At 38.5% G+C, this 70,876-nt stretch overlaps 6 protein-coding genes across 7 annotated transcripts in view; 3 read left to right on the top strand and 3 right to left on the bottom strand.

Moving 5' to 3' along the window:
• Window positions 1-1,555: 1,555 nt before the first annotated feature.
• On the bottom strand, window positions 1,556-5,924 carry LOC149016598 (transcription factor TCP23-like). The gene is made up of 2 exons (XM_089154698.1): window positions 3,406-5,924; window positions 1,556-3,241 (listed from the first exon to the last, which is right to left on the bottom strand). Exon 1 carries the CDS (start codon window positions 4,938-4,940, stop codon window positions 3,426-3,428), a length of 1,515 nt encoding a protein of 504 aa, XP_089010824.1. The 5' UTR covers window positions 4,941-5,924; the 3' UTR covers window positions 1,556-3,241; window positions 3,406-3,425.
• Window positions 5,925-11,359: 5,435 nt separating this feature from the next.
• Window positions 11,360-17,911, bottom strand: LOC149016597 (TonB-dependent heme receptor A). The gene is made up of 2 exons (XM_089154696.1): window positions 17,724-17,911; window positions 11,360-11,897 (listed from the first exon to the last, which is right to left on the bottom strand). The coding sequence occupies exons 1-2, from the start codon at window positions 17,794-17,796 to the stop codon at window positions 11,680-11,682; spliced, it is 291 nt and encodes a 96-aa protein (XP_089010822.1). The 5' UTR covers window positions 17,797-17,911; the 3' UTR covers window positions 11,360-11,679.
• An 8,032-nt stretch (window positions 17,912-25,943) lies between these two features.
• On the top strand, window positions 25,944-55,802 carry FANCM (DEAD/DEAH box RNA helicase family protein). Of its 2 annotated transcripts, XM_089154695.1 has the most exons (22): window positions 25,944-26,109; window positions 26,306-26,642; window positions 26,874-27,017; window positions 29,148-29,230; window positions 29,366-29,480; window positions 34,315-34,406; window positions 34,515-34,569; window positions 34,648-34,769; window positions 34,870-34,983; window positions 38,562-38,755; window positions 39,043-39,173; window positions 45,147-45,207; window positions 45,320-45,390; window positions 46,791-46,840; window positions 46,914-47,079; window positions 47,272-47,399; window positions 47,496-47,828; window positions 47,914-47,986; window positions 49,353-50,645; window positions 51,012-51,066; window positions 51,231-51,377; window positions 54,647-55,802. In XM_089154695.1, the coding sequence occupies exons 1-22, from the start codon at window positions 26,062-26,064 to the stop codon at window positions 55,239-55,241; spliced, it is 4,407 nt and encodes a 1,468-aa protein (XP_089010821.1). In that variant the 5' UTR covers window positions 25,944-26,061; the 3' UTR covers window positions 55,242-55,802. The 2 variants fall into 2 exon arrangements, with proteins under 2 accessions (XP_089010821.1, XP_089010820.1); XM_089154694.1 differs by having other exon boundaries at window positions 34,515-34,769.
• Window positions 55,803-56,392: 590 nt separating this feature from the next.
• Window positions 56,393-58,586, top strand: LOC149016595 (cytochrome P450 89A2-like). The gene is made up of 2 exons (XM_089154693.1): window positions 56,393-56,835; window positions 57,255-58,586. The coding sequence occupies exons 1-2, from the start codon at window positions 56,411-56,413 to the stop codon at window positions 58,318-58,320; spliced, it is 1,491 nt and encodes a 496-aa protein (XP_089010819.1). The 5' UTR covers window positions 56,393-56,410; the 3' UTR covers window positions 58,321-58,586.
• Window positions 58,587-58,976: 390 nt separating this feature from the next.
• On the bottom strand, window positions 58,977-64,004 carry DNK (P-loop containing nucleoside triphosphate hydrolases superfamily protein). The gene is made up of 5 exons (XM_089154692.1): window positions 63,039-64,004; window positions 61,801-62,277; window positions 61,243-61,620; window positions 61,088-61,155; window positions 58,977-59,603 (listed from the first exon to the last, which is right to left on the bottom strand). The coding sequence occupies exons 1-5, from the start codon at window positions 63,717-63,719 to the stop codon at window positions 59,390-59,392; spliced, it is 1,818 nt and encodes a 605-aa protein (XP_089010818.1). The 5' UTR covers window positions 63,720-64,004; the 3' UTR covers window positions 58,977-59,389.
• Window positions 64,005-69,008: 5,004 nt separating this feature from the next.
• YY1 (zinc finger (C2H2 type) family protein) overlaps window positions 69,009-70,876 on the top strand; it is a 20,723-nt gene continuing 18,855 nt past the window's right edge. The window contains exons 1-2 of the mRNA XM_089154690.1: window positions 69,009-69,332; window positions 69,847-69,905. Of these exons, the coding sequence (XP_089010816.1) occupies window positions 69,247-69,332; window positions 69,847-69,905 (145 nt within the window). The 5' untranslated portion in view covers window positions 69,009-69,246. The remainder of the gene's footprint in view (window positions 69,333-69,846; window positions 69,906-70,876) is intronic.

Here is a 70,876-nt window from a genome sequence, read left to right as displayed (position 1 = left end):
ACAGGAAGACAAAACAGGCGTACATGTAACTCGTGGTTCACCGATACTAACCCAGCCAAATAATCTGCACATCTATTGGTTTCTCAAACATTGTAAACCATCCTGCACAGATTGAAATCGTCCACAAAGTATGAGAATGTCGTCCAAACCACTCAAAGCATACCAGGGGCAGCTCCATACAACATTAACAACTTCAATAGCATTTAAAGAATCCAATCGCACTTTGTCGACCAATTTGAGCCTAAATTAACATTGAGATAATAATTGAAAGCACAAAGTTTGTTCCATGATTAAAGCAACAAAGTAACACATTTAAATGATTAGCACATAATAGAGAATTAAGCATGGCTTCTAGTGGCTACATTCATTTAAACTTTTTCTAGAAATCTAGGTTGTATTTGCAATAAAATATGACCAGCAAAAATGATGTATTAGTTAATTATATGTTCCCAAAATTTATAATTGATTGGAGAGCTAATTAATAATGATCACATTAAATAATTATTATATACCTTTATAAGAAAAACCAAACACCATTAATAATTACAAGTTTCCATCATAAAATTTTATTTTGATTTAATTTTTTTGGCCCTACTACTTATGAACCATTTTGCCTCCACATTAATGGCCTTAATCATGGATTCTGACAAAACCCAACCTTGATCACCTACTACACATGCCACTTGTTAAATCTTATTATATAAAAATCAGGAAATGTAAATGTAATTTTGTAAGCATGAATCAAACCCGGCTCATTAATGCAGGTTGAAACCGGTTCACCCATACCGGTCTGATTCATGCCGAGACGAGAGAACAAAAATCTTTTACCCAAGATAGTAAAAACAGGGCAATCAGTGCACGAGCTTGACCAGTCCCACGTGCATCCCACGTGTACGGCAGTGATCTGCTGTACGGTCACTGTCACCACGTGGGAAGAAAGAAATCCAGCAGATCCAGTCACACAAACATACGCTATTAGGCGGGAAGAAGAGATTTCTAAAAATAAACAAATATCATGGGACCCACATAACCAGCCATTAGAGATGGAACACGTGTCAATCCGAATGCTCCTCCGTGATCTCCGGTGGAAAGACAAAACTGTCCAATGCCTTGGCTTCACGGACAGTACGGTTAACACCACCATAAATTACAAAGCTGGAAAATTTAGGCGTGGATTCCTCTTTGAGATGACGAGAGTGACATAAAATGACGAAAGTGACCTCGTGGTCCTCCCTCCCAGTCCCAGGAGCCATTTGCAGCTTTTTTTTGGCAGTACAGAAGAGAAGAGGCATCTTCAGTTCTTCACCATCCAAGTCTTTCTCCATCACTATTCACTTAAATGTCACCTACCCACACTTAATGCTTCATCTCATGAAATTACAATTTTACCCTCATAATAGTCTCATTTTTCGAAAAAAACTTCACTCGAAAGCCAAATTCGTCTCTTTTTTTTTTAATCAAGCAATAGGTGTAGGACCCACGTTTGAATATTGATAAAATTCACAATAAATCTTACGTAAATTCACCACATTTATTGTGTGGTAAAAAAGTGATAGGAGGACAGTGCATGCTGTTCCGAGAAAAAGATGATCTGGCTTCAATCTTGTAACCCTTTTTATCTCCAGACAAATGAGAGAAAATTTTCTTGGATTCCAAAGAGGGGTGAAGCTAGGGAAATGAAAGAAATTAATGAAATAGTGAAAGTTGAGTTGAGGAATCTAGACAGCTAGGGATTGAAGAGAGAAAGGGGGAAAGTGATATGGACAAGCTCAGCTCCTTTAGAAAAGGAAAAAAAAATCAACTTGTTAACTTATAAGATAATCATGTGTCTTTTCAATATAAGATGGTGAGGTCGGTGGCCCCTCTCTCTCTTATTTTCATTGCAAGCATGTTCTTGTTTAGCTTTGGCTTTGCAAGAAAAGTTTTGAGGAAAAGATGGAAACAGCCAAACAAACTTGGAAAAGAGAAAACAGAAGAACAGTCAAGCATCCCAAGCCAAACAAGGTACATGTGTTATAAATTCATTGGATTGCACTTGTTATAGCTAAGTCAAACTTGTAGGTCATCTTTTTTGTTGGTTGATTAATAAAATATTACATTAATTACACTCTTGACTTGAGAAGCAAGGACCGAGTCAACTCAGTCTCTATAGCAAGGAAAAAAAACCCCAAGTCCCCATTCCCCAACACACTGTCACAAATGGCTCTAACATAGAGGGTATCCCAAATTCCCAATCTCAGTCAGAAAGAAACCCATCAAAGGCATGGTAATCTGGAGCTCTTGAAAGTCATAAAACTCCAAAGGACACAAGCATGTTTTCCTAATTCTAGAAATGAGAGAGACAACAATCCAGTAGATTCCTCTCTCTTTTTTTTTTCTTTGCCTTTCAAACATCATTGAAGTTTGAAAACAACCAAGAAAACCTCACCCAATGAATTGAAAGTGAAAGGAATTTAAGTTAACTGCCTCCAAAATTAATTTCAGGAGATGGGAGTTGCTCTGCAACTTGCCATGATTCCATGAAGGGAAGCCTCGTTTAGTGTGCTGCTCACTTTTTTTATATTCCCTCGGATAGAAAAGAGAAGAACTGCTAGAAGCAGCCAAACAAGTCAGGAATCAGGATAAGTGGATATTAATATTTAAACTAATCCTCTTATAAGATGGAGAGAGAGAGAGAGACAAAAGCATTAATCCTTCAGAAGTAACTTGATTTCCTTGAAAAAGCAAACTCACAGAAGGAAAATATGAACTATGTTCAATTAACAGCTCCAGAAGAATAATAGAAAGTAAGGGCAGCAGAAAAGAAACATGAAAAGGAAGCCAAGAAATAAAGGAAATTGTTGGGTTTTGTTTGAAAATGCTATTAGATTTTCTGAAAAAAGATTCTTCTTATACAATCAAAAAAATTTTAAATCAATACATGAAACAAATTAATATAATCTCACTATACAACCTCTACTATTCATCTCACTGTCTAGCTGCTGTTTCCATTTAGTCCCTTCAGGACCAAACAAATAAGATTTCAAAATTCAAACTCATATCATTTTGAAAGAAAAAAAAATAAAGAAACCCAGAAAGAGAAATAAAAACAAAACAAAAAAACAAAAGCCACAGAAAAAGAGAGTGGGAATGTCTTCTTGGATCATCCAACCAGTGTGACCAAGGAAGGGGTTCAAAGCACTCAAAATTAATACTCAACTCCTCCATCTCAACAACAAAACCAACCAACAATCTCTCACCCCTGCTACCAAAAGAAGCAAAATAAATAAACAACAAAAGATCAAACCCAGATAAAAGAACCCGGAATAAGAGAAGAAATATAAAAGGACCATTTAGAACTCCAAGAACAATAACAGTTGAATGATTTTAAGTATATATATTATATAAAAATAAGCAATTAACCACCTTGGGTTTTATGAAGTTTGTTACTGTGAACTGTTTGGATGTTCATCACCACTATCATTGGCTTGAGACTGGTTGGTATGAACTTGATGATGATGATGGTGATGATGATGATGATCCATGCCATGTTGTTGTTGTTGTTGCTGCTGCTGCTGCTCTGAACCCATACTCAACCCAGCACCTCTATTGTAAGCATTGAGAGCCGCCAACATTCCCAGGTTTGATTCAGAGATGCCTAGACCCAGATGCTGAGGAGCTACCATAGACCCAAGTGGAACTGCGCCTACACGACCACCAGGGAACTCAAGCCCACCAGAAAGATTAATTCTTGGCATGAACTGAAGAGGAGCTTGGAGTGTGTTTCCACCACCTGCTGGTAACGATGTTGCTCTATACTGCCCACCTGCTGTAGGAAATGTCCACAAGGATTCCGAAGGTCCAGCTCCAGGGGCTGCAGAGACACCAACTGCAGGGGAGGAGGCGTTGCCTGTAACGGGTAGCATCCAGAATGCGCCACCGCCGCTGGTTGGGGCAGGGCCGACAGCCCACATTGCAGTCGCCGGCAATATGTTCGACGGCCGAAGTAGCCCAGCTGTGGTTGGTTGTTCTAGGTCTTGCCGAGGCTTACTCGCCGAAGGCGACGTCGTATCGCCAGTGTCTTGCTCCGGTTGTGCTTCCTCCTTGAACAGATCTTCTCTGAAACGTTTTCTCAAATAGCTATCAGCACTAGAATCTCTACCACCACTACCAGGCAGAACTTCACCAATCTGATCCGCAGTCATGATATGCTGTTGTTGAGGATGAAACCCTAGCATCTCGCCACCGGAAATGAGTCTCCGACCAGTGTCGCCTTCGTCGTAGTGGTGAGGATGATGAGCGAGGGCCAATGCACTATGGAAGGAATGAGGAGCGGATTTGGAGGATGGGGCTGAAAGGGTAGAGCCACTGCTTCGGAGAGAGACATTAAGGGTTGAAAAATTAGCAGGGATTGTTCCCGTACCGGTGGCGGCGATAATTGCAGGTTCTGCTTGCTGTAAGAGCCACTCGATTGTCTCACCGTCGGATTTATGACCTAATTCACGCGTTAATTGAAAAACCCTAGCAGCACAAGTGGCTGGCATACGGATGCGGCGGCCTCTGCCGTCGACCTTCGTGTGCCTATCTTTTGATGATCGCTTGGCGGTGGTAGCAATCGAAAGCTGTTGCTGTTGCTGTTGCTGTTGCTTGTTTGGGTCGACGAGGGAGATGGGTTTGGTGGAGATGGCTAGGGAAGCATCAACAAGCCTTGGTGGTGGAGGGCTAGTAGCAGAAGTTGTAGATGACCCAGTTCCACCACCAACCCCAGCACCACCTGCTCCTGCTCCTCCTCCTGCTACTCCTGCTCCAGCTTGGACGGAGATGGAGCCCATAAATGGGCCTGACACGGGACCGGGACCTGGCCCTGAACGACCTTCAAATGGGACCAACTGCAAAGGAGAAGGGTGTGGTTGTTGCTGCTGCTGCTGTTGTTTGTTGCTCTGTGACTCGTTGGATTCCATATTTGCTTCTTCAAGAATCCCACAACACACTTGTTTTCTTCTTTTTCTTGCTTTGATTGATCAAACCCATCTCATATCCTACTTCATCATATCATCCTCTCTTCCCGCTTCAGTCTCTATGTGAGTGTTTGTGAATTTGCCTGTGAGAGAGAGTAAGGGACACTGATGAGCTCTTAGATTTGGTCTAGACACGTGCAGGTCTGATACCATCTAAGACTCTGTGTGGGGTTACTTCTCTCTCTTCTGATTGACTGTTGTCTCCCCCAGATGAGAGAGGTGGGGAAGAAAACTAGGAAAGAGATTATGAAGGGCCCTGCAAGTGAGTGCTGGAGAGTATAGAACTATAGGTTACAGAAGCTATGAGGGACCTAAGAAGGAAAAGCGCAAAAAAAAATTTCTTCTCCTGCTGCTGCTGCTTCTACTTCTTGTTCTTCTTCTTCTTTCTCTGCTTGGGGTCCAAGTCTAAACTGGTGGGGACTGGATATTTAACAGTAGCACACTCGTGGGACCTCGTAAGGAATGTTAAATGGGTTTTTTCTTGCAAACAAATACAGAAGAGAATGATAATATGAAATACAGAAACTTCAAGACTTACCCTTCTTGGCTTTCTTAACCCTCTTCTTCATGTTTACTGTTTCACCTTTTTCCTTATCTTCCCATCTTTACAGATTCACAGTTTCACATGTCCCCATGTTTGTCTATCTTTGTTTTTTTTTTTTTTCTCTTGTCAAACGTCTGTCTTTGTTGATAATTGATTATGATGCTTATAATCAACTCCTACCAACCATACATCTCCCTATCTCTTTTCTTCTCCTACTGTTCTCTCCCACAGAAAATACTGACTAAAAACAAACCCTTACTTCTGTTGGGTTTATAATTTAACCTCTTAATCTTCTAGCTTGGAAAAACCCAGATCTCCCTGCTAGTTCTTTGAAAAAACCTAACCATGAAAGCTCATCTCTTTCTCTCTTTTTAGCTCTTTTACAGTTTCACTTTAAAATCTTTCCCACCTACCTCCACCAAGAAAAGAGAAAGAGAGAGAGAAAGAAGAGAATCCCATGCAGTGTTTCATTTGGCTTTGTTACTGAAATGGGTCAGGAAAAAGTCAGTGATGAGAGAAGGCAGAGTAAGGTGGTAAATTTTTTTGTGGGTATCCAGGGCAACAGCCAGACAACACAGGTAAGCGTCTGGTAAGCATCTAATGCAGAAGAACAGCTCATCCCAACACTACCACCTGTATTACAAATCTGCCTTTTTTTCTCTTTTCAATCTTATTAAGAATTCAAACAAATAAACATAATAGTTTAAATATTCATCGGCCAGTCAACTCCACCTAGCCCCACTTTCTCTATGAACAGTTTTTTATGATTCTTTGAAAAGGATAAACAAGTAATCCATCCAAACAAACAAATCTCCACAACCCCAACAGTGCAGCAACCCATATCTTCTTCTTCCTTTCTTTCCATTTTCTTATTTAACAAACAGTATAAGCACCTATATGAATAATTTCTCTGCCGTTTCACAATATCTTAACCCATGTCAAGAACTCCAAAAAATAACCACCCTGGACTCTCTCTCTCTCTCAATATGTGCATGTCATGGGAGACTTTCCAGAGTTGCAGAAGGCATAAACATACTACCATTGAATATTTCTTTATATAGAGAAAGTTTGAAATTTCACTGCTGAATCTGCAGAATGGGGTCAGAATAATAACTGTAGATGCATCACTCTCTTTGTTGGGTTCTCCATAGAAGGATTCTTGACAGAGACTTCTCCCATTGCCTCTTTCCTTCCTCCAATCCCATCATAACCAAGGCAAAAAAATTAAAAAACAGTTCCATATATAAATTTATCATTGATGAAAACCATTTCTTAATGCAGCATTTTCCATTTCATCATCCATTCACTTGTCACTTTGTCCTTTCTCTCGGCTACAATGGCTTACTTCACGACTCCAGCTAGCGTATGCTGTGCACCCAGATCCACCCGACCCGACCCGTCCAAGTGAGTGGATAGCCTAATCCTATGAAGACAGGTCCCGGACCATGATATGTCATGTCGGGTTAAGTCTCCCAACTTATATCAACCTAATAAATGTGTTCGACCCCACAAATAATACTCATAATAATTGATACGGCAGGTTATGGGTTTAAATGTAATAAATCTTGTTATGTATTGTTAGTTTTTATTGTACAAAGGTTTTGATTATTATCATACGATATGTTGTTTTCGAATCTGACTTGACCTTCAGAGCTGGCTGTTCGTGCACCAAAATTGGTCTGGACTCATTTTCTTGTTTGATGAACTAAATCTTAAGGCGACTGACGCTAACATTGGTTTTGTTAAAGGGGGTCAGATTCCCACCCCAAATTGTGGTTTTTAATTGTTCAAGTGGGAAAGCTTAAAGAAAGTACTGAGAATAAATGAGCATTACAATTAAAGGGAGAGGGATAAATAGTAGAACATAACTTCTAGGATTTGTCGGATCATCTAGGTGGTGTAGATCTCTTCTTAGAGGGACATGTGTCATGAGAAGAGTTGACTGTTCGGCATATCAGCTTCTAACATTGTGAATCGCAAAGGATGGCTGGATAATATAGCGCCTTGAGCTACACCGTCCAAGAGGGATGTCAAGGGAACAGTTGTATCAGCATATCCTTTGTTAGGTAAGGCCCAAAAAGTCTTCCTTAGGGACAAAGTCATGTTTCATGTGGAGGCTAGCTGGAATGGTAGTCGAGATTGGGACTCAAGCACTAGTCATCAGGATGATTGTCTTCTCCTCTCGTCTCGTGGATCCTTGGTCGACCACAAGGGTTCAGGTTGTATGGCATTTGTTAGGTGCACGTGTTGCTAATTTAGCACTTGGTCTAGCTCTTGCTTCACTAATAAAATTTTAATTTTGCTTGGGTCAAGTGCATTAAATGCGCATGACCATCAAGCAAGATTTCGTACCATCATATCCTAATGGATGAAATTAAATTTCATCCATTGAATTTGAACGACCGAAATAGAAATTTTAATCTAACGGCCCGAAATACTTTACTTTAATCGTCAAAACTGAAGCAAAATCCATTAAAATTTAACAAAAAGAAAGGAGAAACAAATCAAGATTAATCTTTTTTTTGGTAGTAAGCCAAGATTAGTCATGGTTAGTTAATTCTAGTTCCATCAATCAATCCACTTCAATGAAAAATAAATTTTTGGCGGGAAAGGGAGGGAGGGAAGTGTAAATGTAATAGAATAGGGGTGAGGGGGGAAAAAGAGAAATGGATAATGGATAAGTCCCATCAAGCCATTAGGAAGCAGTCACTATTGACTTTATAGTCAGCTTTGTGGGGTTTGGGCCGGTGGGCCATTGTTGGGTTTTATTGGGGCCGTGACGCAATGATTGTTGGGGGAACCTTTTTTTTATTATCACTACTTTGGGCCCCACATGCGGTTCACGTGTTCTGACCTTTCAGGTTCTCCTGGTCCAACCGGCTTAACTTTTGACTCTGTGCTGTGGAGCCAAAAAGGAAACCTACAAATTCTCACTGATCTCAGACACCCCACACATGCGTAATTTTTATTGGGTCATGCGCATGACTGTCAAGCCAAGATTTTGGACCGTTAGATCCAAAATTTCTGTCGAAATTGAATCTCAACTGTTGAATTTCAATAATCGAGATCAAAATTATGACTGAAATTTCGATCTGACAGTCGACTTGATGGTCCTGCTGCTCTTGTACAAGATAATGTGCAGGACCCAAGCAAAATCCACACATGCGTAAGCTTTCTAGGGTTTCTACTTGGACACCTATCAACTCAGAGCATCACTAGTAAATTACAAATATAGGATTGGTGGAATACTTATATAATCCCATTAATATTATCTGCTAGCGAGTGCCTGACACGTGGAAAAAAAACCCTCTTCCCAGATTTCATAGATTTCCCCTAAATAAGAATCTGACCAATACTAATAAGAATCCATGTAGAAACATTTAGATGGCAAGATTTTTTGGGTTTTTTTTTTTTTTTTTCGAAGTTGAGATTCACCCGAGCTATCTTACGTACATTTCTTATGAGGTAGTTTTACATATAATTTAAATATAAAGCAAGAGTTTTGCACCTGACCCTGACCCTGACCCTGGAATCGATTTGAACTCTTGATCTCATACTAAGGTTTTTCAGTTTTTCTTCTTCGAACGAATCAGAATCCATCAAACTCTGGGCTCCATTTATAGCATTAAATATGAAACTAAGATTCGACGCTACATCAATATTTAGATCTTCCACCACCATGGCTAGTCAAGTTGATGTAGCAAATAATCAACTAGGCATCATTTGGATACTAATCGATACATTTCATATTGGATAAAGCTGATATGACACATATTCATACATCTCTCTTTTTCTTTTTAACTTTTCTCCCTCTTATGAGTTATGTATTGTATTATACCAAAATACATCGACCAGTACAAACAATACTCGACATGAGATGCTATTGTCTCTCAAAATCACCTAACTCGATATCAATACTTTAAATCCTAAACATAAATACAAAATTTTATTACCAACTAATTTGTTGTATGCAATCATCCAAGCACCTATACACAAGAGAAGCCATTTATGTCCCATTCGACTTGGAAAAAAACCACTTGTTCATAACAATGATATTGATTACCAACAAATTTCTATTTATGCATCCAATAATTGAGTTTGTTCAATAATTGATATGTGAGACACATGAAGGATAAGTCAAATTGGTCACGCATCAAAATTATTGTTAAATGTGAATGCAACTTGGACACATTTTGGAACCTTAATTAGAAAAAGAATTTAACAATTCGAAAATTATGATATTTCTTGTTTGAAAAACAAAATAAAAATGGTAGCGTACAAAGACTAAATCCAAAGCAAGACAAAGGAGGAGATTCCTATCTAATTATTCTTAACACTAACTGAAAAATAATTGAAAAATAAAGCTATAATGAGAGAAAGGAAATAATCAAAGGAAACATATCAAAAGCCATGGTACAAAATATCAATAAGAAGATATCTTAAAAAATAAAAATAATGAAAGAAAAAAAAAAAACCATAGTTCCAAGGTGGATATAATGAAAATGCTAATTTGGTTAGGATTATGTTTAGAATAGAAAAGCAAATGGTAGGGGAAATCTTGACAAGTGAGTTTTTTTTTTTTTGGAATGAAAAATCACAAGTGCACCCTAAACTTTGTTGACAAGTGAGCATTCTAATGTGACTCGATCATGCAATAGTGACCATAGTTGTCAAAGTGACATGACCATAGTTGTCAAAGTAACGCCAAGCAGGCATCATATTTCGACCCTTTGGAGTAACTAGCGAAATAGGGGAATTCGCATAAATTTTGGTTAGTTTCGACATCCATTTCGAGGGGGGTATTTTATGTCATTTTAGGCCTAAATTTGATATCTAGCCTAATTTGATGACAATAAATATATTGGTTTATCTAAAGCATCACCTAAATTGGTGCTGTTGAACGGCACATACTCGACTGTATATAGACAAAATATTAACTTCTAAATCTATGTAAAATCTCGCTTGATTGTCACAAACAATGTTATACCCATCAATAATTATTAAGTATGGCTCATACTTCACATTCTGTGCGACAAACACTTGAACTCCCGTTAAAGTTTAGGCCTATGAATAGCAAAATCTTGTAACATAACATTTGTAACGAATTGTTTGAAAAGAATATAGTGAAAAACTTAATGTTGAACGTAATCTCACATTAAAATGAACCAGGGTAAAATCTGTCTCTTTTCTTTCTGTTTTTATTCGATTGTGTGCGATTGATCACTTTAATTTAGATAAAAACAAAACAAGATCTACTAATATATTTAAAAAAAAAAATCAGAAGAAAATAAGGCAAGAATGCAAGAAGTATGAGAAATAGAGAAAATACATAAAAATAGAGTTGATAATTCACCAAAAATTCGATTTTATCAGCAAATTTATCCATAATTTGGCGATATTCTGAGAAAAAAATTTATCCTTAATTTTTCATTTTCAAAATAAAGTTTCAGTATTCAGCAAACCAGGCGATTTTTTGCAACTTTCACCCGAAATTTGCCGAAATGTCCTTCTATGGTGTGCCTTGTCAACACGGTGTGTCATCACCTTGGTTTTCATACTCTTACTCACCTTGTCGCCTTAACAACTATAATACTGACCATCAGAATCCATATAAAAAATACAGGACATTATCCCATTCAAGGTGCTATTTTGAACCAACGAGAAATTATCTCATTCAACAATGAGGCAAATCCTTCAACTCTTCAAGCGATTGAGATGCAATGACACCTTCCCAGGGTTGATTATTCGCTTACAGTACGCTAGCAGTGCAATTATCATATTCTCCATTAAGTTTTAATTCACTTTCTAACCATAACTATAAAATTTAGCAAATTTCACTCCTATTAGTTCTTAGGACAAATACATCAAACTGAAAGTGAGACACCTGAAAAACCCAACACAAACAAGATTTCATAAGCAGCCAATAAGAGAAGTGAACTGCTCAAAAATGATGACACCTGGGTATGTGAGTTTTCCTGCCTTTCATGTCCTCTCATAGTCATAGCACTGTAATTACCTTAGAGCTAAAAGTCCTATCTTTTTCTGGAAAAGCTAAGAAACAACATAAAGTTTTGCATTGCTCTGGTGGAGGAAAAAGTTGGCTCATGCATCCTCTTATTTCCACCAGTACATGACAATTCAACCAGAAGCAGTCTTCTTCTGTTGGAAGGAGACAGCCCAGATAGGAACAGCCACGCCAATGCTGAAGGCTGATAACACAGCAAGAGACATAGTCAACTTCTGATGCTTCATTCTGTCCAAGTTGTACATGTGCTTTGCATGGAGGTAGTATGGCTCATCATGGCCGTGTCCTCCTCCCATTCTCTTCACTCCAGTTGAGTGGAATCCTCGGCTGACTGTTCACAACAAAATTATCACTCATTGTAAGGGCACATATTACTAGAACATGAATCAGCATATAACAGAATATCATCAGGCATTTATCAATGAGTAATACGAATGGGAAACCTAAATATTGATTGGGGTACCACAGTTGAACAAGAATGAATCTGCATGCTAACTTTCACCCTCTACAAAATCAAATACCGGGGGTTCATTGCTTGCAAGCGAAACTACAAGAGAATGAACATAGTTAACCAAAAGGAAACTTGACAGCCATTATACAACTTGATCGTATAAACTACAAAAAATTCTCAGTAATGAGATTGATTTTTTATTTTATTTTTCAAATTGAAGGGATTTAGATGAAATGTTAACTGAACTTATACAACCAAACATGGAATAATATGTCTTGGCAGAGATTGTTTTAGGGTTGACTAACCAACAAATTGAATCACAGCATGACACTTCTCCACATTGAAGATAGTGCAATTCTTAAAAGAGTTAGTGAAGCATATTGCTGGAGTGTTTGATGTAAAAATTCAAAATTGAAAACACAGTCAAAAGCTTTAAGCGAAAAATAAAAGCAAATCTTTAAAAAAACCAAGGAATACGGGCCACTTGTGTATGACATGTATGTTCATGAAAATGAATATGTCAAGATCTCAAACTTCCAGAGAAACAAGGAATAACACATAGATTGTTGTTTTTAAATAAAGAGAACCATACATCCAACATCATCAGTGCTATAATCCTTCCAAGAATCATGCAGATTCTTCTTCTCTCATGAATAAACTGTCCAGCATGAAAAATAAAACCAAGGATTGCATTTGAGAATAGAAAATAAAATGAACATCCACAGAACAAGAATACCAACGGGGAAGTTAATCACATTGAATGCAATAATAGCATAACAATTTGCAGGCACAGACAGAAGAGTGGAACACAGCTAGTAATCCTCATGAACTAGGGTGCAATGCTCAGCGGTTGAAAACGAATGGAAGGTCAAGGACTACAGTGCAACCTTTTGACATTTGGTTTAAGTCTGGGTACATTTTGGGATCTTCCAAGATTGACCAACCAAAGGATCATGATTAACAGATAATACGATCATGATTAATGGATAGGAAGGTCCAGTATGCTCTCTTTTATGGAAGCCTAAAATCTAATTGAGTGTACGAAAAGAATTTAATGCATATAACAAATCATAGACCACAACAATCACATATGAATCTGTTCTCTTTCCATCTCCTTTTTTGAGTGTCTTGCATCTCTATCTTTTCCAGCACTTCATCCTTGTATGTGTGGTTACTATTCTCTACTTTGAGCCTATGATAATTTTTCCTCCATCTGTGGAATAACTGAATAGAAAGGTAGAATGGGCTATAAGCCTATAACATCCAGTCTTGAATGAATCAAAAATAGACAGAGAACAGGGATTTCCAAGGATTAAGAGGTGACATCCGCCCCTGCTAAATTAATAAATAAAATGATAACCTCATTAGGATCAATAAAAAAGAAATGATTAGTATCCAAGATCAAAACCAGCAGGAACTGGAGCACAATGCATATCCCTATTGTTTACTGATTTGATTACTAAAACCAAGTTTGTTGTGAGAGATGAGATGGGAAATGCGAGGAATGGGTAATTGCAATAAACAAAAGGGTGAGTATGTAAAAGGAGAGAGTATAAGAAACACGGGCATGAGGCTGTTTTACAAGCGAGAATCTGATGGTTCCAAAGAATCCCAAGGTTTGAGCAGGGGTGGACTTTTATGGTTCCAAAGAATCCCACTTCCGATGTCTTTGACTCGGTCACTGTTCCATAAACTCAGCAGCTTTTGATGGCTAGTTCAAAGTGGAGATTAACAATGATAATGGTGGTAGCAGGAGGAAAAGGGGAGACACACGGTGAGGCTTTTGGAGAGTTTATTCCCATGTCTCTTTTACCCAAGAGAGAAATATATTGTGAAAACATGCAGGGGAGTGGAGGAGCAGAATGCGTATTTGAAACATGGAGTTAGTCTTCCAAAATGAAAGGCATTATCATGGTTCAAGAACTCGCACTTGCCAGTAATGTAGTACTGTATTTGATTGAACAAAACAGTAGCCAAATAGGATCTTTCACAGAGAATAAATTTCAGATTTGATAGACTTAGGATGATACAGAATTCAGCTGTGAAAGTAGGCTAAAAACTAGAGCGGTATTACAAGGACAGTAGCTAACAATACGGACTGAATAGGTCTTCAAAACAGAGGCAGAAATATGAAGAAGAAATTAAAAGGATAATATGAGGGAATTGAGAGAACAATAAGAACAACAAAGTAACACCCAGGCTTCACACCGCAAGGAGGATCAATTAGATCAAACACCAACCTACCTTGATCAAATACAAGGTTCTCTAAAGAGAATAATAGCTAACAAAGCAATTTGATTTCAAATATTGAGTTTGTCTCACCCTTCTACATAAGTCTCTTTATATAGTATTCTAAAGAGACAAACATTAATTGTAACATCCAACCACTAGCTAACACCGACCTATTAATAACTCAACTATTACCTAACTCTTGACAAAGGACAACTCCTTTGACAACGGGTTCTTTTTATTTTCAAAGCACAACCCATTTTATTGACTTTTCAGGAATTGGACTTAGGCATAGGTTTAGACCATGGAGATCAAAATATGTGAGTTGACTTTAACCCACTAAGATAGTCCAAGACTCCAAGCCCATGAAAGCCATGGGCTGATTTGGGTGATAGTTTTAGGCCTTTGATGAGCCTGACCCATTAGGCATTTCTTTCTTATATATGCCTTCAATTCTGCATCAACCACGGGATCTCGCCCCTTCAAAAAACAGAGGTCTCACCAACTTGGCGAGATCTCATTTGAGATATGGTCTTCTTCTCTTTTTTTTTTGCCTAATCGATGGCTCATCTAGGTGGGTTTTAGGGTTCAAGTTGGGCTCAAACTTGGTAGTCAACCTAATTTAGGCCTTCTAAACATATTGATGGCCTTGATTTGGGAGAAGGCAACCCTAAGTATGAGTTCTAAGTGTGAAACCGAAATACTGCAGGATTGGAGAATGCAAAGTTATATACCATGCAATATAGCACCTTTAAAACATAAATGAAAAGCAAGTGTATCAAATACATCAAACAATTTAAATGTCATTAGAACTCCATCCATATGAGTATCACAATCTCGACACTCAAGAATAGAATAATAAAATTATTAAACAATTAAAAGTTTTATATAAGTCATAAATCATAAGTTCATAAGACAAGCATAGAATGATTGATCTTGCTTTAGTGTTGTAGATGTGCTAGGAGTAGTTACAAGTGACAATCCAGCTGAAATCCACAAGAAATGGACAAAGATTGAGAGTTCCAACAAGATATAGCAAGATCTAACAAGACATAGCAAGATGGGCAACATCTCGAGCGAGTTGTGGGAATCTCACCCTTTATCCCATCTCGCCATTTGAAAAAAGCGAGACATCTCGTGAGATCTCAAACATGGGCATTATCGATATCTGAAAATTGGACAGAAAACTGTGGAACACCGAACACATACTTTGGTAGGATGCGATATATAATAGAATTGTCATCTGATCAAACATATCTCCCACAACAATGACTATGCATTAAGAAGATACAAAGCACAAAAAAACAGAAAGAAAAGAAGTAACACCCCACAATGTATACCACATGCAACCCCAACCCCCACAACCCCCCCCAAAAAAAAAAAAAAGGAAAAGAAGAAGGGGGAAGACTTTCAACCATCAAGATTCAAAATTGTGCGTGTAAATATTTCATCATTTGGAAATTATTTTGAATTTTTCAGTCCAATAAAAAAAATAGAGTAAATTTCCATTGCTTACGAGGTCTTGATTCAATGAATTATTGTTACAAATCACTTCAGGCCAATTTCAAGCAAACCACACAACAAATAATTGCATAGGTGAATAATTGTAAAGAATCTCTTCAGGAGGTCAATTCTTCCACCAAATCCATAAAGAACTTGGATTTAAACTCATTTTGTAGGAGAATTTATAGATAAAGCAAAATGCAATTAACTTAATAGGGATTAATTCAGAATTTAAGGTGACATAGTTCCCAAAGTCAAAGTACCAATTTCGGTCAAAATTTTGCATTTTGAAAAGGTTGAAACGAAACATGGAGATACCGAAAAGAAATCACAAGTTTTGATCGCAACTTCGAAATTTCGTTGAAACTTGGTCAAAACTTGCGAAACATGCAAAACCTGGACAACACGTTCGACCAGGTCGCTTTTTCACTTAAAGTCATGAGTTTTGAATGAAACTCAAGCAGAACCTCAATTTTAACTCCATTGACCTAAAATCTCCTAGGCTGTTCTGCAGTTGTAGCTTGCATGTAAAGGTTCAAATACCTACCAATATTACCAATATTTATCTTGCTGAACCCCTGCAAATGGAAATTCATTTAATCTAGAATCTAAATTGAAAGGTTACCCTTGCTTTAATATTGAATGGTGTCCTGCCTGCTGAGTTCTAAGTAGTAGGGGATAATGCATATCAACATTCTTAGGATGCATGATATCTTTAGGAGGATGCATGACACATTCTTAGGTTTGAATATGTTTATGGCTGTATCTTTAGCACATCCTATAGGCTTTCTTTTATCATCCTTTTGGAAGTCATTAGGATGGAACCATATGTACGTGACTGTTTGAACTGATGGCCATATTCCTCATTCTAAATTTCAAATTTCATTAGATGGACCTAACTTTTGTTGTCAGCTTCAGGATGGATATGAAATTTTATTTTTTCATGTTGCACCACGTATGTGGTGTATGGCAGGTAGCTTTGACCACGAAAATGAGAGCCTTTCATTTTTAGAATATGGCTTCTTGCCTTTGGGAACTTTATATGCACTCCCTCAATGGTGTGCAAAGGAGTTTCTCCCACTTAAGCAGAAAAATATTTCATTTAGTTCTTCATTTGGCACTTTGTATTTGGAGTTTTTGTTGAATTAGTTCCCTTTTTTTTCCTCTGGCTCTCTTAGCTTTGGTTCCTTTTACCTTCGAATAAATTAAAAATCATTTTTTTTAGAATTCTATGATGATGATTCATAGTGTGAAGATGGATATCTATTTGATAGTTCGGAAAATGGACAACATAGGGCATCTGACTTGGACAGAGTGTGGCAATGGAGGCATGATCGGTATCCTTATAAATTGAGCAATGATGATTTATACTCCTACTTATGCAAATTGGTTAATAGATTTTGATGGATCTTTAGATTGGCTATCGTGATGGCCTGACAACTGGAAAAGAAGCTTCGGCACAAGAGGGTTTCAATGTTGGATTTAAGCAAACTGTGCGTTTGAAGGTAAAGAAATTACTTCTTGTTACTGCTTTCTAAAACTGCATTATAGTTTCAGGTTTATTTGTTCAGTAGAGAATGCAATTTGTTATTCTTTGATCTACATGAGTATTTTGGTGTTTCAACCCCTACAAAGTGCGCTGGCCTGTATTCATGATGATCAGAAAAGGGACTTGGTTGAACCAGTAGAGAAGAGAGAGACGCTTGAAAGTTTGAATGAGTCTGTGAAGTCGCTTTCATCAATAGACACAAATAAAATATTCCATGAAGATATTGGGCCAAAGAGGGACTTGCCCTACATTATAGATACAAGTGTAAACGAGGCACTGCAACTAAAACCAACACGAACCGACAGGCCACACAAGATGTGATGTTTTTGACTACCTTTGATACGTAACTAGAAATGAATTGGTAGATACAGGTCTGAAGCAATCGACAGAGAACAATGGATTGCGAAATGAGAAAGAAGGCTGACCTGATTTTGATAGGGCAGATTCAGCAGAGGTCAAAACCTTCAACCCGAACCTTAATCCAGTGTTCAAAGCCATGGAATCAAGCACCAAACGAAACCAAAACGCAGAAAAATCTAAGCTTCGATCTCTGTCTTTCTTGCAATCACCGGCTGCTCTTGCCCTAGTATCGCGGAATGGCGATAACTCGCCGAGAGCATATTAATATATTATATTTTGGGGGTTCATCCAGTACTCGCGGCCGTTGATTTTTTACGTGGACACCCTAGTTTCATTTGGATTGGTACAATTGTTCCAATCCAACTGGGCTGTTGGATTTTTTCTGGTTTTAGAAATTAGAACTATTGCGGATTATTTTTCTCCAGACCATGTTTGTTTGTCGAGAAAATAAAATAAAATTTTCCTTTTTAAATGAGGCAGGCCTCATTTTTCTTTTTCTTTTTCTTTTTTCGTGAGAAATAATTTGGATGAGAAAAGCAAAAGTTCCTCGTTAATATTAAAAGCAAACATTAGGAGGGGAGTCCACGATGAAAAACACTTTTTGGAAAAAATAGAAAAAAAAATAAAAAAATTTCACCAGTGGGACCCAATGGTTTTTGTGGTCAAGAAGCCATTGGAGAGCACAGAGTGCTTCTCGGACGAAAAGAAGATCCGAATTCCTAGGAGGGTTCAGAGGATTAGATGCATTAAGGCCATCAATTATCATTCTTAAATATGAGAATTTTTTTATTATTTTAAATTGTTTGGCATCTATTATCAGTTTTATTTTATTTAAAATAATCAAAAAACTTTCATAATCCATAATAGACAAAAAAAATGATTATGGTGAGAATTTCATTCTCTTCATTTATATGTAAGTTTACTTAAAGATTTATAGTTAAGATATGGGTAAAATAGTCAATACACCTTTTATAAAACTCATACTTTTTTTCCTATTTTCTCACTTGTTCATTATCATTTTCTAACAAATTTTTATTTTGAAACCAATCTTATGTTTTATTTCATAATTTATTTTTGACAAAATTCACCAAACCATTTTTCACTTAACCAATAATGAATTATTGTACTTATATCTTTTAAATAAGCATAATAGAAAATGAAAAAGGTAACATTGATGTGGCCAAGGGAGGGTACAAGGGTGAACCCGCTAAGGGTGTAATTGTCGGTGAATCGTCTGAGACTGGGGAAATTTGGGAGACCGAGGAGAGTCTTCACACCCGTAAGAGAATGAGAATGTCATCTAACAACATGCTGCCTTTTGACCCTATGGAATCCTTCAACTCCTTTGTCGAATCCCTTCTTTCTAACTCCTTTAATCCTGACTCCCTTCTCAACTCTATGAAAGAGGCCATTATGTTGAAGATATTTGATAGAGCAAATCAGAACATGCTACATCCCTTCCACAATACCTTTTACAATGCACCAACACAAGATCAACCTCTGATGGACAACCAGGTGACCCCTACCTCTCATCTCCTCTTTTTGCTCGATAAATTTGCTCTTGTTGTGTTTGATTGTTGTTCTTGCATTTTTCTGAGTGTCCGAAAAATTATTAACTACTTCTTCTAGCCTCCGGTATTATCTGTGTTTCTAACTATATTGGTAATTGCTTGTGTCTGTCCCCCCAGGTCCTCACTGATAGTCTGCATGCATTCTACTCTTAAACTTGGTCTAGTTGTAATTGTCTTTCAATCTGCTTTGTTACTTCTCTCGTTTATTTTGTGGAGAATTTCTTACCTGTGTCCTATAGTTCTTTTTGGAGGACAGTGGAGAGAGAAGTTAGATATTATGAAATTGTTAAGCTGGAATGTACGTGGATTGAATGGAAAGTTTACCCTGTTAAGATTAGAAAAATTATGTAGGAAGTTTTTTCCTAACCTCTTGTTCTTGTGTGAACCCAAATGCAAGAATCTTGATTCAATTTTCAATAGGTTCCATGGTTCTCTATTAAATTACGTACCTGTGCATGCTGTCCCCAGCAAGGGACTAAGAGGGTTTCAAGGTGGTTTTTGGGTTCTCTCAGACAATTCGTGTTCTACCTCTATTTTGTTTGCAAATGATCATTTCATTGGAATCAATGTTCATGGAAATACTTGTAACTGGGTGGCTATCTTTGTTTATGCACCACCTCAGTACAACCTACGAATTCCTGTTTGGATTGACCTTTTGCAACACATTTCTAATCTCTCTAATCCCTTCTTGCTTTGTGGTGACTTCAATGAGCTGTTATCCCCAAATGACAAATGTGGAGGCAGCTTTAACCATTCACCTAGCCGGATTTATCTTGCAAATATTGTGTCTCAATTCCAATTACTTGAACTAAATGGGGAAGGATCTAAATTTACTTGGTCGAACCACAAAAAAGCACCTCATCTTACTCTTGAAACTCTTGATAGAGCCTTTGCTGACCCAAACTTTCAAATACGATTTCCTAACCTAAGGCTGTCTATCCTGCCAGCTGTTGGATCTGATCACTCCCCGCTACTCATAAATACAAGTTTTGCTGTCCCCATGGGAAGGGAAACTTTTTCATTTTCAAAAGGCTTGGCTTGGGCACCCTGATTTTCAAAATGATGTGAGTCTTGCTTGGAGGGAACTGGGATCTGAGAGCTTTATTTCTAAATTAGCTTCTCTTTCCAATTTTCTTCGTAGTTGGAATGCTAACAAATTTGGTAACATTAACTCCTTATGTGAAAGACTTGTATTTGAATTGGCTGCTATTGAACAGTGCATGAATCCGGACTGGTCTTTATATCATCAAAAGTTGAATTGGTTACATTGGATTTATGATGCTCAAGAATCCTTTTGGTTTCAGAAATCCAGAACCCAGTTTATTTCTGATGGAGACAGGAATACCAAATTTTACCATAATGTTGCTAAGATACATGTGAAGCGTAGGAAGATTGAGTTCATCAAATCTGGTGAGGAAATTTTTTCAAACCCTACAGGTATTGCTAACTGTTTTGCCAATTATATGAAGGACCTGTATACCTCCAGCAATCCAGTGATTCCTCCTTTGGTGGAGATGTTGTTCCCTTCGGAGGACATTGTCCTGAACAATGAATCCTTTTCTGCACCACCTTTATTGGATGAGATCCGAAAAACTATTTTCTCAATGGGGGCTACTAAAGCCCCTGGTTTTGATGGATTCCAGGCATGTTTCTTCCAACAGTTTTGGTCTGAATTAAATTTAGATGTGCTGAAGTTTGTTTATGATTTTTTCACTCATGCTTCCCTCCCCCTCGGTACTAATCACACCTTGTTATGTTTTATTCCAAAGAATGATCATGCATCGGTGGTTACTGATTTTAGACCAATAAGCTTGTGTAATGTCTCTTATAAAATTCAGGCTAAGCTTTTGGCTACAAGATTGAAGCCTGTGTTGAATAAAATCATTTCCCCTTGTCAGGTCCGCCTTTGTGCCAGAAAGACAAATTACTGATAATATTCTGCTGGCACATGAATTTTTTCATTTCATGAGAAAGTCTAAGGGGTCGGTTGGTTACATGAACCGAGACAAACTGACGCGGCCCGGGGAAACCTGATTGAAAGACCTTTCGGTTCACTTATCAATGACCCCCCAAACATTTATTTTGCGTTGGGCTTTGATATTTGACCCGGCCCTAAGGCAAAAAAAAGATTTATTGCCTTAAAGCTGGATATGTCAAAAGCATATGACAGGGTTGAGTGGGGTGTTCTGTTGCATGTTTTAAAATGCCTAGGGTTTGATTCTAAATTTTGTTCTTTAGTCTCTACCCTAATTTCCATTGCTTCTTTTTCTATCAAATTGAATGGTGCACCCTATTCTTTTTTTTTCGGGAGTAGAGGATTAAGACAAGGTTGTCCCCTAAGCCCATATCTGTTTTTGATTATTATGGAGATTTTGTCTAGGCTTCTTGGGGCTTTTAGGGCTGAAAATGCTTTCCATGGTATTAAAATTGCTCGCTTGGCACCTGAAATTACTCATCTGTTCTTTGCTGATGATACCTTCATCTTTTGTCATGCCTCTTTAGACGATATCTGTGTGATCAAATCTGTTCTAGATATTTTTGGACTAATTACTGGACAGGTGATCAATTTGGATAAAAGTGAGGCTTTTCTTCAGCAAAAACACGCAACCTGCGATGAAGGAACAAATCTTGAATGTTTTAGGAATAAAGGAAATGGGTAAGAATTCTACCTACTTAGGCAGCCCTCTCTTCTATGGGAAGACAAGATCAGAAAGTTTCGATCCTGTCTTGGTTAAGCTGAAATCAAAACTAGCGGGGTGGAAAGCGCACTCTCTTTCGTTTGCGGGGAGAGCGATCATGGTTCAATCTGTAATGCAAGCGGTGCCAATCTACCATATGCAGTATGTCCTATTTCCAAAGAAGGTGTGTAAAACAATGGATTCAATTTGCCAAAAATTATGGCTAGACAAAGCGGATAAAGGTAAGAATATTTCACTTATTTCTTGGGATAAGTGTTGTCTCCCTAAAACCATGGGGGGATTAGGTTTTAAGCGAATGGAGCTTATGAATAAAACGCTAATGCTTAAACTTGGTTGGAGACTTTTGACGGAGCAATCCTCGATTTTGGGCAAAGTGTTTTAAGGCAAAATATTTCCCCCATACTTCATTATTTGACCCAAAGGTGGGGAAAAGGAATGGTTCAATCATATGGAATAGCATTCGATCTACTATTCCAAACCTTAGGAACTTATTAATTAGATCTGTGGGGAATGGGGAAGAAACCTCTTTCTGGTTTGATCCTTGGATACCCAATAAAGAGGATCATGTTGTGGGAGATTTTAACATACATTTTGCGCCCTACAAGGCATCAGTGGCAGATGTGGCTAACATGAGAGGTAGTTTTGATTATGAAATCTCACTTACTCTTGATCCTTTGGTGTCATCTTCATTGAACTCTCTTTTGCTTAACTCCCAACAGGATTCCTGGAAGTTAAATTTTTCTCCTGCACAACAATTGTCTACTAAATTAGCATACCAACAACTATTCCTTAATTCTAATCTTTCACCTGTATCTTGTCTGACTAAGAGATGGTGGATGTTTTTATGGAAACTTAAGATTCATCCAAGATTTATTAATTTTTTGTGGCGACTTATGCATGTAGGAATCCCAGTTAATGCAATACTCGCCAAATGGAATCCAAATGCAGGTGGCTGTACGTTTTGTGGTCATAGCACGGAATCGAGTTGGCATCTATTTTTCACTTGTGAATGGTCAAGAAGGATCTGGGCAACGGGACCAATCGGGCTAAGAACAGAATTACTACCTTTCTCTAATATTTATGATTTCTGTCTAGATTTGTTTTATAACTCACAACTTGGCAAACCTATGATAAGATGGTTAGTATCTGTTATAAGTATTACCTGCTTTAGTATGTGGCGAATGCGTAATGAAATAATTTTCAGAAAATTGATGTGGACTCTATGAGAGTTCTGAATTATATAAACAAGTGGTGTCAAGAACTACAATTGCACCCACCTGGGGAAACATATTGTAATCTACAGACCTCAATTTATAGGGGTCTGAGGGAAACTAATTTCTCTAGATTACAAGAATCAGTGGCCAACGACCTCACTACGTTATTCTGTGCAGGAGTTGTGAATCACGAAAAAAAGGAAACAGGATACTGCTGGGGCCTAACGCGACAAGGGAACATTGTCTACTGCTGGATCGGCAAAGAGAAAGGAACCTCCTATGTTGCTACGATGGCTAAAGGGCTAGCTTCAGGAATGAGAATTGCCCAAAATCAACATTTGAAGCCGGACGAAATCATAACAAATTGGGGTCAGATCAAGGAGACTATACCCATTCCAAAGACTAGATGGCCCTTAGAAGCAATTGAAGACTTACTAGTTCTTGCACCTAAAATAGAAGGAGCTCTGATTATTACTAATGAGGATCGTGAAATCTTAAAATCGGCATATTTGCTTGCTTGTACAGCACTAGATGAGGCAACCCCATGGGACTGGAAGAATGTAATGTGTAATGTATCAAGATAGTTGTATTTTACTGTTTTTGTATCAAAAAAAAAAAAAAAAAAAAAAAAAAAAAAAAAAGAAGAAAGAAAATTGATACCAAAAAGAGCCTAAGACACGATCATAAAATGACAATAAACTCTTGATCATATACAAAAGGGACATCGTGCAACATATAAGTTGAGATAGAAAACAAAAGGAATACCAAGTCGCCTAGGGATCAAGGTTTCACAAGTATAGGCAAAAAAAAAGAGCCCCAATCGGCAAAATCTAAGAACCCCATCAAGAGATCAATATGAAATACTTGTCCCTATTGAATACCTTCATTTGAAATGGGGAAAATATCCAACTGAACCATACTTTGGCGAGGTTGACTGGGTAAGTTGACGTTAAGGTCTCCGTCTTCACTGTTTTTAGTGTTGTTTTCACAACAAGAAAGCAAGTATGAGTCGATTTGAGGGTTAGTCAACCACCTTTGAAACTGAAGTCAAATTCAATAAAAACATTGTTATATGGAAGGAGATGAATGATAAATATACATTACTAGATACCATGATAGCTCAGAGGTATTTATAGTGGTGTTTTGACGATTGGATTGCCTAGCATGTATCATGTTTCACTTGAAGACGACAAGCAGCTTCTAGGTATGTGACCCTTTTGATGAGTCTAAGCTTTACATTGGTATGGTAGTGGAGGTTGATGTTGCTAGGTCCTAACTTGATCACCAGATAACTCAACCATAATGTTGCCCCAAGCAAATAGATGTAAGGTCAATAGATCTCCTGGCAAGTACGAAATGTTGAATCTCAAGGCACATACAATTTAACCTCACCCTACTTGTCTTGGGATGGAAGGTCGGCTCCTTCATCTTGCCTTGGACTCCTCTACTAGGGTTGAGCCTCCGAATGCGTTAACTTGGGCAGCCTCTTGCCACCTAAGCCTTAGACTTGGGTATCGATGAATCTTTTTGGTTCACTCCTGAGGTTAAGAGGTTTGGCTTAGTTTGCCTAGACCCAGCTCGGGCTTCAGTCTATTTCAAGGTCAAAGCGTTGGCCAAATTTGAAATAACGCCCCTTTTAATTATTTAAAATGGGAAATTTTTTGCAGACACCCCAAAATGAATTGCAAAATATACAAACACCATAATAATATATTAATTGGCAAAGACACCCAAAATATCTTTTAAATATACATGTCGGTACAATCTGTTAGCAAATCCCTCTAGGCTCTAAGCCATGGTTAGATAATTTCATAATTTCTATATTGCCTTTCATGTCTTGTAACTTTATAATATTGTTTAAATTTTTATTAAGAAATAACGAAAAGTATTAAAATAATTAGGAAATAAATATTTTCAAAATTATAAAAGGTAAAACATTTTTTAAACAAATGAAGGGCAATTTAGAAATTATGAAATAATCTAACTATGACTTAACGGAATTAAGTGTATGATTGTACAAATTTAAAAAACATTTTATAGTATCTTTGTAAATTTATTATATTCTTGGAAGTTGGAATGTCTTTTTATTCTGGTGTGCCTAAAATTTTCCAAGACTCTCCAAAGTTCTACCCAAGGTTCGACGTGTCGACTCATGTCGCCGTGTTGGACCTAGCGACATGTCGCCAAAAGTCGCCCGACTTTTGGTAGGGGTTCGATGGAACCATCGAACCCCTGTTTCAAAGGGTATTTTAGGTCATTTTGACCTGAAATTTGATGTGTAACCTAATTTGAGGTCAATAAACACATTGAGAGTGTTATTTTGACCTAAAACATCACCTAATCTAAAGTTTATAATTGGCACATGTCTAGCTATATGCGGGCAAAACTGAAAGTTTGGAAAATTCATATAAACTAATGTAAATATGCAAAGAAAACACAAATACACAATTAGTAAAGAGATGTACTAAAGTTTACAATTCATTATACAATTATATCGAGTATGGCTCATGCTTCACATATTGTTGCCGACGGACATGGGGCGATATATCGCCGACTTAAGGTTTTACAGGTGTCGCTGGGGGGTGTCGTGTTGCCCCTAGAGACACATCGAAATGTCGCCAATATCGCCGACACGAGGAACCATGGTTCTACCCAGAAAACCAGAAAACCAAATAATAAAAGCTTCCCAAGGACGTTCCCGCCTTGTCCGTGTTTATGTAATTTAAAAAATGAGGGTATCCAAACGGGATCCTAAATTCGCGACTCTTATAGTTTTTCTTTGTTGGGAGAATTAAGTCTTTTTCTTAAAATAAACTAGACGAAGAGCGCTGAAGCTTGCCGCCAAGTTTTAATTTTCCTTCGTCGTCGATCGAGTGACCTAAGCAAGAAAACGAGATAGTCTGCTTGTATTGATCTCACATGGCCTCTTCATCCATCCCTGTCGAAGTAATTGACGACGACGAAGATGTCAGTTTCAGATGCTCTTACTCGCTTATTGCCCTTTTCTTGTTTTATTTTTTTATCTTCCTCCCTCAAACCTCCATTTCCCCCAAAATGCGTGAACTTGAAGAACATAATTAACTTTCAAATGCACGATTTGAGCTGATTCTCATCGCAGATTTCAATATTGAGTAACCCATTTACGTTTGACGAATTTCTTCAGGAGTTTGATTGGGAGGCGGCAGTTAAAGAGATTGACGTTGCTTGCCAGGGTGCGCCGGCCACTACATCACGCTGCGCAGAAGATTTTGCTCATCCATTTCGGTCTAATACCGCATTGGAGCTTAGTTGCAATAATGGGATGCTGGAGAATAACTTCTCCGAACGGAAGAAGTCTTGGGGAGCTCGCCAATCTACCCTTGATAAGTTTATTAGTGGAGTCGATCAGAGAATTAAGAATGGGCATATCATCCGTACAGTCAATGATAACGATGCGGTTGATGATATGCCCTGTGGCATGAGCATTGATCTCGAGGCAGCCAAAACATGGATCTATCCAGGTTTAAGCTTCTCTCTCATTCTCTTTAGTTTTCTTCCTTTTCACTTTTCTTATTGACATGGCAATTTATATCCTTGACATGGGGTGCTTAACATAGTAAATTCGTGTCCCTTGTTGGGTTCTTGTGGCATTAGTATGGATTTTAGAATTTCGAGTTTATAAGCTCCTTATTCATAGTAAGAATTATGTAGCACCAAAGATTAAGTTATTTTCTTTTTTCCATTTTCTTCAGTAAATGTTCCTCTTCGGGACTATCAGCTGTCAATCACAAAGACTGCTCTATTCACCAATACTTTGGTGGCATTGCCCACGGGACTTGGGAAAACTCTTATTGCCGCAGTTGTGATGTTCAATTACTTCAGGTGGTTTCCTGAAGGTATGTTCTTCCAGTTCCAAAAATTTTCTCTGTTTTTTATATGAAGCAAAATTCTTCTTTTGAAATTGCAATGCCAAAGGTTGAAGTAGCTCGTAGGCTGAATCTCATGCTGGCAATAAGATGCTGCTGTGGAATGGCATGAAACTGATTGAGATATGGATGGAAACAAGGGGTTAAAGATGTAGTTATTTAGTTGCTAGTACCTATGACCAATGGACAAATTTGAAACAATAATTCTAAAGTGAGGGTATGGTTGGATTTTTCCGAGGATTTAATGATTAGTGTTATGGTTTGGAGGTTGACTCTTTCTTGACTGTTTTCAATGAAGCTCAGGGTTCTAGAAAAGTTCTGGAGCTAAAAACTGCAAAAGATTAATGGTTAATATAGAATCTATTGGCCTAACAAAGGCCAGAATAGAAGAGTGCTAGTGGAAATTGTATGACTCAAGATCAGAGAAGGGAATTGGAAGAAATCGGAGAAGGAAGTAGAGGAGGAACTGTCAGAATGTGGACAACAGAGAAAAAGAGAGAAATATCATGCACAATCTGAAGAAATTAAGAGGAGAAAGAGAGAGATCACATCTGCAAAAATAATTTCATATGCAAAGCTCAAGAGGTCCAAAACTCTTACGTAAATTCTTCAAAATTCATTTATGAAATCATGCTTAATTAATGGGAGGGGTATGGTAGATACAAAGATATATTGAAATACCTAAATTGACTCTTAAAAAGACTCCTAGTCCTAGTTACTCTCGCACACTGAATTAATTTAATAAACTTAAAAAGTGTATCTAATAAGTAGCCTAATCTAACGGAATGGTAAGACAATAACTTTCTGTACAGACTTCAGCCTCATAGTAGAGTGCTTATAATTTAGGCTCGTTACTATTTTAATGCCATAAGTTAGTAGCCCAAATTTCATAGAATCCTATCCATGGCCCAAAATAGTCTCTTTCCTAAGCCCAATTGTGCACTTTTTTAATTGGATCCCTTCTAAATGATCCAAAACAGGATTGGCGTTTCAGTGGGTGAAAGTTTAACAGTAGTATGGCATCCACAGTTCCAACTTCTAATTGGGTGAGATAGGTCAGGTTGCTCTCCTTCAGTACTTTGTGTGGACATTACTTTTTGCCTGCAAGTTACTTGTTTGTATATATGTCTGGCTGGGGGGGGGGGGGTTGGAAAAGGATTCATGTATGTATGATGATAATGAAGCAAATAAATGCAATTTGGTGTTTGCAAAGCAAATAGTGGGGAGAACAAGACATGCATGCATTAGGGGTCTTATTGATCTCAATAGAAGGAGTAAGGGATGTGGGGTTCTTCTTTTAATAGGGATGAATGAAGTGGGATTTACTTTCCGTGTAAGAGTTCCAACTTTTTATTTGTAATGGACTGACCTCTTAAAAAAAGGGTGAACCCAGTGATGAGGGCTTCCGCACAAGCAAAGTCCTGGGAAACTTTTGAATAGGTTATTTCAACTTTGAAAATCTGTCCAAGAATTGCATAATTTGTCATTGCAGTTAACAAGCGGAAACTTTAGGAATGGAGGGGGCAAGTGAAGGTAGACTTGGTATGCAACAACATTAAACGTCTACAGGATGGGAAACTAAAAATGCAGTGCAAGAAGAATAGCTAGAAGTTGTCAGATAAGGGATCCTTTTACAGGAAGAATGGCATATAGTTAACATATATGGTGGACTCCAATTCTTTTTTTTCTCTTCTTCTTCTTTTCTTGATCATTGATAGCTTGCTGGTTTGGCTTTTGGTTCTATAATACAACTCCTAATGATTTGAATTAATTAACAAAATCATGGACCTTTATTATTTGATTACTCATACATCGTAGAGGCAAAGTAGCCAAAAACTAAAAGAGGAAAGAGATGGTCTTCAAAATCAATCTTCTCATAATTTCTTGTGAATTACTTCTCCCATTTTGAATTCATTTCCTGTGGTTATGAAGATGTCACTTGTTGAATTCATGCATTGGAGTCTGTTGTTGTCATTGATGATATATGAAGGTTCATTCTTTTCTTTCTTTCTTTCATTCCCCCCCCCCCTTTTCTGTTTTACCTTTTCAATTGGTTGGAGCCTTTTATTTATTTATCCTGACTATGATATCTCATGGCAGGGAAAATAGTTTTTGTTGCTCCTTCTCGACCTCTTGTCATGCAACAGATTGAAGCATGCCACAATATTGTTGGGATACCTCAGGTAATGAATGTACTTTTCTACTTTTTGGATGAACCTGGATAACAGTTTATTAAATATATATAATCTATTCATAGTAAATATTTTCCCCTCACGTCTTGTGCTTATTTTAAAATATTGGGATCAAACTGATTGCAGGAATGGACAACTGATATGACAGGTCTTATGAGTCCTTCCAAAAGATCATGCTTTTGGCAAACTAAGCGAGTTTTTTTTGTTACTCCGCAAGTGCTTGAAAAGGACATTCAATCGGGTAAATGGAGAAATATATGCTTTATGTTCATGATGGTGTGGGTGTGTGTCTGGAGGCAGACTTGAATGCTGTGCATTAAATGCACATCACCTACTGCCAACGGTTGAGATCGAAATCCGATCTCGACTGTCCATTTCACAGGCGGTTGAAATGAGATGGACGGTTGAGATCGAAATCTCGGTCTTGACCGTTGGCTGCACAGTTAATGAGCAGCACTGATGTTGAACCAATGCATTTGTGTGTCCTCTTCACAGTCGTTTAATACTGATAAAGTCAAAGATTGGAGTTCAAATTGTTGCTATAACACACTTAAGAAGATTCATAGAAAGGTATGCACCTAATTTGACATGTGAGGAGTCACTAAGTTCAGTGCATAATTAAACCAATTATCAATGTTGAGCAAATGTCTTGCTTTCAGTTGAACAGGACAGTTGCCTGCTTAACAGCCCTATATTGTCTTACATAAGGTATAAATTATAAATTTTGTTTGGCTATTTCCCATCGTGCATGGTGGGAACAATTGTCAGTATTGATCAGGTGTATTATTTTCAGTTGAACAGGACTGTTGCCTTCTTAGCAGCCCTATAATGTCTTACAGAGGATATAAACCTTAAATTTGGTTTTTCTATTTACAATACTACGTGGTGGGAAATATATTTATAATAAATAATATTTTCTTTAATGAATTTGTATCCTTCAATTTTTGTTTTGGAGGAAACAGGTTGTCAAAGCTAACAGTTCATAATATATTGTCAAAGGATATGCTGAATGCTAGTAGTTGTGACTTGTGAGAAAAGAGATAAGGTTGGGAAGTGCCCTGGTGAAGTTCCAGTTCCAATTGCATTCTGCCCACTGGGACCATTCAGTGGGAAGACAAATTTATGTGCAAATTCTCTCTTACCCTTTAGCAAACGACCTATTGCATCCCCTCAAGCTGTTGCCAAAGCAGCACAAAAGGTGGCTACAATTAATCAAAATTCTAATGCTTGTATGTATAAAGACACTTTAAACCCTGTTTCTTACACTTGCATGGTTTCCACTTGATATACATAAGTGGATTGTTGTGCAAGCCCCGACCTTTAAGCTTCAAAAGTCTCGTGTAGAAGAGCTAATCAAGCTGAGAAACCTGACATTACTTGACACTAATTTTTCTTTCAGCAGACACTACTTATTTTGTGTGCAAAAGAGTGATGTGATAATGATGTCGGAGGGAGGGAACTTGTTGTCCTGTTGGGCATCACAAGCATTGGACCCAAATTGTACCATCTTATTGTTGATAGACACTGTTGTTGTCTTTACTTATAGCTCAACCTTTTCATGATAAGTGGGAGTAGCTCCAATAGATGATAAGCTACGAGAAAGTTGATTAGGTGGCACGGTCAGATGCATTTAGATGCCCTTGTGTAGAGAAGCGATCAAATCTAGATAGAAGGAATTAGAAGAATTATGGGTAGACCTAAGATAACCTTAAGGCTGCATTTGTTTGCAAAGGTGGGGGTGGCAAAAAAAGGGGTGGAAAAAATAAACATGTGGGTCCCATATGTAATTGGGTGAGGGAGAAGAAAAGGAAAGAAAGGGATTTTGTGGAATGTGTTAAATGTGGATCCCATTTTGTTATTTTCCATACTTTTCCACAAAATCCCACCTATTTTGTAGGGTTTTGAAAAGGCATGGGGTGGAAAAGTTAGCATGCCACCTCAGCAGACAAACTTTCTTAATTTAAGGAAGCTTGTTTGCCAACTTTCCCACCCCAGCGAACCAAACAAGCCACACTTTGGGATTTCATGGAAATTTGATTTTCAAACTTTTTCCTACCCCACCTTTATTCTAGCAAACAAACGGTGACTAAGAGAAGTGGTGAGGAAAGAATATGCATAGCTTAGGCCTTGTATCTAGTATTGCCTAAAATAGAGCTGAGTTGAAGGCAAGGATCCATGTATCTGACCCCATTTAGTTGGGAAAAGGTTTGTTGTTGTTGTGTACACTGTTATTGTCTTTACTTAATACCTCGACCTTTTCATGATAAGTGAATGTAACATGTTATCCCTTGAAAGTGCAATGAGGTTTCCTAGCACTTCCATGCCTCATAAGTGTGTGCCATGTCCAGGGTTGTGTATACATACGCTTGCTTGTTCGTAAGGGGGTTGGATGTCCACCCTTTCCGCTGTGGCCCTCATTATGGCTTTAACTGGCCGTGCTTCCTTATAACCGTTTTTACTCTAAACCCTCTTCTTTGAAAACCTCTCTATTTGCTTTTGTCCTCTGTCTTTCTTTTTGACTTTGTTTGTGTCTATCTATATATCTTCCTTCTTCTCTTGTTCCGATGTTCCCATCTTCTTTAGGTCTTGTGTCCCCTTCCTTTTGTCGGCTTTTTTTTGAGCTTTGGTTTCTTGTGTCTTCTCTGCTCTTCTTCTTCTTCTTTTTTCTTTCGTTTTCCTTTTCCTTTCCTTTTCGTTTTTTCCTTTTCTTTTCTTTTTCCTTTTTCTTTTTCTTTTTTGTTTGTTTGCTTTTCTTTCTTTTTCTCTTGGTGCTTTCTCTTCGTTTTTCTTCCCTGTTTCTCTTCCCGTGCTTTTTTCCCCCGGTCTTTCTCTTCCCGTGGCTTGTTTTCTTCCCGTCTTCTCTTTCTCTTCCTTTCCTCTTTCTCTCTTTTCCTTTTCCATTTGGGTTCCCCTTCTTCTTTTTTCTTTTTCTTTACTCTTTCTTTTTTTGCTTCCATATTTTTTTTCAATCATCATTCTCTCTTGTGCCTTCATCTTCATAATGTTTTCTCTTCCTTCCTTCTCTCTTCTCTCTCCCTTTTTGGCTTCCATCTTTCTTCATTTTTCTTTCTCTCTTCTTCTTCTTTCCTTCCCTTCCATTTCACCAATTCATCTGTTTCTTCTCCTTCCTCTTTTGTTCTCCCTATTTTCCTTTCCTTTCTCACCTTTCTTTTGTCCTGCTCTCTTCTTTGCCCCCTTTCTTCTGTTTTTTCTTCCTTTTCCCTTGGTTCCATCTTCTGCTCTCCCCGCTCTCGTGATTTGCCTTTTCCCCTTTTATATTATTTTTCTCTCTCTTCTTTTCTCTCTCCTCTTCCTTTCCTCTCTCCTCCCTCGGTTTTCCTCTCTCTCTTCCTTGTTTTATTCCCTTTCTCTCCCTCTTCTCTCTCCTCTTCCCCCCTTCTTCTCTCTCCTTTCTCCTATTCATCTTCTCTTTCCTTCGCTTCTCTTTCTCTTCCTCTTCTCGGTCTTCCCCTTCTCTCTCTTCTCCTCTCCCTTTTCTCTCTCCTCTCTTCTCCTTTTCCTCTGCCTTTTCTTTTCTGCTCTCGTTTCTCCTCTCCTCTTATTCCTCCTCTTTCCTCCTTCCTCTCCTCCTTGCGTTTTTGCTCTTCTTTCTCTTCTCTCTTCTCTTCTCTTCTTTCTCCTCCTTCTCCTTCTCTCTCTTCTCTTTCCCTTCTCTTCTCCTCTCGCTCTCCTTCTCCTCTCTCCTCTATGGCTTCCGCTCCCTCTCTCTCGTCCTCTTAGTCGGTTCATCCCTCTTGTCGGTCCTCTAGTGTATATATATTATATATTATATATATATATATATATATATATATATATATATATATATATTTATACATATATTATATTTAATTATAGGACTAATAGGCTTTGATCCGGGTCGGGCTTGTGGCCCGCTATAATATCTTGCGGCCCCTTCGCTATTTCTCCTTTGGTCCGATTCCGATCTTTCCTCGCTTCGTTCCTTCCCGTTGTGGGCCCACCGTGTCCGCCTCGTCCTGCCGTTCGCCCCTTTTCTAGTCGGCTCTTGGAGGTGGGTTGGGCTGATATTCATTCTTGCTGCTTTAAATAGCTCGAGCTTTTAAGCTAAAGGGGTAACATGTGTTTAACAAATCCTTTCACCTATAAATTAGGGAAATTCATAATATGCATAGTTATGCCATATGTGCATTATGCCACACATGCAGATGCACGTGGGGCCTAGTTTGAATCAACATAAAGGATGAACGGGAGAGCTAATTAAGAATAAGGAAGTAGCCACTCAAGGAAAATAAAGTAGTCTTCCATAAAGGAGGGAAATGAGGGAGAGGAACAAAGGAGGGAGAGGTTTATAAATTTATATCACAAGGTAAATGGACACAATTACTATCCTAAGAAATTAAAAAAAAAAAAAAAAATCTTTCTTTGTTGTAATATCAATTTCAAAAAGATGATGATGATAGTATAGTATGATTCCTTGAGAACCCAAAAAGAAATCTCAATTTAATGATTTTATAATTTAAAAAGGTAGAATTGTAATACAAAAGTAAATTGAAAAAGTGGACATCATAAAAATGTAATGTTATTTGTTTGTAGTAACACTGTGGGTAGTCTTTACATATTAGAATTAGGATAATTTTGTCCACAAAAATATTTGCCACAAAAGTAAATAGACAAATTTGGCCTTATAAGAAAACTAAATTCTTTATTTGTAGTAACTTTGTGGGTAGTCTTTGTAGTTAGAATAGAGGATCATTTTGTCCAATGAAAGATGCTCCACAACTTAGAGTTTCTTAAATTGGGAGTGGAGAATTTTTGTAGAAGAATAATCATACATAAATATCTATCTATATATCTATACAAAAATTTTCAGTCTCAATTTAAGGAAACTTAAAGTTGTTATCCTAAAGGATGTCATTTCTCCTGTTCTTAAGAAACTGACACATATTCCTTGCCTTTACCTATTTGCCCTTTCCCTAACTTCCCCTCCCTCTTCTTACCTGTTTATGTGATGTGCTTCAGTTTTATCTTCTTTTTATTTATTTATTTATTATATTTTTTCATTTATTAGTACTTATGCAGTATTTACTACACAGGCACATGCTTTGTAAAACACATTGTGTGCTTGGTGATTGATGAGGCTCATCGAGCAATGGGAAACTATTCCTACTGTGTGGCAGTTCGTGAGGTGCATTGTGATATTGTTTATCAGTTATTTTATTTGTTATTTGTTTGTATCTTTGTGAACAAACTGATGGATTGATTGCTCCAAGATCTTGACTGAGCTTTTCTTTAGTTACTGGCAGTTCCAGTTCAATTGAGGATATTAGCTTTAACAGCCACTCCTGGATGTAAGATATCCATATTTATTCACTGTCCACAGTTTTCCTTAGATCTTAAAGTTCTTACTTCTCAATGTGTTTTTTCAGCAAAACAGCAGACTATTCAGAAGGTTATTGATAACTTGAATATCTCTGCACTAGAGTACCGCTGTGAAAGTGACCCTGATGTCAGCCCATATGTGCACAATAGGAAGCTAGAATTAGTGCAGGTATGTGCCATTCTGTTTCTTCTTTGCAATCGATATAATTATATGCAAAATGCTGCTACCTTTCTAGTTTGTTTGAACAAATTCCATGCAATAATTCTAGGTTGCAATGGGTAAAGATGCTACTGAAATAAATGATCTCCTCCTGGAAGTCATACGACCTTTTATAGCTAGGCTTTGTACGATTGGGGTACTCCATAACAGAGATCTTCAAACGGTATGATTGCTTTTAAGTTTTGATATTCTTCTTTCTTTATTTTTTTTTTTTTTCAATTGCTCCAAATTTTATGAAGTCAAATATTTAATATCTAGTAGTATTTCTTCACCTGAGCAAGCTGTGCATCTTGTATAGTACATCAGAAATTTCTGTAAGGGTTCCTTGGAGATTGAATAAGTGCTGGCAATACCTATGATACATGTCCTGTTGAGACATGTTAGTAATGAAAGTGCTCTTCTATCCTCCCCTCTTTCCCCTTTTTCCCCTTTTTCAATTTTCTGTATACCCTGAAAAATTATCTGAATCTAGCATATCAAGTGATAATTGAGGTGATGGGGCACCAATTTACAGAATGGAGAGGGGAAAAGAATTTTGATCGAGAAATTGATTTCAGTTCAAGAGAATAAATGGATTCATAATGTGTTTCAATTAAGAAATGTTGGCACACCCCCTTCCATATGTTAAATTCTTTCAGTGATGCTTACTAGCCTTGTCTTATGTCTTCATATGTTGAACTGATAGTCTGACCCATGTTGAGGTTGATAACCTGAACCACGGCATGAAATTATTAATGGGCAAAACTATTTTGAATTGATATGATTCAATAGTGACCAATATGGTTTACATAAGGCAGCCAAAGCCAGGTAATTACACTTTGTCAGATTTAGGATTTTGATTTTTTTGAGTATTCTCATTGAATTGTTAGTATTAGCAGTTTTGATATTGCACTTGTCAATGAAAATTTCACATAAATCCCACAAGGACACAGATAACCAATCATTGATTGCATCTCATTGTTTATTGTCTGTTTAAGGGGCACAATGCTGAAAACCTCTGTTTGACATGTATTATGCATTTGTAAACATATCTATAAGTGTAAAACCATATCTTAAGCATATGTAGCATCTCTCCAATACATTTTGAGGTATCTCTTAATCTAGCTTTCCAATATGCTGCTCGATACTGTACTTGACAATTTTGAGACTTTGCATACTGTGAGAGAAAGAGACAGACAGAGATCGGTATAAATCCAAAATAATGATCGCGCAATGCTTAATAATGGTGATGGACCCAAGAGCTATATGGTCTGGATAGGGATTATTGAAAGTGGAAGTCCTAACACATCTATGCTTGTATCTTAATTATGTGCATGTGTGCCTGGGAGTTGGGATAATGGGACCCTTTTTTAATGAATATTTTCTTAGGCATTGGTTATTAGAGTCACATCATTCAAAGGGTTACTGTTTTTGGACCATGTGAGGTGCATGGGCACTAATGTAGGTGAGCTTTTGAGGAACCAAGGCCACTGGAAAGCTGAAACTTGGTTAGGACTAGCTTTCAAAAACAAAAATTGACTCTATCCTCACTTTAGAACTGCGCTTACATGGTCTGAAATTTCTTCACAACATTTTGAACTTTCTCTGAGACTTCCTATTTTCTCCCAACAGAATTTTGAAGTAAATTCAGAAACTCCATAATTTTGTTCTAGATTGAAAATATTGCAGTCCTATCTTTGTTACAACTGCGCACCTCTTACTCCACCTCGTGCTTTTCTTATTATTTTGGTTCTTCCTCGCTCTTTTTTTTCTTTTTCTTTTTCTTTTCTTTTCCAAGAATAAAGAATAAGTTCACTATTTTATTATATATACCATATTAAACCAAAGAGTTGCAATTATTTTTAAGTAGTGAAGTGGTGAACTGGTTGACATAAATTGACATTTTTCTATGACTTGAAAATTTTAATGTTGATCAATTACAATAGAAAAGGAGGAGCTACAGCAAAGTGCACTGAACCTATTCTTCACAAGGGCAAATTTGGTACTCACATAATTCAATTTGGTCCTAGGTAAGGCTTACAACCCCTATTCTCATGTAAAATTTCAGTCTAAAAGGAATCTTATTTAAGGTACAAATGATGGCCTAGGAGTAGCAAAGTCTCAGTAGGAGCAAAACAGTTTTAATAGCTCGAAGCATGTATGAATGTTCAATGTAAAGTGGGGCACATGATTGAATTGGACCTTGAAATTTTACATGTGGACCAAAAATGGGGTTCCGGAAGCCAGTGCTTCACCTTAAATATGTGGGGAGGTTTTATATATAGTCGAGCATATGGTTTGACTTATGGCCTGTTAAGAGGTAATCTATCTATCAGTGGTTTGGTTGGCAGGATAAACTCTTGTCTCTCTTCACATCCTGATGGCTCAAGCAACATGTTGCTTGACCCTCCAAAACGGGCATTGCACTACTCTTTTCCACAATCGCACTATATAATGCAAAAATTGAAATGCCTATTAGCATTTCTTTTTATCTGTATTATCTCCTTGAAGAATTTATGTGAAGCTGATTAATCCTTGCTAATAAATAACTCCTTGAGATCTTTGTAGCCAGAACTCTCCTTCATGTGGGTAGCATATGTTATGAAATAAACCTTACTTTTTCATTGATGTAAAGTGTAAACTAGGCCTTTGTAATAGAATCTTGCAGCTATAGGTGGCTGCACACCACAAAAGAATCTATAGCTGCACACCACAAAAGAAAACCCCATATATAGAGACTCTCTGAACAAAGAATAAATGCCCAACACTTGTTGGACCCATTCTGATACCATGTAGAAATATCAAGTAAAATAAACCAGTGGTAGCACAAGAAGAAGATGAAGAAAACTGACTCATGGTTTGGTCAATATACCAAACCATGATCACTGCAGAACAGGATGCATCCAGTGAAAAAAGCTCCCAACACTGCAGGGTCTGGGGAGGGTTAGTAATTTGTACGTAGCTTTAAGCCTGCTTTTGCGGAGGAGCTTTTTCCAGACTCAAACCTATGAAAACTTGTTCACTATGGAGCAAACTTACTGTTTCACTAAGGCCAACCTTGTAAACTGTTTCCACTATGATGCATTATACAATGTAGTGAGAATGTGAGATCAGGATACAAGCATTTGTCCCAAAGTACTCTCTGTGATAACACTAACACAATAATAACAGTCTTAACAGTAATCTAATCCCCCCAGCACGTTAAATAATAAACAGCAGACAGAAGAAACATGCTCAGCATCAGTACATGGTTCAGACTAACTGCATGAATTTTAGCCAACAAATACTTTTGGCTTTAGCATACAGAAATCTGCTCACTGTTATATTACTATGTCATTAAATCAACCGATGTCTTTATGTTTCTGGTAATTTTTTGAGCCCCTTAGATGCTCAAGAGTGTTATAGACTATAGAGCTGCTCTAGGATCAATGGTCCCTGGTTTTGAATTGTTAAATGGATTTCTTAGATGAACAACAAATTAAAGAGGGGGAAAATGTGTGGGAAGAGTGAGAGCTTGTTTTATACTTTTATTCTCTTCGAACCTTTCCATTTACAGGATGTACTAAAGTACCCTGATATGCAGTTGATGGTACACCTGCAAACAGAAGATACACTTCAAGACAATGATGCCTTCAAGAATCCATTATAACTAGACTCAGGATTTTACATATTTGAGATTGCTATTCCATGTTTTATCTGGTATTCTCTTGTGAACTCCAGGTATTTTACATTTTATTGAAACTCATCTTTAAACATTGGCAGTTGAGTCCCTGCGAGCTACTTAATTCGAGGGACAAGTTTCGTCAAGCACCTCCAACAGCTGTTCCTCACACAAAATATGGTGAAGTAGAAGGATATTTTGGTGTTCTTATCACTCTATACCATGTAAGAAAGTTGCTCTCAAGCCACGGAATCAGGCCAGCATATGAGATGCTTGAAGAAAAGTTGAAACATGGGTACGTGCATGTGCCTTTATTAAAACTTTATAAGTTGAAAAATGACCTTTCTCATTATTTTATGTCAGTATCAGATTCTGGTTTGTTCCTGGGAAATACTTATCTGGGTTGGTGATCCAAAGCTCCTGTTGGAGAAGGAATTATCAAGATATCGTAGGTTGGAAATCCACTCCCATCTCAGATTGGATTTTCCAGCCAATGTCCAGATTAGGTGCTCCAGATTATCTGATACCAATCTTTGCAATTTTGTGACCAGTAATAACTATCTATTCCTTTTTATCTTCCAGGGCTTCTTCGAGACTTCTAAGTAGGAATGAAATCATATGGAAGGCAAAACTCCAAATGGAGCGAAGTCTGTCTCATGGTGCACCAAATCCCAAATTGTCGAAAATGATGGAAATATTGACCGATCACTTCAGTATGAAATTTTTTTTTTGGTGTTATTTTCAATCAGTTCTCATTTCAATCTGCTTTACATATACTCACTTCTTTTTCTGTATATTCTCTGAACACATTTCATATTTAATTGAGATTCACAAGGACCCTGTTTCTACCCTTTTTAAAGCTGTAGAAGAAAATAATAAGGAAATAGACTTAGAGGCAGGACATACTGGACTTTGCACTGCTGGGCCTATTCTTAGCCATGGTTTGAGATCTTGGTCTGACAGGAATCTTGGTCCCTAAAAAGCTGAGATCTCATGAGATCTTAGCCTAGATTTGGTAAAAATCCCCCGTCAATTCGACCCAACTTGAGAGCCTGTCTTGGTGGGTATCAAGGAATTTGGGTTGGAAGTTGATACTTGGCCTAATTTAGGCCTTCTAAACACTGTGGTGGCATTAGATTTGTGACAAAACAACTGTATATGAGTTCCAACTTGACACTAGCTTTTAAAACGATATGCTTTAGGAGTGAACATGCAGACCTATAAAACATCAAATACACAACCATTACTTAATATAAAATAAAATTGGAAACATAAAGGTTTAAAGTCAAATAATACGCCAAACATGTTTAGTTGTTTACAATTTCAACGTCAATGTACTTAAAGTTACATCCCTAGAGTATGAGAGTAAAATTGATAAATAAGCAGCTCTAGCACTAGCGCCACCTCCACTAGTGTATGACATAGGTTTTGAAAAAAAAAAAAAAGTTTAGGAAGAACACTCACCTTGCTTCAAGTTTGGCTTCAAAATCTGTAGTTCTTCGTTGTAGATGAGCTAAACTGTTTGTTGATGCAGCCTAGGTAGAGATCCAACCAACTTTTTGGCAAAAAATCCGGCCAAAACATCAAAATAGTCAGAGCGGGAAGGAATGTCAAGATAGGTCGAGAGCGAGTCTAGATCAAGATATCTCGACCCATCTCGACCAAGATGGGGTATTTATAAAGATTGGGTTGAATCGAGATCATGCGAGATTTGAGATCTCCAGTCAACCGAGATGTTGTATTTTTTGGGTATCATCTCGACTCACATGAGCTCTCATCAGTAAGTCTAGAAAAAAAAGGAGATCTTGACTGGCATATCGTGAGACCTTGGACTCTGTTTTTAACAGCTGATATGATATCATATTATTACAATGCAGAGCTACTATCTCAGTAGCTAAAACATGGTCTAATTCTCAGTGCCCTATCTTGCATAGCTACAAATTATTCCTTGGATGGTAGCCTTATCAAATATATTTCTTACCAGAAATTAGTTTCACATGGGTTTGATGGGATGAAGGGACAGCTTCATACAGGAGTACGGAGGAAGTAGGGGTGTTCCTTCACTTGTGGCCTAAGTAAGAAATACTGGACTCCTTTTGTGGTGTATGAGCATAATGTGTTGTTTATTGGACTCCCCTTTGGTCTGACCTCTCACTTCTTAAACCTCAAGTGAGGTCCCCTTTAGGTTGTGGGTGGTCACTTCAATGTGGTCCGTTTTGGACATGACAAAGTTGGGAGACAGACCTTATGACCTCCTCCCTTCTAATAGTTTCAATGATTGTCTGGATGACTTTGGTATTGATGAACTGGGTTGGTCTTGTTCCCCCATCTTGGCACAATAAGAGATGAGGCTCTTACTGGATCTCTTGTAAGATTGATCAATTTATTTTATTTTATCAAGGATGCTTGGCTTTCTCTAGGTCCCATGATGGTTTCCTCCTTCTAAGCATCTCTACCTATAGTCCTTGTCACCTTCTTACCTTCTCATCAGCCCCTTCTCTCCTTTGGCCTCAGACCTTCTTCTTTTTTTTTTTTTTTGGATGAATAAATAATAATATTAAACGAAGAGGAAACAAACAAGGTCTTTAAGTAGAAAACCGAAAAGAAGAATTAAGGCCCCATGAGACAACAATAAACATGTTCCTTGGGGTATCATCAACCGGGGGATAGGGGATAGCTAATAATCTAGAAGATACATCAAAATAGATAGCATTCCAAATCATGTCTATAGAGCGGGATTTGGAGGTCCATCTTTGAAGATTGTACTCCCACTATAGGTAATGTATAGAGGCACAATACACTAGCTTACCAATTCGATCGCAAATAGAATAACTTGAAAAGTTTCTCAAAATCCAAGACCAATCACGAGTAAAACCAAAGGAATGTCTGGAACGGGGCCAAATGGAAGCCAAGGCTTTTCTCCAGATAGATCTGGAGAAGGGAAAGAAGAGAAAAGGTGTTCAAGGTCCTCCAAACCGTTCCAACAGAGGATGCAGTTGGGGTTTGTGGGGATATGGCGGCCAATAAGGAAGGATTGAGTGGGCAAAGCATGGTTAAGGGCCCTCCAAAGGTTAAGGGAATGACGGGGATGTAGCCTTTGAACTAAACCAATGGGGGCCAAGGGGGTTTAGGGTTGTGGGCATGGAGGAGATTCCAGGATGAGTAGGTGGAGAAGGTTTTGGTGGGGGATGAATGCCAAACAGTGAGGTCACAAGTGGAATAAGAGAGGGGGGGGGGGAGATTCCCAAACCTGTGTGAGAATGAGGAGGGGAGCTGGGTTCCAGGAGCCATTAGTGATGAAAGCAAACAAGGGGTGGCTTTGGGGTACGGGTATCATAGATAGCGCGGGGGCCAAAGGGGGTAAAGAGAATACCCATTGGATGTCATGGGTTAAGGCAAAAAAATGTGGAAGAACCAGAGGAGATGGTGGTAGAAATAGCAGAGAGAGTGCGGGGACACAGCAAGAGGATTTTTCTTCATACCCATGAAGGGTTGGAGGACGGCATAGGAACAGTCCAAAAGGAATTGGACTGGAGAAGGTAAGAATAAACCCACTTAACCCAAGTGGAATCATTCTTTGAGGCAATTTTCTAGATAAGTTTGAGAAGGCATGCTAAGTTAACATCAGTGATTCAGTGGATTCCCAGGCCTCCTTCAGAGGTAGGATGGTAGATAGACGACCAACTGACTGGATGGATGAAGCGTGAGGCTTCCCGCCCTTTTTAAAGGAAGGCACAAAACAAGGATTCCATAGGATGAATGGTAGAATTGGGGATGGAGAAGATCCTGCACCAGTAGATATAAGAGGATTAAAGCATGGAACGGATGAGCACCACTCCACCGGCAAAGGACAAAAGCTTGCCCTTCCAGAGCTGAAGCTTCTTACAGATATGATTGAGCATTGGGATACAATGGTGGCGGGTAAGCCTACAGGGAATGAGCGGGAGGCCAAGGTAGACAACGGGAAAGGAACCAGGCTTAAAGCTCGAGAGCTGGAGAAGGGAGGCACAAAGCTGATCAGGGATACCAGAGGGTGGATTTGTCAAGGTTGACCCTAAGGCCGGAGAGGGATTCAAATTACGAGACGACCAGTGGATGGAGGAGATGGATAGGTGATCCACTTTAGAGAAGATCATGAGATCATCAGCAAAAGCAAGGTGAGTAAGATTGAGGGATTTGCACTTAGGGATGGGGGAAATGAGAAGATGATCATTTTTAGCTTGAAGGATATGGGAAAAGACTTCCAAGGCTAAGGAGAAAAGGTAGGGGAGAGGGGGTAACCTTGGTGAATGCCTACCTGAGATGGGAAGAATCCCGCAGGGGAGCCGTTGGTGATAATGGAGAAGTGGGGAGAGGATATACAAGTCTCAATTCAGTGGATGAAGGGGGAGGGTAGCCTATGAAACAAAGGACATTGCTTATGAAGTCCTAGTGAATAGAGTCAGGCTTTGTGGAGATCTACCTTTAGAAGAGCAATCGGGGAGTGATTGGATCTATCAAAGCCGTAGACAATTTCAACACAAAAATGGATAACAGTGAACCAGCTGGAATGCAAAGCAGGTTGCCTTTGAAAAGATAACCATCATGGTTAATCCACTATACTACAACTCGAGATAAAAGCAGATTGATTAGAGCTCACAAGGGAGGGTAAGCCTTTTTTAGTCTATTCGCTAGGACTTTAGAGATGAATTTGAAAATGAGGTTACAAAGGGAAATAGGGCGGAAATCGGAGAGAGAAGAGGCGCCTTGCTTCTTGGGAATGTGGTAAAGGAATGTCTGATTGATGGAAGAAAGCTAAGAAGGGTTAAAGAAGAAGCTACGGATGGCATGGACAAGAGCATTCTCAATGAACTCCCGAGAGGCAAAGAAGAAATCCATACTGAAGCCATCAGGACCCGGGGCTTTATTAGGCTTATGGGAACGGATGGCAAGGAGGATCCCTTCCAAGGATGGGATAGCACTGAGAGAGGAGATGATAAATGGATCAATGAATTTATTGATGAGGTTGGAAGGGAGGGGGTGCGACGAGGAAGGGAAGGCGGGTAAAGAAGATTTGAAAAGAATGAGATGATCTCAGCCTTGATGCTAGGGGGTCGGAAATCCAAGTACCGTTATTAGTGATGAGGGAAGGGATGGCGTTGAAGTTATTCCGAGCTTTGAGGGAACGATGAAAATATGCAGAATTGGAGTCCTCGAGCTCGAGTCATTTGATTCTAGCTTTCTTCAGTGGAGAGAAGGGAAGAAAACTCAAAGGAAAGAATTTTTTTCATTTTCAGCAAGGGAGGGGTTGGTGGGATCATTTTGGAGAAGAGATTGGCCATGCTAAAGATTTGAGCGACAGGATGAGACCCTAGATGAGATATTGCCAAAAGTGGAAGAGTTCCAAGAGTAGAGAGCTTCCTTAGTGTTATGAAGGTTGCGGGCAAAGACAATGAGAGGAAGAGAGTGACAGTGGACAGGTTTAGACCAAGCATCTTTAACTGTAGGAATGAAAGAAGGGTTCGGAGTCCATATGTCAAAGAATTTGAAAGGCTTAGGACCAAAGGAAACTTGGGGGGGGGGGGAAGGTGGACAAAACATAGGGAGTGATCGGAAAGATTGGAGTGAGAGAAAGAGGCATGGGAAGCACAGAAGGAGGAGAGCCAAGAAGCATTCGTGAGGAAGCGATCAAGCTTAGAGGCGATTCTGGCAGGACCTGATCGTCGATTATGCCAAGTGGGGGAATGGCCAGACCAACGGAGGTTGGAAATACTAGAGTCACTATAAGGGCATTGAAGTCTCCTATCGCAGCTAGATCCTGAGTGGAGCCTCTGACATGCTCATGGGAATACTGGATGATGTTAAAATCCCCACCAATACCCCAAGGGAGATTAGAAGTGGAGGATGAGATAGAGCGGATATCCTCCCAAAAGGGAATGCAGTTAGCAGCACGGTTGAATCCGTAAATGATAGTGAGAAGGAATGGGGCGGGGAGTGATTGGCTAGGATACTGAGATGCATAAGCTGGGGGAGGATCTAAAGAGAGTGATTTAAAATCTAGAGGAGTCCCATAGAATCTAGATACGACCATTGAAAGAGGTAGAGAAGTTAGAGAGAAAAGACCAAGAGGGGGCAATAGACAGGGCAATCCGATGGGCATTCTCCATTTGGATATGGGTCTCGAGAAGGGCATTCTCCATTTGGACATGGGCCTCAGACCTTCTTAGATTGTTTGATATGTGGTCTTCTCAGCAACTCTTTATCTCCATGGTCTGTGAGGCATGGTTCAAACGTGTCCCCTGTTTCTACCTCCCACTTCATGCTTTTGCAAAGGTATACCTCAAAAACTGGGGTTTCCCGACCTTCGACACAACCACTCTTTGAGTCTCCTCTTGCCGATTCCCCTCTCTGCTGTCCACTCCTTGCTCCATTAAGTATTTAGAGGTATTGGTCATGGTTACTTGAAATTAAAACTTGAAGGCATTTATTATTGGTGAAATTTATCTTTCAAGGTGCTCTATCATTGTTTTTCTTTATCTGTTTTAAAAAAAGTTAAATGTGATTATATTTTCAAAAATAAATTAAGTGTTCTGTTCTCATTTTGAATTTTTCGTATTCCTGATGTATTTTTTGGTGCAAACGCTTACTTGATGTTATTTGACTTTGTCTTCCCTCTCCTTATTGGTTGTATGGGCATCTGGTTGCAGAATGCAATGATCCAAAGAACTCAAGAGTGATCATATTCTCAAATTTCAGAGGGAGTGTCAGGTAAAGCTTTGTACAAACCCAATAAAATATGAATGACTATTTTAATAGGATTCCAAGTGCTACGGTTTAATGACATTTGAATGAGTTAATGACCACATCTGCATATATTTAGGGACATAATGGATTCTTTGTCAAAGATTGGGGAGTTGGTCAAAGCTACGCAGTTTATTGGTCAAAGCTCAGGTTTTTTTTTTTCCTTTGGCAAATAACTTCCTCCGTACCAGAAAATTGTCACTTTTGGTATATGGTGGTCCTTTTTTCATTTGTTCTATTTTGACTTCAGCCTAGTGACTGTGGGACACTATTTCAGCAGATGGGCCTTGGTTCAATGGTTAAGGCTGTTCCATTGTGACCAGGTGGTCATGGATTTGAGTCTGGAACAGCCTCTTTGTGAAAGTTGGGGCAGCATACAATATGAATCTCATGAACTGCTTATTCCCCTTTTTGGAGTTAATTGCATGTACTACATTTGAGATAGCCTAATGTAGTGTATCCACCCCCACTTCTTGATAAAATCGCATCCACTACCTTGAACTAATCCTGTGAATTTACGACTTAACATTTTTTAAAAAGACGCTCTGATACCGTGTCATAGGTCAAGAGATTATTGTGAGAAAGTTAATTTATTCATAGCCCGAAATTATAGATTACAAACTTAGGTTAAAACCATCTTAGAGTAGGAAGAGAATATAAATCTGAATAGAAACAACAAATAGGAAAAATAAGGAAACAAAAACATAAGTAGGAGTTTTGAAGAGGAGTCCTACTCCAATTGGGAAGCCTCTAGATCTAGCGCTAGCCCTAGCTAGCGTCAGATCAAGAGGGATATTTTGATATTTCCCTCTCACAACACTGTCTGGCACGATTAATGCTTCAATTAATTAAAACATGCCCCAATTATCATGCATTATGAGAAAATCTAGCATCAGTTCAATATGTTACATTTTACAAAAATTTATGATATATCTTGTATAGTTGTATTAATCAAGCATCCCTAATTCCCTACATTTGTTCTGTGCCTATCTTCTTCTTCTTTTCAGTAGATACTTTTGTGCCTACCTTACTTTCATTGTAGCTGTCTTCCAATTTTTATATGAAAATACACTTGTGCTTTATCTAAAACCATTTTGTTGTAGACTCAAAAGCCTTAGATGTCAACTAAAATTACTGAGGGGCTGCTACTGGTTATAAGGAAAAGACTATACACAGATGAGAGAGCTAACTTGGACAACTTGAGGGACAAGTTTGATCCAAAAAAGGGTCTGATCTTCATCTTTGTGCAATGGATGGGTTGATTCTTAAAATATTTGGTGTTTCCAGAGAATGAGGCTACTGCCACTGCAGTGTCTGGGGAGGGTCATACTGTATGCGGCTTACCCCTGCTTTCACAGAGAAGCATAAACCCAGCTTGGGAAGTCGAAACTTTTTAGTCATAGTCTTCGATAAAGTTAAACAAATTCATTTACCATTTTCTCCCACTTATTTTTTCTTCCTGAAAAATACTTGTGAGTAGAGTTGAAGTGAACATTGTTGTCCCAAAAATGTATTTTTGGTGAATTTCTTAATTTTTTACATTTTTATAGGAAAGACTTTGAAAGGACAGACACAGAAAGTACAACAGGCTGTTTTACAGGTAACCTCACCAGCCCTGGCTTCTATTTATCATTTAGGTTCTTGTGTAAAGTTGCTTCATTGTACACATACAGAAATTCCGTGCTGGTGGATACAATGTAATTGTAGCGACATCAATTGGTGAAGAAGGTCTTGATATCATGGAAGTAGATCTTGTTATATGCTTCGATGCCAACATCTCGCCTCTGAGAATGATCCAGCGCATGGGTAGGACTGGAAGGAAACAAGATGGAAGAGTTGATATCCTTTTGGCTGAAAGTGCACCCTTTGCTTTTGAATGAAATGTTTAACCGATTGGCAGGGGCATGCAATTAACTTCCTACTTCTGTCATGTTCCTCTTGCACCCAGAAAGGGGGAAGATAAAAATCAAACTTCAACTCTCTAACGTGATTAATCCTATACTTCTTAATGTCTTCCTTGACAAGTGGTACTAGTTTTAGCTTGTGAAGGATCAGAACTGAAAGGATACTTACGAAAGCAGGGTAACAGCAAGGCTGTAAGGAAGCACATGCGTAATGGGGGAATGCACAGTTTTGATTTCCATTCCAGTCCCAGGATGGTAATTACAGGGGTTAATTTTTTTTTTGGCTGGGATGGAGGGGAGTGTTGTAAAATGATTCTTGCCTTTTAAAACTTGTATCATTTCTTGTTTTAGATACCGCATATTTGCAGACCAGAAGTTCAGTTTGTCGAATTGTCAATCAAACAATATGTTCCACGTGGAAGGAGTGTGAAAGATGATCCTGAGAGCACACCCTTATTTATGGACAAAATATCAGATGCTGAGGCTAAATTAATTGCTAAGTACTTCAATGCTTCCACAGTGGGTATGTGGAGACCATCCCTTGTAGCTTTTCCAAACTTCCAGGCATTTCCTTCCCCAATGAATAGAGTAATGCACTCATTTAGAACAGGGATGTTGATTGATGCAATGCAACATTTACGAGGACTGTCACTTTCAAAGGATGTCAGAACCCCTTTGGATGAGGTTGTGGATCTATTTTTCTCTTCAGTCATTTTGTTAGATGTTATTCCAAAGATTTTCCTATAACTATGTATTTTCGTTGGTTTAGGTTGCAGTCTCTCCATCTCAATCGTTGAAAGCTGACAAGGCTACAGTTACAGAATATGATGAGGATGGGAAAGGTATTACCTGTCTTTAGTTGTATAAAATTTTTGCTTAGCAATAATTTTGCTTTTTGTGAAAGCTCTTCGAAATTGATTGAGAGGGAGGAGTTTATAATATACTTCTTTATGTGCCAGGAAGGTTTCTTTTGGTAACATTACTTCTACTAGTCTTGTGATGCAATATTGCTAGATTTATTTCCAATAGTCTTGCTGCTGTTTTGTGATCTTATTTGGATGTCGATACTGTTGAAATCCTGCTAGAAAATGGAGATATGATATAAGAATTCTTGTGGTGATAATTGATTGATCCTGGAATTGCACAAATTGACTCTGCCTGCATTATTTGTTCAAGCTGCTTCAATTTAACCCTAGTGATTTGATTGATTTGATTCGTTTAGGCCCATTAGCGCATTACTTTTCAAATTGGTTTATCTTTGAGTTAATCTTATGTCAATCTGCTTGGGCATAACATACTTGGGATGCATGGATGATGATCATTTCCCTATATGTGAAAGTAGGTTAGAGAAGCAACTGCATTCCTAGTATTTTGAATATTCTTTAGGGGGGGGTTCTGGGGTTGTCTAAACATATGATGATGTCTGACAATTTATGTTTAGTGATTTTGAAATACCAATATGATGGACATTACTGAGGTAATCAAGTATCTAGCAGAAAGTTGTTCTATTTGCTCCTGGGTCCCCTTTGGTACTCGATCGTGCAAATCTGGTTTTCGTTCTCCTGAGGAATAAATAACTTTGAGCTTAATGTAATAAAGATACCAAGTATCGTTCCCAAGACTCATCTACCTACTAGCAGCAACCTACATGATATTGAAGCAAATTTTTAAGCTGACTTGCAGGCAATAGTTATCCCATGGATAATAGAAATAAAAATCTAGACTGTTTAAACCGTTGCTGTCATGGCAACAAGGGAGCCAAGGCGGTGCTAGGTGCCTAGCAAGCTAGGCATGCCTAAATGAGCAAGCTTTGAAATTTAGATTTCAACCAGGGTTTCAACCATTGTTTAAACCAAAATATTTCATGAGATATGCAAGACTTTGTATGTTAAAGCTAAAAAGATTGTAAAGGTTATTTTGGTGGTCAAACAGTTGAAGGTAGTATGCTCTTCACTGTGACCCTTTGGTGATACAGAGACTAGCAATAAACTTGGGTTGTGAACTGTGATAAATATTCAGCAACTGAAGTTCCCTCGTCCAGGCAAAAGTAAAACCATTGGTTAATACTCAGGATAAGCTCTGAGTAAATTACAATTTCTGAGCCTGAATACATATCACCGGCCATACTAAACTTGTGACTATGGATGATAATCCTGAACTTATATTTCTTATCTTCTAAAGAACTGATAATTCCAAATGCATCTACAGATTCGGTTAGCATCCAGAGCTATCCAGAAGCACACATGCAGAAGGACATTTCAGATGAAGCGCCACCTCAGGGAACCACAATGAGTGAGGAGATTTATAAACCAGATTCTTTACGCCAGAAGCCTCCTCCTCATTGCTTCTTATTTGCAGCAGATTTTGTATCTATTGATGCCCACGGGAGGGTCCTGATAACATCCATCCCTGTGCTTCCTTTGGTAAGAAAAACTTCATCTAGTGATACTGTCAAATCAGAAAGCAATAAGCTGTTAAGTTGCATGAAGCTAGATGCCTCTCCTATGATTGCCACTGGGGTTCACAGTGAAGCACATACCCAGACTAGGGCAAACTTGATAAGTTCTGCTGGGACTAAATGTATAAACCAGGATTCCGAGATAAAATCATGTTTGGGGAACTTTAATGACAGACAGGAATACTCACTGCATGGATTAGAGAGCACTGTTTTGAGAACACCAAAACCAGAGAGAATCTTTGTGGTAAATTCAGAAGACATCAATCTAGTGACACTTACACCTGATAAAGCAAAGAGTCCCCCAACATTGTTTGCTGATGAATCGTCAAGTGATTGTAGGGATATGGAGCTGAGTCCCCGACTTACTAATTTGATGGAAAGAGGGGTTGTTCCAGAGTCTCCTATTGGTGAGACTAGTAATTGTTCCCGTTCCCACCTAAAAGAGAATATGGTTTACATTAGTTCCCAGCGTGAGGATGAATTATGTCATGGGCATGCTAAGTGTTCTCCAGACGCAGAAGAGAAGACTGTTAACAATGGTACTACTCTCTCTGCAAAAATATCTATTCACCAAGGGAGAGAGAGTTGCTTTCTTGCTCAGGACTGTGTTTCCCCTGCCAAGCTCTGTGCTGACCTCTCATCCAAAAATTCAAATTTTGAAGAGAATGGAAATATCAAGATGAACAATGGTCCCAGTTCGAAAGCATATGTCTCTTCTTCTCCATCTGATGGTCAAATTCAAACCCCATTATGCAAATTGAGAAGCAGTGCGAATGCCGAAGGTTGCATGTCAGGTTCTCCAAGCAAGGAGTCAATTCATACTCCTTTAGTCAATCTAACCAACAGCAGCTGTAGTAAAGATTGGTGCTTGAGTTCTGGAGAGGCATCCAAGAATTTTCAGCAAACACACAAGTTTAAAAGGTTGCGCAAGTTTGGCGACTATGGAGAAAAGATGCAGTCTGAAGCTACAAAAGAAAATTATCGTGGACCTATAAAGAACCTTGGTAGATCCTTTAGCAAATCTAGACCACCGAAGCACAAAGGTAATAATAATTTCTTGTCTTAATTTATTTGGTGTAACGTAGTACCTGATTTTGGTGGAGCAATTTTGTTTTAGGGTGCTGCTCAACAAAGTCGATACAGGTTCTAGTTTTATCTTTTCTCCTACAGAATAAACCATTTGTTTCTCTCTGGGCTGGACTCCTGATATGATATCTTGAAATTTTGAACAGAAATATACCTCTTCTAGTTTTTTCTTTTCTCCTACTGAACAAACCATTTGTTTCTCTCTTGGCTGCACTCCTGAGAAGATATCTTGATATTTGAACTAGTCTAATGGGCATCAATTTTTTTGAAGTAGTATCATGTCATGTTCATTGGCCTCACTGAGCTGTTGTTACTACGTCCAGGTAGGCAGAAAGAGTTTTTCACCCATGCCAAAGACTTCATTGAGGAGGAAGCTGAGTAAGATCACTATTGCTTATCCATATGATATTTCATGTTGTCAAACGAGATATTTAATTTGGCTTTTATTTGCTTTGTTCATTCTGAATGGAATTGAGGCTAGGGGAGAAAGATATAACCAAAACTACTATCAACTTGACTTCTTTAATGTCGGTTCATCTCAGGGTATCTTCAGAAGTAGAAGTATCTGATGACGAAGAGGATGATCAGGACAACAGTTCCTGTGATGATGGTTTCATAGATGACCGAATAAATCCTACTGCAGGGAATACTCAAGCGACTGCTGCAGTTGATATGATGGCAATTTACAGGTCAGAAAAGAAAGGGGAGCTTTATTCTAATATTATGATATTGATATGGTCCTTTGTTAAAATTTCCCTTTCTATTCAGACAACTGTCTCTTGCATCAATTTTTCTGGACGAGTAAGATACCATCACCAAAAACCCAAAGGAGAGAGGGGGGGGGGAAGGGGAATCAGCCTTTAGCTAATAGGCTGAAAGGAGGAATCTAAGCCCTAGGTAACAACAATGAGCCTGTTCCTTGAGGTGTTTGTGACAGGGGGATGGGGGATCAACTGAAGTCTAGAGGAGACACAAAAGCAGCTGTTCTTGCATGATTGTTTGAAAGGATCAAGGAATTGGTATATATTTTGACTAAAAGTTGAAGGGAATAACCTACCTTGTAAGAGAAAGCAAAAATTATCAGAGCATGATTGGTGTAATGTGTAATTTCCTAGCAGAATATATTAGAAAATAAGCCTCCATTTCCGGCAGGTAAAAGGTATCGTTTGATTGCAAAACTGAGAATTTGACATCATGTGCATTTGTGCATGATGATGAGAACAGCATAAGAGGTACTGGTAAAATTTGTTATTATTTCTATTTTGCATTTTCTTGGTGCGAAATATCAGATGAGCTAAGAAAAACAAAGAGCAAGCCAAAGATTACCTAGGAATAAGTATTGACAAAGTTAAGGATGCCTTAGGTTTCAACAATTGACAGGGCTTTAAAGATTGTTGATGGAAAGATAGGATTCATGTAACCAAACCTGTTTATTGTGGGACTTGGTTGAGTTTATCACTGGAAATCTGAATATTGTCTGACCGAGTAGTTCAGACTTTGGATTAAACCATAAACTTGTCTACAAATCTTCTAAAGCATGAATTGTTGGAAATGAAGAAACTTTTTCATCTTAGTATGAAAAGAATAACTTTTCAGAATGTCTAATGATATAACTTTTTCATCTTAGTATTGTCTTCAAGATATTAAATGGCAGAGGCTGGTAATGGTTCTTTGAAGAACCAGGAACAAATTGTTGAACAATTTTACATGTACAACCATAATCTGATACTCTGTGAAAAGGGACAGCCATTTCAAAAAGCACAGGTATTCAAGGTAAGTAGTGAGACTGTGAGAGTCACATTAACAAGTAACAGTGAATTTTTTAGAACAAGAAGTTATGCATTGTAAAGCAGTGCTTTTGTCGTGCTCTTTTAGTCCCAATGTTACTGCCTGTGTTATATGTATACATTACTGATATTTCATATCTGAGATTCACTAGGATAAAGATTGAACCTGATTTTTGCAAGATGGGTTTCTTGCATCACTCTTTTAGGGGGCTGTCATACTAAGGCCTACACATAAGCTCTGTGTGGAACAACTGATTAACTGAATGGTTGCGCTATTTCTGAAACACGGAACTCCGTTTTGTTTTTTGGTCCTAATTCGATCAAAATTGGCTTACTTGAAATAGTCCATGCTACTATAAGGCAAGGCATTTCCTAAATAAATTCCAACGTCTAAAAAGAAGACATTGACTAAAAAAAGCAAGAGCTTTTGATTCATCTAGTTCTAGGTTCAGAGAGAAACTACTTTCCCTATTGAAAAGCCCCTACAAGCCACTCATTTTTGGCTCGGAGTGGCAAATTGCATTGAGTTCTACACACTAAAAAATTTGACTTTTGATTGATTGGAAGAGAGAAAACCTAATTGGTATCTTGATTGGAAGTTAGTTTCTAAATTTTCTCTTTGGTCAGAATTTGGCTATTAGATGCTATACTTGACTGAGGCTTGTAAAGTTTTGGGGAATATTCTGGGTTCTAATCAAGGTGTATTTTTGGTAAGGATATCGTCAATAATAATGAATCAAATGCATTGATGTGTGGTTAGATAAGTGAGAAATATTGGTATGCAAGATTAATTTTGAATTGCTCTACAACAATGGATCTTCATCGTAAGTGGGGGACGAATAGCTTCTTGTCTTTGTTGCTATCTACGTGGAACCGTTAGTTGAAAAGGGTAAAGAATTAACAAAATTGGTAAGTCTTAGGCTTATGAACTTCCACTGATTGGTTTTGAAGGAATTGGCATGGAGTGCTAGTAAAGCCAGTGAGTATTAATATTATAATGCTGGACGGTATCCAATCCACACAATCACTTCCTTACCCAAAATTAAAGGGAAGAAAGAGCTTGTTAGTTTGGCCGAGATGTGTCTTGCCAAATCTGTGGATATGCTAATATCCATTTCTTTTGTAACACCCAGTGATGAGAAAGGGAAATATCTTCAACCCATAATATAATTCCTAGTAAAAAATTTAGATGTCTTAATTAGTTTTTGATTTTGACACGTGGACACTGAAATCTTGATACGTATTGTCCAGAATTTGCTTAGATCTCTACAGTCTTTCTATGAGCCTAATTTTTTGCAGGACTGAAAATTGAATGTGTTGTCTAGTGGTGACCAACATAACTAGGCATTCTAGCATCATTCATCCAGCTCTAATTGCATGCATAATACCTGTTTTATTACTAATTGAGCCAATGTTTCTAAATGGATGCTTTTAGGATGTGTGTGGTGTAACTCATGTTGCTGGTTTGACTAAAATTCAAGTTCTTGTATTCTTTCTAATCTGAGTTTGAATGGTTAAATCCAATTGCCAATCAATTTGGGGAGACTTCCTTCAATCCTTACTAAGCCTACTGAATTTCACTTATATGAAATTCTTTCTTAAGGTCGTTGAACACCATATGTAGAATTTTCACTCCATTTTCTACATAATGCCTATGAAGATACCTCTATGGTTAATCTTCGTTTCATGAATAACACTAGTTTGACTATCTCTTTTTTATTTTATTTTATTTAGTTAGTTAGTTTATAAATCCTTTCGCAGTTTTAGGTTACCATGCTCTTCAGAGGGTGTCAGGTACTTATGCTATTGTAGCATAGTGGTTGTACTCTCAAGAAGACAAGAAGGCCCTCTTTGATTATACATTTTTACTAAGATTATGACTTACCAGAAATTTCTGAAGTTCTACGTGTTCTATCCAAAAATACATGCAGCTTAGTGCAATTGTACTAGTATAGTAATCCTGACATTGCTGCAGATTAATCTCCTTCAATTTCTCACTTTTGTGATTCCTTGATACTCTCCAAATTTTTAATAAAAAGAAGTATACTAAGTTTTATATTTGTTTTATTCTGATGTCTGCTGTCTCTGATAATTGAACTAAAGGTTTTCTACTTATTTTATTATGATTTCTTCTGTATCTGATAATTGAACTAACAAATCCTGAGGAACAGGCGTTCTCTGCTCAGCCAATCTCCAAAAGAGGATCAGCTTAACTGTTTGATGTACTTCAGTCCTGATTCATTGCAATCTGCCAAAGCGGCTGAATCTGGAAGCTGTACTTCAGGGAAGGTCAAGTATTCACATCAGACTCCTCAGGCTGGCTTAGAATCTGGAAATCTATCAGGTGGGGGCAATTCTGTTTCTTACCAGATGGGCATAGAGAAAAATTCATTAGGGACTTTGCCTGGTGAACCTGACATGGTGCAAAGAGAAGAAGAAAGCAAGATAGAGAGAAGAAAACGAAAACTAAGTTTTATCCAAGTTGGTTGTGTTACTAAAAGTTGCTTACAGCAGGAAGGATTGTTTCAGTCATTGGCCACTGGCACTACATCTTCTGATGTTCAAGCTGCAAGGGATGATACGAACAGAGATGCCTTTGATGATGATCAGTTTTATGAGGGTCTTGATTTTGATGCTATAGAGGCACAGGCTGCCAAACTTCTGCAGTCAAAGCCAGAGGTTTCATCAGAGGGAAGACAGATGGTTAATATCAATCCTGAAAAAGGTCAATGTCTGAAATCTCCATCATTTGATCTGGGAATATGATGGTCGTGATATGAATGAAATTCATGATGCTGATAGCCTGATGGATGTCAAGGATATGAGTAGGTTTTGGCACTTCGGGGTTGTAAATGAAGCATCTGAGTATCATAACATAATTATTTAGAGTACTGCCATCTTAATAACCTCTTAAAAGATTGATGCTGCATATTGTCAGGAAAGGACTTCAATCAAATTATAGTTGGCAAGATCAATAATCCATGCAATTCTGATGGGATCAGCAGCTCATGGTGTGATATTGTACTTATAGTAAATAGTGGATGGCAGAGTGGAACAATTGAGAAATATATATATGCAGGAACCCAATTTATGCACACTGTATATGTAATCCATAGCATCAATTGTATCATATCATTCAGATGTCTCAGTACAAAATCATAGAAAGATCAAATTGTAAAAGTGTTTTGATTGGTCAATTGGACCAGATTTTTTGTATAGTTGGACTCTGTACAGATTAAATCAATTATTATGTGTTATGCATTCCTCCCAGTGTTAAGAACTAAGGGATAGAAATTAATGTCACATTAAGTTGCATTGTTGTTACTTATTAGTGAATTGTAGTTAACTGTTGGTGTTAAAACAGTCTTACTTGAAATGGTGATTCTTATCTGAGATCATAAATGGTCCACTTCTAGGGTTAGGTTTGTGTGTAACCCTATTTCTTTCTTGTATTCATCACTGGTTGGCATTGATTGAGTCAACAGATGCCAGAAAACTTGTAGTTTCTTCCCTTCTTCCCTAGATTGAGAACATATCATGCAGCAGCCCATGCACAGTGCCCTTGGGAGAGCAGCTTCTCTGGGATTTCTTCTATCCCCCTCCCTCACGGAATCATACAAGAATAAAAGAAGTCCAATACGGATGTAATCATGGAAGATTTTTCCACCACAAAGTTCAACTTTCTTCCAATTTGTGATAGAATCCCTTCAAATATTACGGACAACAGGTAAGATGGTCAAAGGGATCATCACGGTTCTCCCCTGTTTTATAACTATCTCTGCATGGCCTCATTTCATGTGACGTTTGTGCTACTGTCATGAACCCAACAGAGATCAAGTATATATAAAGCTCAAGTCTTTTGATTAATTTACATCAGCAAAATTTATATGCATCTCTCTCTCTCTCTCTCTCTCTCTCTCTCTCTCCATTCAATCATGGAGATCTGGTTCATTATCCTTGCCACCCTATGCTTCTGTGCAGCTCTGAAAGCTCTCTTCGACTTGCTTTCACACAAAAAACCCAGAAACCCACCTGGCCCTTGGACCGTACCTATCATTGGCAACTTCTTATGGCTCCGTAAGAGCTTTTTTGATTTCAATCCCATCCTTCGAGACCTCCATGCCAAGTATGGCTCTGTCGTCTCTCTCCCTATTGGCCCTCGCCCCAACATCTTCATTAGAAGCCATTCAGTTGCTCATCAGGCCCTTGTTGAGAATGGATCAATCTTTGCCGGTCGTCCACCTAGCCAAAACGCTTTTAGCAAACAAAAAGTCATCAATTCTTCTACTTATGGTCCATTCTGGCGGCTCCTCCGCCGGAACCTCACCTCCCAAATGCTCCATCCTTCTCGGATGAACAGGTATGACCTCTACTTTGAAGTGAGACCATTAACCATTGATGTGGTGCCCGAGTTCTTATACCCGACTTTGAAATGCATCCCATATAGTTCGAACTCTGACCTCCTATGTGGAAGCGTTGGTCTTTTGCCAACTGAGCCATCCCTCGGGGTTAGGACTCAATTATGTTCTTCTTCTACATAGTGGTCAATACTTTTTCGTCCATGGATTTAGCACACTACATGTGTGTATTCTACATTAAATGTTTCAATTCGCGTTGGTGTTCTTTTTAACAACATATTAACCATGTATGATTTAAGAGGTCAAACCATACTCAGATTCATGATCATTGATCTGCAAACTTAGAAAAGCACCACTGATAGATTTAAGTTCAATCTTATAAGGGGATTTGTCTGACCATCTCTGTTTCTTATCTCATCAGCTACAATAGCGCCCGCAAGTGGGTCTTGAAGACGCTAATCAGCAAACTGAAAGAGCAATCTGAATCAGGCAAATCTGTTCAAGTGATCGAGCACCTTCACTATGCCATGTTTTCCATTCTCCTTTACATGTCTTTTGGCCAAAAATTGGATGACAAGGTTATCCAAGAAGCCATATATGCTCAGAGATTACTTGTTTCTAGTCTCAATAGATATAGAATACTCACATTCATGCCAAAGCTGTCGAAGATCATCTTTCCAAAACTGTCAAAGGAACTGCTTCGTCTGCAAATCTATCACAAGGAGTTTTTTGATTCCTTGATGAAGACCCAGAAAGAAGGAAAGGAGGAGGTAGTGTCATATGTTGATACCCTTTTCAAGCTCTGGCTCCCTGAAGAAGGGCGACATCTTAATGAGGCAGAGATAAGATCCCTAGGCTCTGAGTTCATAAATGCTGGCACTGACACAACAGCTACAGCCATGGAATGGATCATGGCTAACTTGGTGAAGCATCAAGATATCCAAGAAAAGCTATACTCTGAATTGAAGGAAGTGGTGGGAATTGATGAAGAGGTATCAGAAAAGGATTTGAAAAAGTTGCCATATCTGAAAGCAGTAGTAATGGAGAGTCTGAGGTTGCACCCTCCATTGCACTTTGGGCTACCTCATGCTGTAACAGAGGAGTTCAACATAGAGGGTTATCTAATACCCAAGGATGCCCCTGTGCATTTCATGATTGCAGAGATGGGTAGGGATCCACAAGTCTGGGAGAATCCAATGGAGTTCTGTCCAGAGAGGTTTTTGGGTGATGGAGGGGAAAGATTTGATATAACTGGGACTAGAGAGATAAAGATGATGCCTTTCAGTGCAGGAAGGAGGATTTGCCCTGGATTAAACATTGCATTGCTTCATCTAGAGTATTTTGTAGCTAATTTGATCAAAGAATTCAAATGGGTTGCTGTTGATGGAGAAGAAGTTGACTTCTCAGAGAAACAAGAGGTAACAGTAATGATGAAGACTCCTTTACGAGCCCGCATCTCCCCAAGGGTCAAAATTGAATTGAATTGATGTGGTCACTCGTTATTGATGACATAATCTAATGTCTGCTCTACCCCCAGGAAAAAAAATTCTCAGGTTTTTTAGGTTGCATTGTCCTTTATTTTCCTTTCTTTTGGTGGCTTGTATTCTTTTAGGGTAAATGTATTTGGGTGAGGTGTTTTAGGTTGCATTCTCCCTTATTTTCCTTTGGGTGACTGTAATGAACTTAGTTTCGGGAGTCATATGCAGAAAAACATCATATGTTGTGCACAGCCATGCACTTTTATCCCAAACAGACTGTGATTTAATGTTTAATTTAAAATTTTAAAAAATTCTCGTTTGTCATATGCTCTTTATTTATTTATTTATTTTTGTTGATAAAAGCCATGCAGAGATTAACTATTACAGGTACATAATTCATCCATGCTAGAAATACTCGAAGTCCCCTCCGAACCTGAATTTAAGGGTTGCATTAGAAGGTTTGTAAACCAACCGAGAAGCATAGGGTTCTGAAAGGTAGTGATCTGCTTGCCTTGGATACGCTCTTTATTAAAAACCATGAATTGTATTCATCCAAAAATGAAATTCTTTATTTCAGGGCATCACTGTCAAAAGATGATGCATGACCTAAAATCCAATAGTTGAGGAGAATATATACACTATGGCAGCCACATGCAAATTTCAGATAGATGAGCAAAGAAATAAGATTAGAGGAAACCAAGAGGCTGCACTAAAGCTGTAATGATCTTGGATAACATTGAACAATTTCTAACACATCCAAATGTAATTACAAGCAACGATCTTACAACACCAGGCCACTGCAACAGCATTCACATTTCACTCCTGTACAAGTTGGGTAACACCACTGCACTGACACATGAAGAGTGAATGCTGAGGTTCTAAGATTCAAAAGATCATGAACATAACTCCATTACACCAGTAAAGCTGATTAAGCTAAAGGGTCAGAAGCAGTTTCTATGAAAACAATCCAAAACAGGCTCCACGTGTGAGAGAGCAAACTTTTTACATGCGAAAAAAGGGGTCAAAGTAGTGCATAGACTAGTCAGCTACTTAAAATGTCTCCATAAAAGGACTGTACTTAGGTAGACAGGAATGATGACATGGTTCGTCTAAAATCCAGAGAATTTAGTGCAGACTCTGGAAAATGTTTGCCATCAGGAACCCAAAGTCCACCTTTGTGAGGTAGCACAAACTGTTGGCTTGAATTCATAGCTTTCTCAACAGGATTTGAGGATGGAACTTCCTTCTTTTTCTTTACAAATTCAAAGAACTCAGCAACCTGGCGAGCGTACCTACACAAATTTAACATGCCATATTTAGCAAATGCATGAGGTTTGCAAAAGATGCACCACACATAGAATGAGAACATACACAAAAACCCAAACCCAACCCCCCAACACAACAGAAAACCTCTTATTTGGGTGGGAGCCATTGAACTAGTGAGCCAGCCAGACACTAAGTCTGTCTTGCTAGACATCATGTGTCTTCATTAACCAGGTAGTGAAGTTGCAAGTTAAAAAGAAGTCTGCAGGGAATCAATCACGGGGAATAGATGGTGATGATGACGATGACAGGATTCACTTTGTTTCTGTTAGTTCCAACCCTCAGGGTTTAACTGGTTCGTGGTTCTACTAGGCCAGTCTTCAAGTTCATTGAGAGATTATACCAATTGACAGAAGGTTGTCCCAAGAACATGGTCTCTGTTAATTGTTTAAAAGTATACAGTTAAGGACTATATTCCATCAAATGTATCAGCCTGGAGAAGAAGGGTAGATATCATAGGAAACTTTTGCAGTACCATTGCAGCTCTACATGAGAAAATGTTTGAACAATCCTTATTCTCCCAACCTCTAATTTACAGATTAGAAGATTGGAAGAGAAAAAAATTAATGAGAAAATAATGTAGAATACAAGAGAAGATGAGCTGATCATACACAGATCAAAAGAGTGAAAAGTCAGGTTTCAAAATGCCATGAACCACCTTCTCTGAGATGTTCTACAAGTTTGTCATTGATGTTCACCAGAATAATTTTTTTTGGAATAAATCGAAAGGGGCTTGGAAACTGAAGCAACAGTGATATAGATAATAGATAAAAGCATGAAGAAGAAAAAAACCCAGAGTTTACACTGATATTCATGGAAAATTGTTCACATCTATGTGGACAGAGATGTGGTACCACATGGACATGACCAACTTGCGTGGAGATTCTGTTCAACTATATTGTAATCTGTAATAGAAGATCTTGTCGGCCCAATGCCAGCTTGCTTTGGAAGAAAGATGATACCAGGATCTTTTAATGTTTGTATTTTGCTTGCGTTGGAAGAGATGTTGGACGGTACTGATCATTAAAAAAATTCAAGATATTTGGAGAAACCAAAAAAGAAAAATAATAATAAGCCAAACTCTTTTTATATGGATTCTAGAACCTTATACATTTTCACCATGATGCTAGAATGCCACCTGTACTACAATGTGACCCAAGTGTAGTAAAAATGAGCAAAGGCCAGCTAGGACCCTTCTTGTAAGCAACAAATGGCGTGTTGCCCAAAGGCAGTAACATAGGCAAGGTTCTTGCACAATGAGCAGTGCAGGTAAAGAAGTTAGTGCAACAGCTCAGGCTTAGATTAGTATCTTGGAACATAGGATCTCTAACAGGTAAGCGTGTAGGATTTAAAGATGTCTGGAGGATAAGGACTACCATAGCTTGTAGACTAACTACTAATTCAGGTTGCAAATCAAATAACTGAGAAAATAAGGAAGCTCTTATAATCTTACTGTCTCTTGGCTTCTATGTCTCTGCTGAAATCAATGTTTGGTTCACAGTCCAACACCAAAGCAGGGACCTGTCATAAGCCAAAGAACTGTTAAGGCATAACCTTAAAAAGAAGTTTGTGGTGGAAGTTATTGAAAAGATTTTGTTTAGGGACAACCTTTTGAATGCTTGAGTGCATGTGATCACCCTCCAAATAGAACACACGGTCACTTATAACAGGATGTAAAGAGCTGTCCATGTGGTGGGGTAGCTGACTAACAGATAAGGTGCCATGGTTGCCACTCTGGAAGGGGAATAGCCAGTTTTCATGTTTTTCGTGCAGGTCACGCAGATAATCTAGAGAGACCCCACCCTCCTCTTCTCTCTTGCGAAGCTGCATTCGCTTGTGACATGTGTCAGGGCTTGCTCTCAGATAGATGAATCCATCAGGTATAAGCCCAGGCAGAGATGAGACAACTGGATCAAACCATGAATCATAAATGCTAATCTCCATCTCGTTCATCCATTTTGCTTCATGAACAGCACGTACAAATACCTAAACCATGCAGTAACAAAAAGAAGGGCTTAAATTCATCCCCCAAAAAGTGCTTACATTCCATTCTTTTTTAAATAGCAATTACCTATCAAATAATCAGATGGAAGATGACAAAATATAACATGCCACAATATTATTTTACGTTCAAGTAATCAGGATGATGAGGAGTTTAATGCTTACCATCCTATCACTGAATACACTTCTTTCCATCAGCCTAAGGGGTTTAATTCCACCAGCAGATTCTCTTTCCTGCATGACCCTTGTCACAAACACATAATTTTGGAAGGTATAAGCATACCTCTGTGGCTCAGCATAGAAAGCATCCAATATATTAAAGTGATCAGGACCAACATCCTGCCACTTGGATATAGGCTCTGGAACAATCTCAACAAGATCACGTAGCTCAAGTGTTTCATTAGCTATCCTTTGAAGGAATGTGGTCTTCCCAACACTAATATTTCCCTCAACACAGAAGGTAAGCCTTTTCTTCTGAGCAAGCTTTTGCTCAGAATTTGGATTTTCTTCCTTTAATTCTTCATCCACACTTTCCTTGATATAACAAGTTATGCTCTCTGCATGGTTTTTGTGAATTATTCCTACAGAACTTTGTAAAAACTCAACCATCTTCTGACTAGAGTCGCCAGACTTCCCAAAAAACTGCAAAAAATTAATGAATCAGAAGCCTCATACGGGAAAAGAATTCCCCAAGCATAGAAATGTAAGCCCAAAACACATACATATATATATATATATTAGAGTGTGCATAAACATAACCAGACGTTGATGACTATAATTAAAACAACTGCCCTCCCACTGGAAGCTGTTCTGATTGTGATGATAACCGTGTCCAATCATGAACATGAGCCCTTTTAACTATTTAATAACAACTCCCCGCAGAAGCAAGACCAATTATAAAGCCAACCAATCTGGAAGCACACAGTATGGCAATCGTTCATACTGAATCATAAAAGCCCCTTCTGCAAGCCATCACCAAAAGTATTGTTACTTCATGTCAAAGGGGTCCCCCTCTGACTTTAAGGTCATGAAAGCAGAGCACCATATATCACGGGGCAAGATTCACCACCAAACTCCGACTCCTTTTTTACTCATAAGACATACCTCAAGCTAAAATTTCTTCCATTCCCCAAATCAAACACCTCCACTATGTCTGGGAATTTTTACTAAAGAAGAACATTCCACCAGTTCTTCTTTTTTGGTGAACACATTCCACCAGTTCACTTCTTGAATACAGCCTTTCATTTATTTATGCAATGATAGAACCTGGGTGGGCTTCGGTCGTATAACCCAATAAATAACGGACTTGAGAGCAGTTCACCCTACCAGACGATTGTTTTCCGTGTATTTGCAATGTTATTCAGCAAGATAAAGAAACCCATAAGGGAAGATTGGATTATTACCTTGTCTCTGTACAGCTGCTTGAGTTCGGCGACTCTAGCTATACCCTTATCAACCAATTTCCTCATATTCCGAGGCCCAACTCCAGGAATCATCAATAGGTCAGGGTTACAAGGCAGAGGAGAACCAGAACTAGAACTACCCTTCTGCCTCTTCTGATAGTTTATTGACCGAGACTCGCTATTTCCTGAAGAAGCTTCATTCACTCCTTCATCAAAGGTACCATCACCGTCAAACCCACCATTCGTAGAGCTCTTGGAACTTTCAGTGACCACCGCAGGAAGTCCCCCTTCAGTCTTGGTGTGGAACCAAGCAGTCCCTAGAGCCTTACCCCCTTTTTTGTAGACAACCCAGGCTCTTACTGGGGTTCCAGAATCGAGGGAGCAGCGAAAAATACTGGCAGAACTGCTTGAAGCAAAGCGAGCAGCGGCCGTGGTGGATACCGTAGTAGGTTTCTTGAGTATAGAAGCAGCTGGAGATATGCGGAGGTTGAAGGCAGAGGAACTGGGCATTGTGGGTTTTGGCCGGAAAGAGACTGGGTTGCAGAGAGAAGAAGAAAGAGAATCGCTGTTGTTGTTGTTGTAACTGTTCTTGCGCTTACCCTTGTCAAGTCTCCAAGGACAAGGGTTTGACGAAATGCACAGTACAGGAGATGAAGGGCTTCGACGGAAGAGCTTCTGCATCCCTAAGCATTTCAGAGTTCACTCGCAAAGAGCCTCTTCTTTATCTTCTTTTACTGCGGCTGTTCTTGCCTTTTTGTGCCTTAGCTGTTGAAGCTTCTGCTCCTAGAAATGAACTAGTATATTTTTACATGGGCGCCTGAATCCAGGGGGTTAAGAAAAACAAAGAGCGGGAATTGAGTGATGACCAGAGAAGATTCTTTAATTTTTATATTCTTTGCAGGAACGAGGGTTTGAAATTTGACGAATTGGGGAGATGGACGGTTTAGGGTTTTGGAAGGAGAATACCAAATTGCCACTTACAGGGGAAGATCTAGGGTTTATAGTTTATTTTTCATATCTTTTGTTTTGTGAGGTGGATATGACATGCTGTCAATTTGTGGGGACCAATACGTGGCTGTACCAGGCTGCAGGCCCAAATGGAGCCACGTTCAGAAACCCTAAGCTCAAGGACCAGTTTGGTTTAACTTGACCATGGTAAAACTTGAATTATAACAGAAAAGGTAACAGACTTCTGTGACACAAAGATCGAAATCTCGCCTATACTTCGGGTGTCGGTGGCCGTTGACGCCACCGACACCTCGAAATGTCGACGACATCTATGGGGTCTGCCGGATATAGAAGGGAGCCGTGAGAGAATTACCGGAGGTTGCAGGAATAGTATTACAGTTCTGCAAACAAAGTCTACATAACCCACTCACTCATAGTGCTACGGTTCTGCAAGCGTGAAGAAAAGATAAGAGAAAAATGCAGAGGATGAGCAATGGCCAGCATCTCCCACTCCTCTGCTATCTCCCGCAGTCCCACTAAGAAGACGGCGGCGGCCTGGAGGAAGAGATTCAGGCTGCCGGAGCTCAGTTCGAGAGGCCAAAGGAAGACATCTGCAAGAAAAAGAAAATGAAAAACGCCGAAAGCAAATCCAGATTTGACTTCTGAGAGAGCAAAGAGCTTGGGGCGAGATTGCGAGAGGGGATTTGATTGCAGAGGCGATTTCGGAGCAACTAACGCAGGCAGTAGGTGTCATCGCCGGTTGAAGCATAGCATCTGCCGTTCTCTCCTTTCATTGCCTTCATAGATGATGAAGTCTGGAATCGACAAAGCTTGTATATCTCGATTTTTCCACGACATTTAGAAGTAATCGGCGATGTATCACGAAAATTCAACAATTTATTGTTGACTTTTGGCAAATTTCGTATCGACTCCTCATTCATATCGCTCTATTCCAACACACTAATTTTTCGCCAAAATGTCGCGACATTTCGGCGACTTAACATACTATGCTTTGACATACCAAGCTCTTTCCTTTATGATTAATGAATTCTCTATAACATGTATAAGTTATTGAATTATAAGGTAATATTTAACAATTCTTTGCAAAATGGAGTGGAAAAAATAAACATGTAGGTTTTTATGTAATGGGGGTGAACGAAAAGAAAAAAATGAAAGGATTTTGTAAAAAAATGTTAAATGTGAGTTTCACTTTGTTGTTTTGCATTTTTTTTTCATAAAATTCTATATATTTCTTATAGGATTTTTGAAAAGATATAAGGTGAAAAGTTAGCATGCCACTTCAGCAGATGAACTTTCTTAATTTAATGAAGCTTGTCCGCCAACTTTTTTATTCTAGCTAACCAAACAAACTATACTTTCAAATTCCAAGAAAAAATTTGCTTTTCAAAATTTTTTCTCAACCCTTTAATTAAGCAAACAAATAGTGCTTAGGAGATTTTTCTTTTAGTAAATAGAGTTGATTTGTGTGGAAAAGAGAAAAGGACTTCACCAAAAAAAAAAAAGGGTAGGAAAGATTAAAAGGTGTCATCTATTGGTAGTGGAATGTAAAATAAGAAAGGAAACGGTGGAGAATGGAGGGAAAGTAATGAATTTGTGACATTGCAAGCTTATTTAAGTTTTTTCACAAAGTCTCACAAAAAAATTGTTAAATGACACATTAACAGATATAATCCTTAATTTAAGTATACTTTCAGTTCATTTTTGGACTTAATGAATTAAATAAAATGAGATTTTAGAATTTCATTGGAAAAAATATGTTCTTTTTACTTCTTTTTATCCACCCATTTTATTCCAGCAAACAAACTGTGTCTAAAATTTTTTTTTTCTTCTTTTTGAAAGAAGAAAATATATTGAAAACCAGTGGCTACCAAGCATGTAGGTGAACAAGCCTCACTAATCAAGGAGAGAAAATGGGTCAAATTGTCAAGTGCGGAATGACATAGGTGGTGTTGTACATGGGTAGTTTTTGCTTTACTTATGCTAAGTATATATAGATTGCAAGGAATGGTAAAATCTTCATGAAATGAGATCTTTCTCCCTCGGAAGTAGTTGCAGCAACAGGTCAGGTGTCTATTGAAACAAGCAGAACTACTTGAACTTCTAATCAAGCAACATGGTCACTTCCCTCTAACGGAAAGCTTAAGGTCAACTAGGGGTGTCAACGGTGCAGTTTGGGGTGATTTGGGGTTGGACCTAACGGTTTTGGGCTGAAAAACACTTCCCAAACACGGTCCATTAACAAAATAATGGTTTCAGACCGATTTCGGTTTAGTGCGGTTTGGGTTCGGGCTAACTAACGATTTGGGCTAACGACTTAGATTCGGGTTGACTAACAGTTTATGGTGTGTAAGAAAAAGAACAAGAAGAAACAATTGAGTATTCTACAATAAAAGCGAAAATTATATGGAAATTGTTGCGTCTAGAACTTCTTCGAGGGTCGGATATTGAGATGACCACCTTAAGAGCTCTCCAGTCAAGTTGGAATAACTGGGATGCCTGCACACATAAAGAAAGCAAGAACGGTCCGGCCTAATTTTGGCCGGGGAACCGCCTCCGACGCTCAAGTCAGCCTAGGCAACAATAAGAGTTCTTGAGAGAGTTCTCAAGAACGTAATGAGTAATTATTCAGATGAAAGTTCTCGTACCTTTCTCAATGTAGGAAGTGGGTTTATATAGAGGTTACCTGGAGGCGGTGATTCCTTAAGATTCGGATCGATAGTTGAGGAGTGAGTGGAGTAGTGGAATAACGGCTCCTTCTTTGTCGCACCTAATAGTGCCGTTATGCTGACTCACCTCCCCAATTCTCGGAATAGATATGCTGAGTGTTTATGCGTAGCTAACTCTTTTTGACTTGGTCAAGAGAGTCTTCTGAGAAATGCTAGAGTTGGATATATATCCTTCCCGAGTGAGGCACTCGGGACCCTTCTCCAAAGAAGAGATGAGCCTGCCTAAGGGGGTATATCTGTCCTGAGTGATGCACTCGGGACCTTTCTCAAGGAAGAGATCAACCAACCCAAGGGGGTGCATTTGTCCCGAGTGAGGCACTCGGGACCCTTTATGAGGGAAGAGATGCACCAACCCGAGGGAGGTGTATCTCTCCCCAGGGGGGGGACTCGGGACCTTGGTTCCCCACAACAGAAAGCAAAGTTGCTATTGGTCCATTTCCATTAAAAAAAACCTACCCATTTTATAGAAATCAAGAACCTAGACATTAAGTAGTAAAATGACTATTTGATATTTGAATTCAAGCTTAATTTTTTTAATTGTCTATACCAATTACCTAATGGTAATATAATGATTCAAATACTATTTAATGTAAAATTACAAATTGGTTATAACGGGTTGTGATTCGGTTTCGAGTTGGTGCGGGCTCCACAACCCTTAGCCAAATTACGACCTATTAAGATTCGGTTCGGGCCGGTTTAGACTATAACGGGTTGGTGCGATTCGATTTTAATGAGGTTCGGACTATAAATTGACAGCCCTAGGTCAACAATGATGTAACATTGAAGTTGAATGGAGTGAAAGGTGGGATTGGGATGGTCATTTATGGTTGTTCAAGCAATTCGATCCTAACTATGCTAGAGCTAGTCAAGTTCGATAACATTCTCCCTCAGGAGAGTCCCTAGCAGTAAGGCTTGGGCTCCTCTATGCCCTAGGTGAAGGAATTGATAGAGTGGTGGTAAAATCAAATAACTTGTTACTTGGTGCGGTGCCTTTGTGCTAAAACCAACTCTATTCCCAATATCATCAAGCCGATTGTAGAGGACATAAAACAATTACAAGGTTATTTTGTATGTTGTTTCTTCAATCATATTTTCTAAGCAGAAAAATACAGTCTTTGACAGGTTGAGAGTCTTGAGACTATAACATATCTCCACTCCCTGGTTGCAAAATTTGTGTAAAATGGAAACTCAGCTGTGCTGAAGTTTTTCACCGAAAGTGGAAAGAAGGGATACGGATTACCCAAAAAAGAAAAGAAAAGAGTGGAGGTACCAATTTCTTGAAAAACATCTTATCAGGAAAAAGCTTGGGTCATGTGCATTAACTGTCAAGCTGAAATTTCGGCTATTTCGGCCTTGAGATTCGAAATTTCGATCAAAATCTTTACCCAACCATCCCAAATGAATGGCTTAATGGTATACCCAGGCAAGACCCATCTTATCGGGGGTACCAATTTCTTGAACAACATTTTATCAGGTTGACTTGATATATTAAACCGGTCTATCCAGAGCCACATTTTTCAGGTCAGCAATAGGTTAACCCGAAGAAAACGAAATCCGTAACGACCAATTACCAACCAACATTGAAGACCCGACTAGACCTGTAAACGGATCAGATTCGGCTTGGATACACCAGTATTTGAATCCGAATCCGATTAGCAAAAATGATATCCAAATCTGAATCCGGTAGATTTAGAGAAGACATCCGAATTTGAATCCAGAACTTTATCGGATATCCGATAATAATCCAATTCGATAAACTATTCGATTATTGATTGGTGATTGTCTTTTTTTTTTTCTTCTTTTTCTTTCCAATTTACAATATCCGGTTCTTGATCACCGGTACGAATCAAATTATCAACCATTTTTTTGTGGAAAAATGTTTAACACTTTACTCTAACCAGATAATTTTTTATTTTTGATTATTCGATTACCGGTTTCCGAATCAGTTTATCATTCATTTTCAGGGAAAAAAATGTTGAATACTTTACTCCATCCGGATAAATTTTTATTTCTGATTATCTGATTATCGGTTTCCGAATCCGTATCATCCATTTTTGGATATTATCCGATCCCATAACTAATTATCCGAATCGAAATGTGATTGATTAGTGGACGGATGCGGATATTTTTCGGTAAGAAAAATTTTGGATACAGACACAAAAACATCTTTTTTAACGAATACAAATGCAAATTCAGAGGTGGATTTCGACCATCCGATTACAGGTCTAATTTTACCCGACTCGATTGAGGCGACCCAATCTGGGCATTTGGCCGTAGCCCGTAGCCCGTAGCCCGTAGGCCTGTAGCAGAGCGAAAGACTCTTGATACTAGCAAACCAAGCTCTGCAAGGTTACCTTCCTTTCATCTGTACGCTTGCCAGTCTCCTTCCGTTCCCTTCTCCATATCAAGTCTGCAACATCGATTTTTTCCTCTCCTCGAAACCCTAACCTTAGTCCAGAATATCAACCGCTTCTATGATTTGTCTTTTGGCCTGAAAAATCTCCAAAAAAATTATGGACTTGCAATCAAACGTTCATCTCTTCGACAAACGCCCAATTCTCAAGTCCAAGGCTCCTGCTGTCAGATGGTTCAAGGAATGGTAAGATTTCGTCTTTTGTAGTTTTGTTTCCCCATGAACTTCGTTGACGTTTATTAATTTTTCGATTTCTTTTCGCCTTTACCCTTCATTTTTAGTGCGGCATTTGATTGTGATTCAAATTCTGCCATTTGTTATTCTAGTAGGCGACTTTAACAAGATTTAATTTGTTGGTCGTAATTGAGAGGTGCTCGAAGTTATCTCCTACATACTTGATGGTTCTGGTGAAGATTTAATTCCCAGTTTGGATTCGTCGTTGTTGTACTGAATGATTCTTGGGGTGGCGTGGAAGTTGTTATACATATTGTTTATTTTGTCGGTGTCCTAAGAGGATTGGAAAGTTTCAGCCTGGGTTTGTGTCTTATGTTTTCTGTGTCAAAGTTTATTCCCTTGGTTGTTAAGTTGAAGGTTAATGGAGTTCATATCCCCCTTTGATTTGTTTCCGAGTTTGTTGGTATTTGTTTATGCATTTAGTCATAGTTTTCAAGGTCTAATCTGACAGCCGAGCTATGTCCAGGGTGCCTCAGGATGTTGTTTCTACTGGTGGGAAGTGCTTCCTTTTGAAATGGGTTACAGGCAAGTCTAACTGCTTTTTATGATTCATTTATGAGACTTCTTCAGTTCTTCATGCGGCAAGCTCCCCATAGGTACTTTCTGGCATTTGAGTTGAACTGATTTTGTGTAAAATATTATTTCCCCTTTCAAGCACAAATTTCTTGGTCCCCCATTCAACACTCTCTTAAGAAAGAGATCTGCATAAAGCAATCGTTTGTATAGGTTTCCCATCTCCATTTAGTTTTGTATGATGCAGGTAAAAGTATGCATAAAGCTACATTTTATGTCCTCCACCCTCTACTAACTTTCTCACTGTTTCAAAGATCCATCTCTATAGTCAGCTGGCTGGCTATATAAGCATTTGTTCCTGATTTCATATTATAATTCTGGTGAGGTTGTATACTCTGTTTTCTCCTTCCTCACATTTGGTAGTGATTCTCTCTATTAAGTTTTCCATCAGTCAACTTCTATTAATCCCAATAGAAACCATTAGGCAATCAATGTTTTCTCTGGATGTAGTGTAGGCTCAATTGGTCAGTCATATTTTGATATTTTTGGATGAAAAAATTATCATTACCAAAATCCTGAGGAGGGGAGTGAAGAATGAACAAGAAAGGGAAGAGAGGGGGTAGGGGAAAAATAAAACGGCCTTTAGCTACTAGATTGAAAAGTGGAATGTACCCCAGGTAACAAAATAAGCTTGTTCCTTGGAGTGTCACCAACAGGAGGTGGGAATCATATGCAATTTAGAGGAGTCATCAAAGCAGATGGCTTTCCAAATTGAGTCCAAAGACCTAGAAGGAGGTCCATCTCCTAAGGTTACACATCCACCAAAGGTGGTGGACAGTTGCTCCAAAAACCAACTTACCTACTTGGTTGTGGATGGAATTCCTGGAAAAGGACCTTAAAAGTTAAAACCCAAGACCAATCCCTAGCAAGCCCAAAGCAGCATTAGGGGTGGGGCCAAATGGAGGCAGAGGCTTTCCCTCAAA

The sequence above is a fragment of the Hakea prostrata genome, chromosome 5 (genome assembly GCF_041222555.1).
Source record: "Hakea prostrata isolate BN-2017 chromosome 5, UWA_Hpros_2, whole genome shotgun sequence".
In the NCBI taxonomy this organism is placed as follows: domain Eukaryota; kingdom Viridiplantae; phylum Streptophyta; class Magnoliopsida; order Proteales; family Proteaceae; genus Hakea; species Hakea prostrata.
Note: the sequence above shows the minus strand (reverse complement) of the source record. Positions and strands in the feature narration are given on the sequence as shown.

What these genes read in the sequence shown, in the direction of transcription:
- LOC149016598 (XM_089154698.1), bottom strand. Translation starts at nt 4,940, where the DNA reads ATGGAATCCAACGAGTCACAGAGCAACAAACAACAGCAGCAGCAGCAA.
- LOC149016597 (XM_089154696.1), bottom strand. Translation starts at nt 17,796, where the DNA reads ATGGCTTTGAACACTGGATTAAGGTTCGGGTTGAAGGTTTTGACCTCT. An exon ending in ATCTGCCCTATCAAAATCAG is followed by an intron (nt 11,898 to 17,723) that starts GTCAGCCTTCTT and finishes TGTTGTGAACAG; the next exon opens with TCAGCCGAGGATTCCACTCA.
- FANCM (XM_089154694.1), top strand. Translation starts at nt 26,062, where the DNA reads ATGGCCTCTTCATCCATCCCTGTCGAAGTAATTGACGACGACGAAGAT. An exon ending in AATATTGACCGATCACTTCA is followed by an intron (nt 39,174 to 45,146) that starts GTATGAAATTTT and finishes ATCTGGTTGCAG; the next exon opens with AATGCAATGATCCAAAGAAC. An exon ending in GAAACAAGATGGAAGAGTTG is followed by an intron (nt 47,080 to 47,271) that starts ATATCCTTTTGG and finishes GACAAGTGGTAC; the next exon opens with TAGTTTTAGCTTGTGAAGGA.
- LOC149016595 (XM_089154693.1), top strand. Translation starts at nt 56,411, where the DNA reads ATGGAGATCTGGTTCATTATCCTTGCCACCCTATGCTTCTGTGCAGCT. An exon ending in CATCCTTCTCGGATGAACAG is followed by an intron (nt 56,836 to 57,254) that starts GTATGACCTCTA and finishes TTATCTCATCAG; the next exon opens with CTACAATAGCGCCCGCAAGT.
- DNK (XM_089154692.1), bottom strand. Translation starts at nt 63,719, where the DNA reads ATGCAGAAGCTCTTCCGTCGAAGCCCTTCATCTCCTGTACTGTGCATT. An exon ending in AGCAGCTGTACAGAGACAAG is followed by an intron (nt 62,278 to 63,038) that starts GTAATAATCCAA and finishes AATTTTTTGCAG; the next exon opens with TTTTTTGGGAAGTCTGGCGA. An exon ending in GACATAGAAGCCAAGAGACA is followed by an intron (nt 59,604 to 61,087) that starts GTAAGATTATAA and finishes AAATTTGTGTAG; the next exon opens with GTACGCTCGCCAGGTTGCTG.